Genomic DNA, 72,089 nt, shown 5'->3' with positions numbered 1-72,089 from the left:
TGGTAGTGTGTGTGCATGATTGTATCCAATCTATACTTAAAAAATTTAAACAATTTCTAAACAAGTCCCCTAGTTTTTTTCCATGATATTTATTCATTCATTAAGAACGTTTATACTCCCTTTTTACTTACTACAAATTTTTTTACAAAATTGCTGCTACGAAGGGAGTCATCTTATCACACCTACTTTTTCACACTCTAGGTGAAAGGGAGCATACCTTCCACCCCCAATCTAGTTAAGTATAGTCATCCTGTGACTACTTTCATTCACTCATATGCACGTGGTTGCTATTTATTAAAGATAGTTCCAAGAAATGCCACGCCAAAGAGGAGTGTCCCTCTACAACTATGCCGAAGCATTTATTCAAAATATTAGATATAAGGGAGTTATTTTTTATTTATCTTTCAAGCACAATACTAAATTTTGATGCCAAGACTAAGTAGAGCTCCTTCATAAAAATTTCTAAATTTCTTAAGTATAGAGAACATACAAATAGTGTAAGAATAATTCACAAAGCATCAAGCCCTGTAGTCAGTCCTATTATTCTCTATAGTAATTTATATTCAATTTCTAGCCTAACAAGTTCATCATCATCGGGTATCATCAAGACATTTTATCTAACTGTCCTACCAATTACTGATGCCATGGCATAATATTATGCTAATACTATCATGCACATGTTCTACAAAGAACATTACCTCCCCAAACTTAAAGGAACCATTTTCCTCAATTCTTAAAGAGATGTAAAAGAAATAAAAATATATGCCATGCAATGAAATGCAAAAAGAATGCAAATGGAGGTACCTAATGTTTTATGTGGTGGTGTTCTGTGGAGGTACTGGTAGATCCTCGTCTTGTACACTTGCAAAGTAGTGCAGGGCTGAAATATGAAGATATAGAATAGTAATGTGAGATATTGATTTGTTCATCCGATATTTTGTACATCGACTACTGCCAGTCTTGCAGGAGAGGGTTTAGGCACAAGAACTGGAATGGGGGTTTTTCAGATGGAATAACAGGTGAGTCCAGGGTCTGGGAACGTTGAGGGTCTGGATTCGGTTCTTCAACATGAGGATTTGTTTCATCTAGTTCAGGAGATGTCTCGGCATTGAATACCAATAGAATTTTATCTGGAAAACCTCAAAAATTCTATTACACGTGGGAAAGTATTTCTTGAAACTAGTTTCCACCACAGAATCTATGTGTTCCACATAACCAAAGAAATTTTTGATAACACAGTGTCAAGCGTGTAAATGAGTTTGAGTTTGTATAACAACTTCTTTGAGAGCAAGCATTCTTTCCTTGGCATTTGATTGTACATCATCTGTAGACTTTTCATTAACAGGGGCCTTAGATTTTGAGTTTTCAAAACACAATAATAATGGTAATCGGGCCCTAGTAATACCTGAAACTCCAGATAAAATTTCATCAAAGGAATTATCACATACCTTTTTCTTGCGACACATAGTAATAATCAAATTTGGAAAAACTAAAACACTAGCCTTTTTACCTAAGTATTCATGTACTTGTTGAAAAATATTCATACCCACATCAATAGAACACGTTACCATAATAGAATGTAAGAGTATTAATTGGAGAAGAGATATCGTCGTATTGTGGGTTGTGGGTATTAACTTGTGCTTCAGGAAATGGTTCCACAGTTTGGTAGCGGTTGGAGGTGTTCATGGTTAACCGAGTATCGACTAGTTTGGTGGACATTCCAAGAGGTATTTACAAAGCATAAATCCTCCAAAACTCTATCATAAGTGGCATTATCAGTGTCATTGTCAAACTTTACATTTTGGTCTTCAACACCCTACAAATGAAAGTATCGATTAATAGCAGTTGGTGTAAATAGAATATATTTACCTCATACAAAAATTTCATTCTGGTTCGGTTTGAAAATATTAACATAAAATCTTTCACCAATGATTCATCACTGAACCAGGGTGCCTTGAAAACTTGTGCAACTTGTGTAGAATGATTATATCCATTACATTTGGTCCAAAACCGCCATCCTCTTCATATGTAAAGATAAACCCTAACTCAAAGAAAAGCTTCCTATTTTTGAAGTTTTGATACCTCGCTTTTGCTTCATCATTTTCGAACTGTTGAGTCATAGGTGCTTCTGCCTCGGTGGGTCTTGTACGCACCATTTTTTCTCAATGTTTTTAAGAAAGAAAAATGTAAAGGAGTGAGCTTTGTGTGCTTGGAAAACTTGAGGAGTTTTGACTATGGAGGAAAATGAGGGAAGAAGAAGATGAGAATAAATATTAAAGGAAAAAGTAAAAGAAAAATGGAGTTAGTGGATGGTTAAAAAGAAATGAGTGGATGGGGTAAATGGGTAGGTGGGAAAAAGAAAAAGTAACTGTAAAATTAAATGTGACGTAACAAGACAATAGAGAGAGAAATGTAAAATTAAAAGAAAGGAATAAATAAAAAAGAAAGGAATATATCAAAAAGAATATTTTCCCCTTTTAATTTCTTTGTCCATTCCTCCCTTGATAATCGCTCTATGCATGGGTACAGTAGTGTGGGTCCCCTAAAAAACAAACCATAATTATATACAAAACAAAATAAGAATAAAAAATAAAAATAAAGGAAAGAATAAATTATTATTTATGCACAATAAACGAAATTCAATGTCATGGCATTAAAATTTAGATTTCAATTGGGCACACTTCAACATCGTGCAGGTACAACATTGCCCTGTCATGCAGTGGTGGAACTCCATTGTAAGCTTTCAGACGCTGGCCATTAACTTCAAAAATCGTCCCATCATCTATATTCTTGATGTCAATTGCTCCATGGGGATAAGCATAATGCACCTCAAATGGTCATGACCATCAATATTTAAGCTTCCCAGGAAAAAGTTTAAGTCTAGAATTGTAAAACAATACTTACTAGCCAACATGAAAATGCCCTAGCATCAGTTTTTGGTCATGCCACTTATTGGTTTTTTCCTTGTATATTCGTGCATTTTCATATGCTTTGCTCTAAACTCTTCCATTTCATTAAGTTCCAGTAATCTCTGCTCCCCAGCTAACTGAGCATCAAAATTCAATTGCTTAATGACCCAGTACACCTTATGTTCAAGTTCAACCGGGAGATGACAAGCCTTCCCATATATCATCTTGAATGGTGACATGCCCAGAGGAGTTTTGTACACTGTTCTATACACCAAAGTGCTTCATCTAACTTTGGTGACCAATCCTTTCGCCTTGGGTTCACCACTTCTTATAAAATCTGTTTGATCTAACGATTGAATATCTCTGCTTGACCATTTGTCTGTGGATGATATACTATGGCAATCTTATGATGAATTTCATATATCCTTAATACCTTGGCAATCAACTTGTTATCGAAATAGGTTCCTTCATCACTAATGATAGCTCGAGGTACTCCAAACAGAGTGAAAATATGCTTGTGCAAAAACTAGAGTACGATTTTAGAGTCATTCCTTGATGTTGTTAGTACTTCTACCCACTTGGATACATAATCCATAGCAAGTAAGATATATAGATTTCCTTCGAAAGATAGGAATAGTCTCATGAAATCGATTCCCCAAATATCAAAAAAATCTTTTTCAAAAATATTTTGCAGTGATATTTCGTGTTGCCTAGATATGTTTCTAGTGCATTGACATCGATCACAAGATTTGTAAAATGCCTGAGCATCTCTGAACAAAGTTGGCAAGTAAAAGCCTGACCGTAGGACCTTAGTAGTAGTCCTTGGTCCTCCATAATAGCCTCCACTTGGGGCTGAATGACAATGGTATAGAATGTCGCTTTCTTCTTCTTCAAGTACACATCGTCTAATGAGTTGATAAGCACAATGCTTATACAAATATTGCTCGTCCCATAAATAAAACCTTGCATCGTTCTTGAATTTCTTTTTACCCTGACTGTCCAAATCGAAAGACAATATTCCACTAAAAAGAAAATTAACAAGGTCAGCCTACTATAAGATTACTGTGGCATATAAACTTTTCTCATCAGGAAATTCCTCTTGAGTGTCTATAGTGTCATGGCATTCAGAATTATTCTCTATCCTAGATAAATGATCAACAACTTGGTTTTTAGTACCTTTTCTATCTAAAACATCTAAGTTGAATTCTTGCAAAAGTAAGATCCACCTAATAAGTCTAGGCTTTGCAATTTTTTTATTCACTAAGTATTTTATAGTCGAATGATCAGTGTGAACAATTACTTTAGTGCCTATTAGGTATAGTCTAAATTTATCAAAAGCAAATACGACATCAAGTAATTATTTCTCAGTGGTAGTATAGGTCAATTGTTCTTCACTCAATGTACGGCTAGAGTAATATATAACATGAAAAAGTTTACCTCAGTGATGCCCCAAAACAGTTCCTACGACATAATCACTTGCATCACCATCAGCTCAAATGGTGATATCCAATCAGGAGGAACTACAATAGGTGTTGAGATCAATAATTGTTTTAGCTCAGTAAATGCACAGAGGCATAACTCATAAAACATAAAGGGTTAGTTTTGTTAAAGTAATGTGCACAAGGGATTAGAAATCTTGGAGGAATCTTCTATAAAATCCAACATGTCCAAGAAAACTCCTTATACCTTTGACCAAAGTTGGTGGTGGCAAATTTTCAATTACTTCAATTTTCGCTTTCTCTACCTCAATGCCCTTGTGAGATATTTTTTGGCCTAACACAATCTTTCAATCACCATGAAGTGACATTTTTCCCAATTCAAAAACCAAATCAGCTTCCTCGCATCTCTTAAGAAATTTTTCCAAATTGCCAAGGTATCACTCAAAATCGTCTCCAGAAATAGAAAAGTCATCCATGAATATCTCAAGGAAATCCTCAACCATGTCTGAAAATATAGCTTGCATACAACGCTGAAATGTTGTCAGGGCATTACATAGTCCAAAAGGCATCCTCCTACTGGAAAAAGTTCCATAGAGACAAGTAAATGTAGTCTTTTCCTGGTCCTCTGGTGCGATGGCAATTTGATTTTACCCTAAGTACCCATCCAAAAAAGCAATAGAATATTTTGCCTACCAATTGATCCAACATTTGATAGATAAAAGGTAGAGGAAAATGGTTATTCTTTGTAGCGTTGTTAAGTTTACGATAATCCATGCATATCCTCCATCAAGTAACAGTGCGAGTGGGTAATAGCTCATTATCCTAATTGGTAACCACACTCGTGCCTTCTTTCTTCGTTACATATAGTACAGGGCTCACCAATGAGCTATTTAATATAGAGTAAATTACTCCAACATCAGGACATTTCAAAATTTCTTTCATTACCACTTTCTTAATAACAATGTTGAGTCTTCTTTGTTGTTCTATCGAATTGCTATGGCAATCTTCGAGTATAATCTTATGCATGCAAATCGTGGGACTAATTTCTTTCTAGTCAGCCATAGTATAACCAAGCGCTTTCTTATGTTGTATCAAAACACTTAACAAACTTTTCTCTTGTTTAGCAGTAAGGTTAGCGAAAATAATCACTGGTAAATTTTTATTACTTACCAAGTAAACATATTTAAGATGCCATAGAAAAGTGTTAAGCTCTAGGGTAGGTGCATGCAATAATGATGGCTTAGGAGGAATAAATTCATAAAAATTCAAAGGTTCAAAATTCATACCTGATCTAGCTAGTAGTAAGCTAGATTGCTCCTCCAAAATTGGGAAGTTGTCGTACTGCACTAAGCTTTCATCATCTATCCAATAGTCATTTTCTGCTAGTTGAGTAAAATTGTTCTGGCAAAGCTATTCAGTTTCTTCTTCAATTACTGAGTTCAATTCAGAAATACCTTGGCATTCTTCAGTGTCATTAACATACTTGAGAGTTCAAAACACATTAACAGTTACACACTAGTTAGCCACTCTCATGGTGAGTTCACCTTTTTCACTATCAAAATATAACCAGTGGCAAGGAATGGTCTTCCCAGAATGATGGTTGCCTTGGCATCAACTTTGCAATCCAGAATTAAGTAGTCGATTGGAAACACAAACTTATCCACCCTTACTATGATATCCTCGACTCTCCCTTCAGGTTTAACATGGGATTTGTCAGCAAGTTGTAAAATAACCGAAGTGGGTCTTGCATATCCTATGTCAAGCTTCAATAATATAGATTTCGACATTAAGTTTACACTTGAACCAATATCACATAGTGCCTTTTCAATGAAATTATCTCCTATAGAATAGGGAATAATGAAGCTGCCCGGATCATTTTGCTTTGGTGGTAACTTACTCAATGAAGAACAAAATTCTGTTATCGAGGCAACTTTCTCATAAGTCTCTACTTTCCTCTTCTTGATACGAATTTCCTAAAGAAATTTGACATACGTCGGCATCTGTTCAATAGCTTCCAAGAGAGGTATGTTAATATAGAGATGATCAAGAATCTCCATAAACTTCTTAAATTGAACTTCATCATTATGCTTCTTCAATATTTGCGGGAAGGGTGGTGGGGATCTAGTTTCCTTAAGTACATGAATAGGAATTGCTTTTGCCTTAGTATCAAAATTTTGTACCTTGGCAGACTCATTAGTAGAACTCTCCTCATTGTCATTATTTGAAATGATATTATCATGTAATTCAGCTTCACCCATTTTAGTAGTGTAAGTAGAATCATTATATTGTGTCCCACTAACCTTGACTTTTGGTTAATTTGTTTTCCACTCCTAAGAGTTAACACGTTACAATGTTATTTTCTATACGTTTTAGTGACTTCAGTGTTACTTGGCCAACGTCTTTGCTGACGCGCCTTGACTATGAAGTAAAGCTCCTTGATTCTTAATTGAAGTAGAATGGTCTTACAACATTGTAGATGTGAAATCTTGAATTATAGCTTCTAATTAACTAATGCGCGCTGAAAATGAATCTCATTTGTTGGAATTATGTCATGGCATTTTGGTAACTTTGAGAATCATTGTGATTATACTACCGAGTGGACTGACTAGCATTGTGGGCTTCTTGATTTCCCCATGAGAAATTGGGATGCTGACATCATTTTGCATTATAAGTGTTAGAATAAGGATTATTATTGCCTTGATTAAAATTACCTATAAAGTTGATGGACTCTTGGTAAAGTTGAGCGGACACTGAATCCTTGGTATCTAACTCAAATGTTCCAAGTGATTTCCTGCCACACCTAAGCCTTGAGGAAGGATGATATGTCATTCCTTAGCTGAGTATTCATGTTCGGTGGGTTATATCGTAATAAGAAACTCTTGCAAATATCGACCCATGATTCCATCGAACCAGATGGATCACCACTCAACCAAGCCCTTGCTAGGTCATGCAAACAATACGAAAACAACTTTAATTTCAGCGCATCCTCATGCAATCTTCTTGGCGAAAAGAATCACAAACTTCCAAAAAATTGTAAATATGTTGCCTGACATCTTCAGTTGGCATGCCCCTAAACTTCCCTATAGAATTCAACATATTAAACATGATTGGTTTAAGCTCAAAATGTGCATCTTGAATTTTGGGTGCCATAATTCCATGATTCAAATCATCTAGCATCGTATTTAAATGATCACGAATAACCGGAGGCCTATCAACAGGTCCAACATTTTGTAATGCCTCGACATTAAAAATTCTGTCATCTTAACCAATGTCCTGATTTCTAGTTTGATACGTAATTCCTCGAGCACATTGAGCACTGATAACTCCGTAAAAAGACTTAATTACTAGTCTTTTTACTTAAGTTATTACTCGTCTAGACAAAGTATGCACTGCATTTTTAGTTGCATTTAGTTGCATATAGGTTATATTATATTGTGGTGGATAGTTTTGGTTAGGCAAGATTTATTTGGTTTGACTAATGCTGCTGAAGAGAAAGGGTTGTTTTGGTTGTGTTTGTGCAGGAATCCTACATAGGAAGATCATTTCAGCCGTGACAATGTAAAAGTGCAGAGGCCAACGGAATAGATGAGAACGTGAGGAGCAGATTTATCTCACCAGGGCAAGATTTATTTGAGGAAGTCTGAAGCAGGTGTGGCTAAACCTCCTATGTCACACGCCAACTGGATGACCTCCTACACGTGCAAACAAGCCTAAATTATTTTGACAGCCGCCAACCACCTTTCCTTTTTAAGTACAGGCAATTAATAACGGCTAGTTAAGAAAACTCTAAAAGTAGAAAAAGACCTAGGAGGTCTTTCCTTATAAATAATCAACCGCAGCCGTCAAAGAGGGAAGGCAAGGAAGAAGATAGAAGAGCTTTACCTAAGGCATGAGCAAGCAATTGCAGTGATTTCCCACCATCTACCCATCAACCTTCCTTGGTGTCCTTCATAGCCAGACGATATCAGAGCAGTGATAAGGCCTCGAGAGAGGGTGATCACCAAGGCAGCCATGGTGGTGATCAGGATTGTCGCGACGGAGCCCCCGGTTTTGGGAGTCGTTCTTCCTTTGTACTTAACTCTTTATCTATTTGGGGTTGTATTAAACGTTGAATCTTGGATGATCTTTGATAGCACCATGAATGCTTTACTTGGTGTTAAACTTTGTTTTTCCTTAAAAATATTTTTATGTTTATGAATAATGAAGTATGTTTTGCTTATGACTGTTGTTGAAAACATTTTGATGTTTCGATATAACAAATTAAGTATAAAAGAATTTTAAGAATTTACAAATAATTTTCTAAGTATATTCGATTTAATTACTTGAATATCAAAATATTACTCCAAGTGTTTCAAAGATCAATTTAAATCCTTACTAAAGTGTAAAATTGTGGTTTAATCTTAAAATATTTTTGAAACAATTTTCACAAAGTATTTCGAACCAAAAACGAGCCTAAAATAAATTTTTCAAAAGACTGTACCGATGCACCAATCCATAAATCGATGTACCATTGAATAAATTAAACATCGAACACATTATATGCATCGATGCACATACCATGCATCGATGCACTCAGGTTTTTATGAAAACATTGAATGCATTTGATACATCGAATGCACTCTTAGTGCACTAATTCAGTAAGGGTCCAACGGTCGATATATTTGAATTTTACATATAGTGTACCAATGCACTAGCCTTATGCATCGATGCACCAGACGCTCCCAACTATTTTATTATTTGTTTTCACACTTAAACGGCTCAATTGACTCCACTAATCATCCCCAACATTCAGAATCAATTGAAGGAGTATTTAAACGAGCTTAGAAGTCATTGATCAATAACAAGAAACAACAAGAATCAAGAATTAAGAGAGAATCAAAGAGAAAGCATCAATCCTCAAGTTTGAGCATTTCAAGCCTAATTTTCATTCAATATTCATTTTGCTTTCAAGAACACTACTTGTACTCAATTGTATTCATTTTTTATTGTTATTTTCTTTGTTATAGAATTGTGTAAACAATCTACCTTGTGAGGATTTCCTTATAAGTTTGCAAATTTGTAATATTCTCTTTGAGAAAGAGTGTTCTCCAGAATTGAGGTATATTCTTGAGGGAGTTGTAAGGTTATCTCTTTGGCCTCAAAAGAAAGAACAAATTAGTGAATTTGTTGGAAAATCCTTAGTGTGTATAGCTAAGGTAGTGGACATAGACTTTGGTTGAGAAAGTCGAACCACTCTAAATCGCTGTGCAATTACTTTCAATTTTCTGCAAAAGCTTCCACCAAAATTTTAATTTCCAATTCACCCCCTCTTGGTCGATTCCATCAATCGATTAACACAATAATTTTTATCATAGCCTCACTCATTTGAAGGTTTAATCACCTCTTGAGTCGATTCGGGAAGAGTTATATCGATAATTAATTCATCAATGGTCTCTACTTCAAACTTCGATTCTGCTCTCGATTCTATGCCAGTCAACGAGCCTCCTTTCTTAAATGCAGCTAACTATGCCTATTGGAAGAATAGGATGATGTATTTCATTCAAGCAAGTGACATGGGAGCATGGAATGTTATAGAAGACGGATATATCAAGCCTCTCACTCATCTAAGATTGTGGAGTGAAGGAGAGACAAAAATGTTCCAGCTCAACTCCAAAGCCATTCATATCATATTTTGTGCTCTTGGACCAGATGAATACGGAAGAGTTTCATCTTGTACAACTGCCAAATAATTATGGGATAAACTACAAGTCACTCATGAAGGAACGAACGAGGTAAAAGAATATAAAATTAGTCTTCTAACACATAGCTATGAAAATTTCAGGATGAAACCAAATAAAGATATCAAAGCTATGACAGATAGATTTTCAACGATTGTCAATGGTCTCAAATCATATGGAGAAATCATTCCAATCGAAAAGCTTGTGAGCAAGTTAGTTTACTCACTTCCAAAATCATGGCAATCAAAGTAGACGGCAATCATCGAGGCTAAGAACCTAAAGTCCTTAACTCTTGAAGAGCTAATTGGTTCCCTCCTCACTCATGAAATGATGCTTAAAGATGAGGTAGACCTCGATAAGATTGACACGACACCAAAAGAGAAGAAGAATAAGAAAAACATTGGAATTGCTCTCAAATCCACAAAAGATGAGAGTGATTCAGATGAAGATGACGATGACGAGGAAATGGCATTGTTTGCCAAACAGTTCAGAAAAATGATAAGGTCTAACCGAGGAAGAAAATTCAAACGAAATGAAGGCTTCAAAAATGAACCAAAAGAGAAGGACCCGATAATTTGCTATGAATGCAAAAAGCCACGGCATGTAAAATATGATTGCCCATAATTGAAGAGAAAATATCAATCAAAGAACAAGCAAAAGGCTCATGTTGCTACATGGAGCGATGAAGAAGGTTTCGATGAAGAAGTAGCAAACTTGTGCTTGATGGCATTCGGGGAAGATTCTAAGGTAACCTCTAACTCATTTGATTTAGATGATTTAGCTTATGATGAGTTATTAGAGGAATATAATGGGTTGGCTTCAGATTAGGAAAAATTGTTTTTAAAATACAAAAATGATATTTCAAAATTGAAAAATGAAAATAATCTCATATCCAATACTAACAATGATCTTGAAAGTAAAATCAAATATTTACAAATCAAACTAGAAGAGTTTGAAAAGAAAAATACTAATTTTCAAAATTTACTTTTAAGAGTCAATGATGGTCATCAAAAGGAAATTAATGATCTTAAAGCTTCTTTTGATAAAGTTGGATAAAAACGTTTTGAAAAAGGAGAAAATTCAAAAACCAACATTGTTAGAAAAAGTTTTAGAAACTAAAATCATAGAGGTCCCCGAAGAATCTCTAATGGAAAAATCATTAGAAGTATATGAGTTCCTAAAGAACTCATTACTACTAAAGATAAGGATATCCTGTAAAAATAGATACCTAAGGGGACTAGGATTTTGGAAACTAATGAATATGGACCCAAAAGCATTTAGGTACCAAAAATAAAAAATTAATCTATGTTTGTAGGAAAAGGAGCATTGCTACAAGGCATGGAAACAAACTCAAACTCATGGTACCTTGATAGTGGATGCTCAAGACACATGACTGGAGACAAAAGTCGGTTCATAGAGCTCAACGCCAAAAATGGAGGAGAGGTGACTTTTGGTGATAACTCAAAAGGTCGCATGGAATGTATAGGCACTATAGGTAATACCTCTTCCATACAAATTAAGAATGGTTTATATTTGAATGGATTAAAGCATAATCTTTTGAGTATTAGTCAATTTTGTGATAAGGGATTCAATGTCATGTTTGAAACTAATGGTTGTAAAGTTATTGACATTGCATCTAATCGGATTATGCTTGTTGGTCATAGAATAGGAAACATTTACATGGTGAATTTAGATTCTATAGATATGACTAATTTATGCCTAGTTGCTAAGGATGAGCATGGTTGTTGGTTATGGCATAGGAGACTAGGACATGCTAGTATGAGTGTTTTGCAATGGCTAATTCAAGGAGATTTAGTACGAGGGTTGCCTAAACCAAAATTTGATAATGATTAAATCTATGATGCTTGTGCTAAACGAAAATAAAAGTGAGTTTCTTTTAAATCCATTAATGATGTATCAACTAGTAGAGTATTACAATTGATCCATATAGATTTTTTTAGGCCAACCAGGACTACTAGCTTGGGTGGAAAACAATATGAATTTTGTCTTGGTAGATGACTATTCTAGATATATTTGGGTTCTATTTTTAAGTACTAAAGATGAAGCATTAGAACATTTATCACATTTTCAAAAATAATCCAAAACGAAAAAGGTTACTCTATCACTAGTGTTAGAAGTGATCATGGCACTAAATTTGAAAATCTTGGATTTACTGAGTTTTACAATTCTAATGGTATTAGCCATAATTTTTCAGCACCTAGAACCCCTCAACAAAATGGAGTTGTTGAGAGGAAAAATCAAAATTTAGAAGAAATGGCTACAACCATGCTTTGTGAAAATAATTTACCAAAATATTTTTGGGCGGAAGCCACAAATACCGCTTGTTATGTTGTAAATCGAGTAATGATTAGGCCAATTTTAAAGAAAACTCCATATGAAATTTTCAAAAATAAAAAGCCTAACATTATCTATTTTCATCCTTTTGGTTGTAAATGTTTTGTTTTAAACAACGATAATGAAAACCTTGGCAAATTTGATGCTAAAAGCGATGAAAGAATTTTTATGGGTTATTCCTTAAATTCTAAAGCTTATCGAATATTTAATAAAATAACTTTAGTTGTAGAAGAGTCTATACATGTTGTTTTCCATGATAATCCCCTTCCGAGGAAGGATTATTGCGTTGATGATGATGTAGGTATTATGCAAGCAAATGACATTAGACATGATGTTGGAGAATCATCATCAAAATAAGAAACAAAAGATGAAACTCATGATCCTCTCGAGAATCCAACCACTGAAGAAAGGGAAGTATCTTATCCAAGAGAGTACAACTATGTCAAGGATAGTGAAATTATAGGTGATCCATCCAAAGCGGTAACTACTCAATCTTCTCTTAGAAATATTTGTAATTATGTTGCATTTATTTTATGCATAGAGCCTAAGAACATCAAAGAAGCATTAAAAGATGAACATTGGATTATGGCTATGCAAGAAGAGTTAAATCAATTTGAGAGAAGTAAAGTATGGACACTAGTTGAAAGGCCTAGTAATAAATATATTGTAGGTACTAGATGGGCATTTAGAAATAAGCTTGATGAAAGTGGTAATATAGTGAGAAACAAGGCTATACTTGTTGCTCAAGAGTATACTCAAGAAGAGGGCATAGACTATGATGAAACATACACTCCTGTAGCTAGGTTGTAAGCAATTAGAATGTTATTAGCATTTTCATGTTTTCATGAATTTAAAGTATATCAAATGGATGTTAAAAGTTCATTTTTAAATGGTTTTATAAAAGGAGAAGTATATGTGGAACAACCTCCTGGTTTTGAAGATTCAAAATTTTCAAATCATGTTCTTAAATTGACAAAAGCTATTTATGGTTTAAAACAGGCTCCTAGAGCTTGGTATGAAAGATTGTCAAATTTTTTAATCGAAAAAGGTTTTTCAAAAGGGAAAGTTGACACTACATTGTTTTTAAAGCATAAAGGTAAATATTTATTAGTAGTTCAAATTTATATTGATGATATAATATTTGGTTCTACTAATGATGTTCTTTGCCAAGAATTTTCTAAACTAATGTAAAGTGAATTCGAGATGAGCATGATGGGGGAGCTCTCATTTTTCTTGGGACTCCAAATCAAGCAAAGAAAAGATGGCATCTTCATCAATCAAGCTAAGTACATCAAAGATATGCTCAAGAAGTTTCGACTGGAAAATAGGAAACCACATAACACTCCAATGAGCTCATCAACAAAGCTTGACATAGATGAAGGAAGTAAATGTGTGGATGTTAAATTATATAGGTCAATGATTGGCTCTTTGCTTTATCTAACTGCAAGTAGACCGGAATCACATTTACTAGCTGTTAAGAGAATCTTTAGATACCTTAAGGACACTCCTAGTTTAGGACTTTGGTATCCTAGAGACTCTAGCTTTAGCTTGCATGCCTTCTCTGATGCGGATTATGGATAATGCAAATTAGATAGGAAAAGCACCTCCTGTTCTTACCAATTCCTTGGAAATATGTTTATTTCTTGGTTTTCAAAGAAACAAAATTGTGTTGCATTATCTACCACTGAAGAGGAATACATTTCAGCTGGTAGTTGTTGTGCACAAGTTTTATGGATGAAACAACAAGTTTTTTATTATGGAATTGAAGTAGGTACCATTCCTATCAAGTGTGATAATACTAGTGCTATTTGTCTCACTAAAAATCCCATCCAACACTCTAGAACTAAGCATATTGAAATTATACATCACTTCATTAGAGACCATGTCGTAAAGGAAGATGTAATTCTAGAATTTGTTGATACTTTGCACCAATTAGCGGATATCTTTACAAAACCTTTAGACAAAGAAATATTTTGGACACTTATGAGAGAATTTGGTTTAGCTGACTTATCTTCACTTAGTGTTTAAATTAACTTTAGCACTTTTAAGAATAAATGAAAAATGCTTATAATAATAATAATTTTTGATTGCATTCTTTGCTATTAGTTAGGGGGAGTTTATGATTCTTAGTGAAAATTAATTTTATGTTCAAATGTAGTTTAAGGATTAAATTGATTGATTGAACATGATCATTCAATATATGAGTTGCCAAATACCACTAGAGCTCATTAATTTAGCATTTTGAATGTTTAAAACGAATTTTTGACATTTTTGTGCTTAATGCATCGATACACTAAACAGTGCATCGATACATCCCTTTGAATGTGCATCGATACACCATGAAGGTGCACCGATGCACTCCTTGAATGTGCATCGATGCAACCATCGGGGTTTTGGATAAAACCCCTGATTTTCTTCATTTTCTCCAAACTCTTCAAACACTCCATTGTGTCGTTTGTCTCTCTCTCTCTAATCTCTCCATTTGCCTCAAATCAACGTATTTTTGACGGATTTCGTTCATATTTCAACTCCAAATCCTGCTTCAATCATTAATTCGTGCAAAACATCACTACATTCCATTTAATCCGAATTTTTCAAGATAATATTACAAAAACCTCTGTTTTATTGATTTTTTAACTTAGAACTAGTTTTGATTAGTTTGAGGATGAACATTCTATCGGGCATTATTTATATTATGATTCTAAACTAGATTTTACAATCAATTTCGTCAAAAACAACCAATTTTTCAACATTGTCTTTGAATTTTCGAAATATATAAAAAATGATATTTTCGAAAATTATTGTTTTTATTTAATTGTATTTTTTCATGAAAACTATATGTATTATGATATATCTAATAAGATTTTCAAATAGTTTTCAAAATTATTCCCATTAGGATTCGGTTTAGAGAATCTTGAATTATTGCGAACTCAATTGAGTTTTGGGATTGATTATTTTGCATACATGTGTTTCAAAATTGCAGGTTACATTTCTAATTCCGTTTCCTAAATCATGTCAATCCCAGAACGCCCTAGGTCCTCTTCGAGTCATTCTAACCAACCCCCTAATCCTATTCTTCCTCAACCTCAAAATCCAAACCCGAATGACCAAAACATTATAAGTTCCTATTTTAATATGCATGAGCATCGTATGGATGAACTCTACCATAGGTATATGAACTCCTTCCAATCTTATAAAATCCTGGAAGAAAGTATTCCCTCTGTTCAAGCCATGGTAGACATCAACTTTCAATACCTACCGACTCTAAAGTCCTGAAAGTTTGATAAACTATTTCACCTTAAATCAATTGTCTATCATCAGTTAGTCTGCATTTTCTACTCTAATGCGGTATGTATTCAAAACGAGACTCAATGTAGGACTATAGGAATTAGATCCTACCTTTTAGGACAATATATTCATATTGACTCCGAGTCTATCGCTAGGCAATTTGAGCTAGATGACAATGGTCTATACAATGAGAAAGAAACTGTGGCATATCCTTATCTTCCTAATGCTAGTGTTAGTACCTTACGTACTCATCACGATCGTTTTCTACATTTAATGATCTCTTGGTGGTTTCGACCATCCGGAGATAGGTACTCCACTCTTCGTTTCAGGGATTTATGGTGGATGTATTGTATTCGGCATAATAGAAAAAATAAATTTGCCACATATTATTTTTAGTGAATTAGTAGATACCATAAATGTTTTCCCTTCTAAAAATGTCGAAACTTTAGTTTATGGGTGTCTACTTAGTAATATTTTTATCAAGCTCGGTCTTAACATCTCTCTTGACAATCCTATTCCTCTTCAAAACTAAATCAATCTCACTTCCTTGAAGAAAGCTGATTGGAAACAGGATGAGAAAACTGGTCAATGGGTTTATTGACCCTCTAAGCAAACTCCAAGAGTGAGTTCTTCACGAGCATCTCCTGTGCCTAGCTCCTCTCGTACTCAACCTCCTCCGGCACCGGCTGCAGACGATGATACCGAGCTTCAAGGGCTATTTTAAGATATTGATGATCCCGACAATGCGCCGGCATAAAAAGATGATCAAGTGCCACCATATTTCCATTTGTTTTTGGAGACATTTGATCTACGATTTGCTTCCATAGAATCCCATTTAACTGCAAACAACGAAGCGGTGAATCATCTCTTAGACACTTTGGAAGCTCAACAAATTGAGTTTCAAAGGTAGATGCTTGCACGTATGGATGCTCTTACACTTGAGATGCAAGCACGATTTCCTCCTCCTCCATATCCTTCTATGGATGAGTAGACCTTGCTTTGTTTTTGTTTTGGATCTATTTAGAACTTTTCTTGTTAAAACATTTTGAATACTTTGGGATTGTTTTACTTTGATTTTTGGATGTTTGAATTTGTTTGGATTTATATTTTGGTTTCTTTGGATATTAGATCTTAATATATATGTTTGGTTTGAATTTTCTTTTGGATATCAATACTTATTTTTGCATCATTAGACATATATGACCAATTATCCATTACATGTTTTTGAATATTGATTATGAAAACTAATGGCTAATCTCTCTTTTGTTTCTGATCTTAGCAGCTTAAGCTTTAATTTTAATTTTATAAAGAACTATTGGCTTATTTTATTTTAAAATATTGTTTAAAAATGTGTTTAGAGTCTTTTTGATTTAACACAAAGGGGGAGAACATAGTAAGGGGGAGTAAATTAAATTTTCAAAATTGTTTACAAAAATTATTTTCAAAGAAAATCTTAAAATTACTCAAATGTTTTGTTATATCAAAAAGGGAGAAATTGTTGAAAACATTTTGATGTTTTGATATAACAAATTAAGTATTAATGAATTTTAAGATTTTACAAATGATTTTCTAAGTATATTCGATTTAATTACATGAATATCAAAATATTACTCCAAGTGTTTCAAAGATCAATTTCAATCTTTACTAAAGTGTAAAATTATGTTTTAATCTTAAAATATTTTTGAAACAATTTTCACAAAGTATTTCGAACCAAAAACGAGCCTAAAATCAATTTTTAAAAAGAGTGTACCGATGCACCAATCCATGATTCGATGCACCATTGAATAAATTGAACATCAAATGCATTATATGCATCGATGCATAAACCATGCATCGATGCACTCAGGTTTTTATGAAAACATCGAATGCATTTGATGCATCGATGCACAAGACATACATCGATGCACTCAGGCTATTTTAAAACATTGAGTGCACTTCATGCATCGATGCACTCTTAGTGCACCGATGCAGTAAGGGTCCAACGGTCGGAATATTTGAATTTTACACATAGTGTACCGATGCACTAGCCTTATTAATCGATGCACCAGACACTCCCAACTATTTTATTAATTGTTTTCACACTTAAACGGCTCTATTAACTCCACTGGTCATCCCCAACATTCAGAATCAATTGAATGAGTATTTAAACAAGCTTAGAAGCCATTGATCAATAACAAGAATCAAGAATTAAGAGAAAGCATCAAACCTCAAGTTTGAGCATTTCAAGCCTATTTTTCATTCAATATTCATTTTGCTTTCAAGAACACTACTTGTACTCAATTGTATTCATTTTTTTGTGTTATTTCTTTGTTATAAGGATTTCCTTGTAAGTTTACAAATTTGTAATCTTCACTTTGAGAAAGAGTGTTCTAAAAAATTGGGGTATATTCTTGAGGGAGTTGTAAGGTTGTCTCTTTGGCCTCAAAAGAAAGAAAAAATTAGTGAATTTGTTGGAAAATTCTTAGTGTGGATAGCTAAGGTAGTGGACGTAGACTTTGGTTGAGAAAGTCGAACCCCTCTAAATCGTTTTGCAATTACTTTCAATTTTCTGCAAAAGCTTCCACCAAAATTTTAATTGTCAATTCACCCCCTCTTGGTCGATTCCATCAATCGATTAGCTCAACAACTGTTTTGTTCATAGTTTAAATTTTTTACCTTAGCACTGTAAGAGCATCAAGAGATAGCCTTGGGTTTTAGTAAAACATGTCTTGGCATTGTAAGAGCATCGAGAGATAGCCTTTTGTCTAGACAGGTGATTCTTAAATTCAAGAAAATTAAGATAGATCAACGCGAGTAATGGAATGAATCCGGGATGGTGAAGTTCTAACACTTCTACCTTAGAGATAAGGAGTGAGTTTCAAATGACTAAAAGGGTTAGATGCTAGAGTATGAGAGACTACGTTTATAGTTAATGCCGAGAGGTATTGCCGTAGCAACCGTCTAAGAATACCTAGTAATCATGTCTGGTAGTTTTAGTGAGTCATAATAAGTCATTCTAAACTGAGAATATTTGTTGTCAAGAAAATGGTTTAGCATAAGTGCTCTGTGACACGTCTGAATGTGTGAGGTTGTTTACATTATATTTAAACCATCACTTGTTTTATTAGTCTGCATCTTAATTTTCCTCAACCAAACTTTTCTAAAATCATTGAATCATTTTCTTAGTTCATTAATATTAGTTCTTAGGATAATACGTAGTAGGACTTAGTTTGTGACATTAGTTCTAGTTGTGGTGACAATATATTTATAATCCAATCCCTGTGGAGATGATACCCCCTCACTACTATATTACTTGCATCGATTATGTATACTTGCATAGATTTGCTTGCCTTAGCATATATATTTACAAGCGATCAAGTTTTTAGCATCGTTACTGGGGATTGGCAATTGACGATATTTTTAGCCATTACAAGTTCTCTTTGTCACATTATATTACTCTAACGTAGTTTACTATTTTCTTTTGTAGGTTTTAATTATTGCATGACCTTGAGATCTTCTGGTAAGCCTTTGGAACCATTCAACCCTGAAATTAAACAATCACTCAGACAAAGGTTGTGTGCCCAAAGAACCAGAGAACAATCAAATCATTTTCAAATGCAACATAACATGGGAGATATAGGAGATCCAAATGCAGCAATTAAGCGATACGATATCATTTGTACCATATTCTAGATGACCTCAATCTAGGCATAGTGGCACCTGAGATCCAAGCCACTCACTTCAAACTCAAACCGATGATGTTTATCATGTTAAACTCTATCAGACAATTTGGTGGTTCACCCAATGAAGATACGAGATAGCATGTTCGTGCTTTCCTTGAAGTATTTGACTCGTTTCAGCAACAAGGAGTACATGAGGATGTGCTAAAACTGAAGCTTTTTCCTTAATCCCTACGCGATAGAGCAAGATCCTGGCTCAGCGGAGTTCCTTTCGGCTCATGGAGTCATCGACAGACTTATGCAAGAGTTTCCTACTATGATACAATCCGCCCAATATGAGCAGTCAGCTTCGCAATGACATTGCTAGTTTTAACCAAGGAGATGATGAATCAATGTACAAATGTTGGGATAGGTATAAAAGTCTACTTCGTAAATGTATTAACCATGGATTTCAAGATTGGACGCAAGTGGTAATATTTTACAATGGAGTCAATGCACTAACTTGAATGATGCTAGATGCCTCAGCGAATGGCACCTTACTGGACAAATCACCCGAAAAAGCTTTTGACATCCTCGACAGGATAACAAATAATGATTATCAATTTCCAAGTCAAGATTGGGAACTGGAAGAAAAACATCAAGAGAATATGAATTAGAAGGTAAAGATTCGGTAGCAGCTCAACTTTCGGCCATAACCAATATGTTGAAAAATTTGCAACGTCCTAATGAGATAAGAGAAGTCAAGGTGACCAACAATGTATGCCTATTTTGTCACGGCAATCATCATGAGACTGAATGTCCTGAAAACCATGAGTCAACCAATTTTGTGGGTAACTATTATTGGAACAATAATAACCTCTATTCGAGTACGTACAACCCTGGTTGGAGACAACACCCAAATTTTTCATAGAGTAATCATGGGAACAGTAACAATCAAGTCGCAAACTACAAGCCACAGTAAAATAATTCTGACCATCAACATTTTTCAGAATCAGCATCATCAGCAGCCCTGGCAGAACAATAAAGGTATAGTTTTTTCCTCTAACACCAATTTGAATAATAATTCCTTGGAGTTATCATTGCAGGAATTCATGGCCTCGACAAAAGATTTCATGGCTTCCACAAAGACCTTGATGCACGAACACTCTGCAACAATTAAAAATCAAGAAAATTTGCTACAAAGCCAAGAAATGCTTTTGCAAAACCATAGTTCATCTCTCAGAGCATTGGAGAATCAAGTGGGACAAATTGCTACGGTATTACATTCTCGTCTACATGGAAATCTGCCTAGGTTGATCAATGCAATATAATGTACTTACGCTAAGGAATGGAAAACTAGTCAACCAAGATGATAAGTTTAGGGTTGAACACCTGAACAATCCTCACCAAGGCGTAATACAACTGGATGATCAATCTGAGAATGTTGAACGAATAGAAGTGCGTGAAGAGAATGAAAGAAATGAAGGCTCAGAAGAGCATCGATCGGATAACAAAAAATTCATGGTTAAGGCCATCGATTACTCAGCACCATCAGCAGTCAATGTGAGACCTCCACCACTGTTCCCTCAATGGTTCAAGAAGCATGATGATGAAATCCAATTCAATATATTTGTTTATGTTATAGATCAGTTGTGTATAAATATGCCCTTACTTGAAGCCATCGAACAAATACCTTCCCATGCCAAGTATCTTAAGGAAATTGTTACAAAGAAAAAGAAGGTAGAACGTGTTGCCACGACAACAGAAATCTGTTCAGCGTAAGCAAACTCCCACAAAAAAAAAGACACTGTCAGTTTTATAATACCATGTTCCATTGGTAATGACTTCATAGGACGAGCTCTTATTGATTTGGGATCAAGTGTAAACTTGATACCAAAATCCATATTTATGAAACTAGACGGGTATCACACCCAGCCCACCTCGGTCATCCTACAGTTGGCTGATCGGTCTTATGTGCGACCCGATAGAAGAATAGAAGACATCATAATAAAGGTGGATAAATTTGTATTTCCAGTAGATGTTCTCATCCTATATTATGAAGCCGATGGAAACACACCAATCATTCTGGGACGCCCCTTCTTAGCCATCGGGAGAATCCTCATAGATTATGAAAATGGAGAATTCACCATGAGAGTAGGCGAGCAAAGCGTCATTATCAATGTATTCAACTCCAGGAAATACATGGACGATTCAGAGGAATGCCAATGCATTAACAAAATTGAAGAAAATACAATCCTTGGACGAGGGGAAACCCTAAGGCTCGATGAATACAGTACATTATACCATGAACCTACAACCGAGATACATGAAGCAGAAAACTTTGGCTCGGACGAACTATTTTCATAAGGCGATCCTGAAAATCATGGCCTCGACCACAAAAATCTTAGCAATGAACACCCCAAAAATAATACCAATACAAGATGTGGAGGAAAGAAAAGGGACCAATCGAGACTTCTTCATAACATATCAGATATGAGATTTGAACCCTTAGATTATGATGAAGTTAAATCTCATGAGTCATCTTCATAACATGCACCGAAGTTGGAACTTAAAACTTTGCCATCACGTTTGAAATATGCTTATCTACGAGTTGATGAAACCCTACCAGTGATAATTTCTACCAACCTAACCTCCGAACAGGATAATAGTTTGTTGAATTTCTTGTCATAGCACAGGAAAACTATAGGATGGACGATGACAGACTTGAAAGGAATCAGTCCGACCATATGCATGCACAAAATCAACCTTGAAGATAGCCATAACACTTCGGTAGAACCCCAAAAACGACTCAACCAGATCATGAAGAAGGTAGTCATGAAGGAAATTATAAAATGGCTAGATACGGGAGTAATTTATCCTATATCTGATAGTTCATGGGTTAGCCTAGTACAATGCGTACCAAAGAAAGGTGGTGTCCGTGGTTAAAAGCGAGCATGACGAGCTACTCACCACGAGAACAGTCACGGGATGGTGCATATGCACGGATTACAGTAAGCTCAACAAAGCCACAAAGAAGGATCATTTTCCCCTCCCTTTTATCGACCAAATTTTGGATAGACTAGTGGGAAAAACATTTTACTGCTTCCTCGTTGGATACCCGGGGTATAACCAAATTGCCATAACACCCGAGGACCAAGAAAAAATAACTTTCACGTGCCCGTATGGTACCTATGCATTTAGACGAATGCCGTTTGGATTGTGTGTCGCTTTAGCTACATTCCAAAGATTCATGATGTCAATCTTTTCAGATATGGCGGAAGATTGCATGGAAATATTTATGGACGACTTCTCCATCTTGGGTGATGATTTTGACCGATGTCTCGACAATTTATCCAAGGTGTTCAAACGCTGTGAAGAAGCTAACCTAGTACTGAACTGGGAAAAATGCCATTTTATGGTGACTGAAGGAATAGTGTTGGGTCACAAAATTTCATGCCATGGCATCGAAGTCGACAAATCCAAGGTGGATGCAATTACAAATCTTCCCCTACCTACTAATGTGCGAGGTGTATGCAGTTTCCTGGGACATGCAGGCTTCTACAGGCGGTTCATAAAAGACTTCTCACAAATTTGTAAACCCTTATGTCTTTTTCTTCAAAAAATCATCCATTTGAATTCACTAATGATTGTTTGAATGCCTTCACATATTTGAAGAAAAAGCTTTCGGCAGCACCAATTGTGATCCCACCAGACTGGAATGAATCATTTGAGCTCATATGCGATGCTAGTGACTATGCAGTCAGAGCAGTGCTAGGGCAATGGAAAAGTAAAATTTTTCATGTCATATACTATGCAAGTCGTACTCTTAATGATGCACAAGTGAACTACACCACCACTGAAAAAGAACTCTTAGCAATAGTATTTGCATTCTATAAGTTTAGGCCATATCTAATAGGCACTAAGGTAATTGTGCACATAGTTCACTCTTCCATTAAATATCTGATTAATAAAAAAGATGCAAAGCCTAGACTAATTCGGTGGATATTACTACTGCAAGAATTTGATTTAGAGATCAATGATAGAAAAGGTATAGAAAATCAAGTAGCAGACCATTTGTCTAGGCTAGATAACAAACCTGATTGTCATAACATCACATAGATTAAATAGGATTTCCTAGACGAGAAAATATTATTTGTCACGGCTGCACCGTGGTATGCTGCCTTTGTTAACTTTCTAGTTAGTGGTATTGTTCCTTCTGATTTATCTAGCCAGGGAAGAAATAAGTTTCGTCATGATGTGTGACATTACTACTAGGATGAACCGTTTCTATTCAAGCAATGCGGAGACCAAATAATTTGAAGATGCATTCCAGAAGAAGAGTAGCAAGATATCATACACCAATTCCAACCCTGTTCAAATATGCACATGAATTCTACAAGTCATGTGTTAGATGTCAACGGACAGGAAACATCTCGAAACAATATGAGATGTCATGGAAAAATATTCTGGAAATCAAACTTTTCGACGTATGGGAATAGATTTCATGGGACCTTTCAATCATCATTCGGAGATTTGTATATTCTCGTGGCAGTGGATTATGTATCAAAATGGGTGGAAGCCATCGCAACACCTAAAAACGATTCCAAGACGGTGCTAAAGTTTTTGCACAAAAACATATTCACCCGCTTTGGAACACCACGAGCTATAATTAATGATGAAGGAACACATTTTGACAACAGATTGATTGCCAAGGCACTGAAATGGTATGTAGTACGACATATGATGGATATGGCGTATCACCCTCAAACGAATGGACAAGCCGAAGTGTCTAACTGGGAGATTAAGCAGATCCTTGAAAAAATTATCAACCCGAATCGAAAAGACTGGTCACCGAAGCTAGATGAAGCACTATGGGATTATCGCACAACATTCAAGACACCGCTGGGAATGTCCCCGTTCAAGCTGGTCTACGAAAAGGAATAGTCATCTACCGGTTGAACTTGAACATAAAGCCTATTGGGCCATCAAAAAGATAAACATAGATACTCAACTTGTGGGAGAAAGAAGACTCTTAGAGTTGAATGAGATGAATGAATTTAGAGCACATGCTTACGAGAATGCCCACCTTTACAAGGAGAAAATAAAACGATGGCATGACAGAAAAATATGGCCAAGACAGTTTTATCCTGGACAACAAGTATTATTCTACAATTCACGCCTTAAGTTATTCCCAGGCATGATAAAATCAAGATGGTCATAACCGTTTATCATTCACCAAGTCTATGATAATGGAGCAATTGAAATTCAAAATCAAAATGATGGTTCCATCTTCAAGGTCAACAGGCAGAGACTCAAGGAGTACAAAGGAGCCCCAATCATGTGCGACAAACAGGCATCATTGGCACATGATGCCCAAGAATTTGATTTACTTAATTGAGCAAATACTCATTACCTAGGCAACAAAAATATGAATTCTATACATAAATAAGTTAAGTTATTTTATGCTTTAATCCGTTTTTTTTATTATTTTCTTCTTTCTTATTGTATGCAAGCAAGGAACACGTGGTAGCATGAGGAGTTGAAGAAAGCATGAAGAAAAATACCTAGGGTACACGGTTTTGGTGGTAGAATAAAGAGGGAAATAAATATTTTCTCCCCCTTTACGTCTAATCAAATATTTATCATGTAATGAGAAATCTTTTCCCCACCATGAAAAGACTGAATTACCTCGAAACGACCCATCACTTTCCCAAGAAAAACTACCCAACCTCTTCTTCATCATCATGTTTCCCTCTCTCTCCACAAACAATAAAATCTTTTCTTTCTCTCAACAATACCTCCCCATCACCACCAAAAAAGTCAACCAAGTACAAAGGTGAGAACAAGCAAAGCCCTAGCCCCAACACAAAGTTTTGAAAGTTTCCAAACAGCAAAAGCAGAAGCACGCTTCAAGACATTCCAGAAACGCCAAGTATATTTGGAAGATGGATTCGTTTTTCCAGCTATGGAAGCGGGGCCGTTTGGACCAGAGGTAATGGACGTGATAAAGAAGCAAAATTGGGAAAAGTTTGCTCGCAATCCTAAAGCTATAGAACTGGAGATGGTATGGGAATTCTATGCCTATCTCAAAGACCCGTCTAGTCACACAGTTTATGTTCGAGGAAAGCTTATTTGATTTTCCCCCTCTGCACTCAACCGATATTTTAAGTTAGGGAAAGTTGAAGAGCAACACAAGAGATTTGTGGCAGATGCCGATCAAGAAACATACAGTGGCGTACTGTAGGATCTTTGCTTCACGTGGGCCAAGTTCGAAGGTAGTGCCCCAACTAGGAAAATAGTTGATCGTCGAGCACTAAAACCGCACGTGAAACTATGGAACCACTTTCTTAAAGGCAAGCTGATGCCAACGTCTCACAACACCACTGTCCTCGTGAAGATATTGATGCTCCTACACTCGATCATTTACAGGAGGAAAATTGACGTTGGAGAACTCATTTTTTAGCAGATCCATGACTGTGCCAAGAGAAACTGGGGTAACCTTCTGTTTTCCAACTTGATAACCGTATTATGCAAGAAGAAGAATATTCCTGATGATCACGTCAAAGATTAAATTAAACCAAAGGAGGGCGTCACAAAGAAAAAGGTCCCCGAGTTGATGAGTTTCAATGACGAAGACCCAAAGGAAAGTTTGGAGCGAGGGGTAAAATCGATTGTCGCGGGTAGAATGCCTTATGTGGTCACGCACACTCGAGAAACACATTAAAAGATCAGTCACCTGGAAGACCACAAGGAAATTTACTTCGAGTATGTCAAGTCTAGGGATATGCAAATCATCGCCTTCTTCAAGGAGTTGCTCTCGAACTCAAACATCAGACTACCTACCTTCTCCGCTGTCATCCTCAAATAGGTGGGAGCACATTCCATTCCTCGACATCGCATGCACCTCTAGATGTTCCCCCAGAAGTACCCGTTGATGTGCCACCACTAGTAACTCAAGTACCACCAGTACCAGAGGAAGACCAAGGCGACATAGAAGAATTTCTCAACTCCTCCACCTTTTCAACCTCCGAAACAAGTTATGATACTCCACCCCACTTTTTCTCGGATGAAGATTTTACTCCAGCACCACCGCAACCCGAGCATGATCCTACTCAGTCCCCTATCCGTAAAACACCGCCAGCCCCAGTAGCAGTTGATAGTCCAGAACCAATCCTAGCACAACCAACTCCTACGACCGAGCAATCCACTCCAGGACGAGCCTCATCTAGCAAGAAGTGCTACAAGAAAACCGCAGGCCATATACTTTAGCCGTCTCCTTCTTAACCAGCAGTAGTAGACCCTGGATCCTAGAGTTCTTCTCCTCCCAAATGACGCCGAACGAGGGCGTCTAGTCAAGCCACCCCACCACAGTGAGTCTTTACTTTAGTTTTTTTCTCTTTTTCGCATATGCATTTAGAATCATGTAGTTTAGTTTTCATGCATTGAGGATAATGCATCCCTCAAGTTTGGGGGAGGTATTGTACCATATTCTTCCATACTTTGTTAAAAAGCAATTGATGTTAATTGGTTGAAAAATTTGGTTGTCATGACATAAGCAGGTTAAGATTATTGTTAGGAATGAATTAGGGATGCCCAATGATGATTGCATAATTTTATTGCCTAGGCCATAATTATTGTTAAGGTTGTCTAAAGAAGACATCCAAACCTAGGCATGATTCCTTGAAATTTATAAACACGATTGTATACTATTTTTTCTCTAAGTAATCTGTAAAATTTTTAGGAAAGAACTTTCTATTTTTCGAGACTTCAAAAATATTCTAAGGGTAAAGTGGAAATTCTCTAGTGTTTAAAAACTTGAAAACTCGAAAATATGAAGGGACACTCCTCTGTACAAAGGCATGGAAAAAAACTCCAAAACAAATTAAGAGTAGCTAAGGCATATGAGTGAATGAAAGTAGTCACAGGATGACTCTGCGCGACTAGCTTGGGGTGGAAGGTATGCTCCCTTTCACCTAGAGTGTGGAACTGTAGTTGTGATGAGCTGACTCCCCTGAAAAAATGAATAAAGAGAAGAAAACTTGTTAAATAACTATAAGTATAAACTAAGTCTGATGAATAATTTGTTGCCTTGACAAACCAGGAGTGCTTACTTTAAGTTTTCAAATTTCCTCTATGCATAAACTGGTTACAATCACGCATACACAATAGCAAGGGATCCTGACTAGGGAAGCAACTTAACTGATATGACTGTCAACATGTTGAGGCCAAACAATTTTGCTGAGGGATGAAATATCAAACCAGATGATTTTCGTAATACTTCTTTTCCATGACAATTTTAATTCTCTTCTAGCTAGTATCCATTGCTTGAGGACTAGCAATAGCTTAAGTTTGGGGGTGTGATAACTCCGTAAAAAGACTTAATTCCTAGTCTTTTTACTTAAGTTATTTCTCATCTTGACAAAGTATGCACTGCATTTTAGTTTCATTTAGTTTCATATAGGTTATATTAGATTGTGGTGGATGAGTTTTGCTTAAGCAAGATTTATTTGGTTTGAGTGATGCTGCTCAAGAGAAAGGGTTGGTTGGGTTGTGTTTGTGCAGGAATCCTACAGAGGAAGAATATTTCAGTCGTGACAATGTATAAGTACAGAGGCCAACGGAACAGATGAGAACTTGAGGAGCAGATTTATCTCGCCAATGCAAGATTTATTTGAAGAAGTCTGAAGTAGGTGTGGCTAAACCGCCTATGTCACACGCTAACTGGATGACTTCACGTGCAAGCAAGCCTCAATTATTCTCACTACCTTTCCTTTTAAGTCATGGCAATTAATAACAACTAGTTAAGGAAACTCCAAAAGTAGACAAAGACCTAGGAGGTCTTTCCTTATAAATAACCAGCCGCAGCCGCCAAAGAAGAAAGGTAAGGAAGAAGAGAGAAGAGCTTTACCTAAGGTGTGAGAAAGTAACTACAGTGTTTTCCACCGTCTACCCACCAACCTTACTTGGTGTTCTCCATAGCCAGACGATAGCGGAGCGGTGATCAGGCCTCGAGAGAGGGTGATCACCAAGGCAGGCGTGGTGTTGATCAAGATTATCGTGACAGAGCCCCCATTTTTGGAAGTCGTTCTTCCTTTGTTCTTAACTCTTTGTCTATTTAGGGTTGTATTAAACGTTGAATCTTGGATGATCTTTGATAGCACCATGAATGCTTTACTTGGTGTTAAACTTTGTTTTTCAAAAACAATATTTTTATGTTTATGAATGATGAAGTATGTTTCGCTTATGACTGTTTTGTTCATAGTTTAAATATTTTACCTTAGCACTGTAAGAGCATCGAGAGATAGCCTTGGGTTTTGGTAAAACATGTCTTGGCATTGTAAGAGCATCGAGAGATAGCCTTTTGTTTAGATAAGTGATTCTTAAATTCAAGACACTACAACCAATTTTCTTATTAGTGGCATCTAGATTATTGTCACTAAAACTTCAATTTATGTCACTAGATGTATTTTGTGACGTAAAAGTCAATGTTATGACGATCGTCACCCTAGGTGTGTCACTAAATGTCAAAAGTGACGATGTATGTGTTATCGTCATGTATTGTTAAATATATAGTGACGCTAATGGATAACGTCACAGTTTAATTTGCATTCATTGACAATTACTTTTGTCACAAAATGATGTACATTTTTGTCATTAATAAATCATATCGTCACCAATAACACAATAATTTCGTTATATATGTGACGAAAAGAAAATTGTCACATTGTTAGTAACGTAGTATATCATCACCTAATAGTAGCATGAATGACACTTATATATAACGTCACTATATAATTAATATTAAATGACAACTAATTATGTCACCAAATTATGTAAAATTTCGTTATTGATGATTTATATAGTCACCGATAATACATTAAAATAAACCTATATGTGACGAAAGAGATATTATCACATTTTTAGTGACATAATATAAATGTTACCTAATAATATTATGAATGATGTTATGCATTACGTCACTTTATAATTTATATTCTATGACAGTTGGTTACATCACTAAATTAAATAAAATTTTGTTATTCATAATTTATATTGTCACAAATAATGCATTAAAATCAACTTATATGTGACGAAAGAGATATTGTAGCAAAACACAAATAATTTATATTATATGTTATTTTTAATGACGATATATTAAAATAAAATTATTTATACAAACCTAAATAAAAATAAAATAATTCACTTATTGTAAAATAATAAGAATTAAACAAATATTTCACTAAATACATAATAATTTCATTTCCTTGTATCAATCTCAATCCTAACCTTGAGTCGGTTGTGATTATGTTGATGTTGAGTTCATGGTATCAATAACTTGTTGTGGTTCAGATTCTTAGGTTTAATTTAGTTTACTAGAGACTTTTTGAGTTTCATTTTCTCGTGTTTGAATCCTTTTACGAGATACTTTTCCTGGTGTCATCCTAAAACATATAAAAACTATTATAAATACTTTCACCAGATTTTGCAATCGATTGCTCTTAGACATTAGAGGGAACTGCAAAGGCGCATTAAACCACAACCAAAATCATCAATTATTATAGCACAGCTGCTCTCCACCAGCAAAACATTCTACAACATAATTCATAAACACAACATTTCGGTTACAATGAGAGAATGATTCATTTTCATGGTTGTGAGACTCGCCTGATATCAATTGTCAATTGGTAAGTGCATGGTTGTGAGACTTGTCTGATATCAATTGTAGTAACCTCTAGCTGAGGATTAGGAGGAGGTGGCACAATATATCCCAGTTTGTAAGACTACAAAATAAATGTTTTTTCAGTAATAAGTAAAGCGGCCTAGTAATTTAACTCATACAAAACCATTTCAATGAATTAGATAACGATGATCGTGTTTGTTGTCCTGAAGAAAATGTTAACAATACATAAATATTATATTAATCTTCCAACAAATACAGATAAGTCCAATACATTTTGATATACCATGTGATACACCACACAACAACAAAAGTCACCAAGTAATGGTTTCTAAAAAAGCATTGTCAATTATCAAATGCATTTGATAACAAGTAGCAGAGTAATGTGCCTCAAAAGTTTGTAAAACTAATACGAAATCCGATACTTGTTTATATTTATGAATTATGCAAATAGGTACGTGTAACATAAGATTATAGAAAAACAGCATATTTGATCATCCTATATGAAATGACGATGACATCAACATTTCTGGAGCAAGGGTGTACCTAATGGCATATCTAACAAATTATATATCCCTTCTCATTGCTCCAACGATGAATGCATTTCCTATGAACAAACTGCACAATAAAAAATTGTCAAACAAAATAGTAAAGCTATAAATATATAAGATTGCAACTGAAACCATCTAATGATCAAGTTGTTACGCTATAAGTCACGAAATTCCCCAACATTAACAAATACCTTCAAACTGCCACTGCATGAACAAGGTGTCTCCAAATTTTCAATGTCGTCCTCGTCCTGGCAAATTCGACATTCGACCGTCCGAATTAGTGTTCTTCTTCATCACAGGCACCATGTTCTTCCATATCCTCAACATCAATAGCACAAACATCTGACTTAACAACTATAGAAGAATCTTCACAAGAAGATCCCGCAACCTCAGCTTCTTGCACCAGTTGTGAAATTTCGGGTGTTGCAAGTCGGTCCATACATAAAACCAGATGATCACTCATTCTCTATCTGAAACGAGAGGTCCTTGATATACAATAATGCAGCAAAAAAATACCCACTAATGTCGGAATACAAATGAGGTTGAAATTGCAAAATATACTTCCAAAATTCAATTGTTTGCAAACATAATAAAATTCTAAATCAACCCAAACAATATTCCCAATCATAAAAGAGAAGTGAAGAAACCCACTAATTTAAAAAAAAAACATGATTTTTCATCTTATAGAAATAATCAGCAAAAACATCATACTTTCTACCGCCATCAACTTCTTCAACTGGCACACCATCACAGATTTCTTTCAAATCATCTTGTCTCAGCTTCAAAGCCAATGATCCAATATTGCTTTCAAGGTTTTTAATCTTATTTGTAGCTGTAAAAACACGATAATGAGGCTCATTTCCATGTGTGTTCAAGAATGCAGATGAGCTTCGAAAAGAAACATTGACACATGATAAGGATGAAATCAAAGCATAACGATCGTATCTAACAAATTTACTGATTTAAATCGAATCCCAATATCTGCATCACTTACTCTGGACAAAGCCTTCAAACTGTCAAATAATTGCAGGACTGGGAATTCAAAACAATATGAAATAATAAACGACTATGGTGGATTAATTAGGGGTTTGATTCTTCAATAAAAAATGTGATTTATTTCATATACTTTCTAATACAATAACTTAGCCAGCGAAATTTAATCCCAAATAAAAAGGCCAAAGAAATTAAAAAAATGACACTACACTTCCAACCATACACAACTCAAATAAATAGAAAATATATTTAAAAAATATTATCCATCTAGATGTGAATGAAAAGTAGATGCAGATCGTGAAAATGAAACTTTATTTTGTACCAAAGAAAATCCAACCAAACTTTGCATAATATTATGTTAAAAATTCAGCACATTGACACCCAAGTTTCTTAGCATTGAAATGTAAATCAAGCCTCAAATTCCATTAATACGATAAGAAAAGCAACATCATAGTAACACTTAGCAACACAGCACATGAAAGCTTGGCAAGAAAGAACTTGCCTGGATCTCTCTAAGAACATCCACACGCTTCCTAACAACCGGTGATAAGCTCTCCATGATATTGTCCCCAGCAAGATTTTGAAGCTTATTCTGCAAAGCCAAAACATCAATAACTGAAAAGGAAAAGAAAAACAACAAGATTGAGTGAGCTTACGGTGAAAAGTGGATGGAGAAGAGGAAGTAACGGAATTGGAAGGAGCTGGTTGTTCTTTCATCTCCACGTCTTGAGTCATTGTTTGAGAATCTGAAACAATTGTAAATAGAAATGAAACGTAAAAAAATAAGGGAAAATAGGTGAAATTTCGATTATGGAGATGCTTCCAAGTTAAAGGTAAAAGGGAGAAAATTTTGACTTTTTATTCAAGAAAGCAAGTGCTAGATTTGGAGGAAACGAGAGCCGAGCCTGCAGCGGACTAGGCTTTCTTTTCACTGTTTAGATGATTCAGCAGTAGGTATTGGGGGAGAGGAGTCGAAGAAAGCGTAAATAATCAAACTTTGTATTAAACAATGACGACGAAATCCATCTTTTTTCTTATAGAAAAGGTCAATTGGGCCTAATTAAAGAATATTGGGTCAAGGCCCACCATTCTGGTAACTCATGTTTTATGGCCTCGTATATATGTAGATGGTAGGTATAATAATTTAATTCGAATTTGATAGATTTCTACTTAAATTATTTTGATAGGGTTAAATTTTATTAGAAAAAAATAAATTACGTTGGGTTAGTCAGATTTTATAGATGGTGAGGTTGGGTTTGAGTTTATTCTGAAATATGTGCTATTCCATCTGATCAGGAGTAGTAGTATAATTGTTTTTATAAATTTAGAGATAATTGTTATAATATTCACTCTTTATTTTTTTGTATAAATTTCGTCGTGCTAAAACTATTTTTTTGTGACAATAATAAAATGTCACTTTTAGTGTCTTACAAAAATATGACAAATTAAATTGTCACGAATAAAACTTATTAGTGACGAATGTGCAATGCCACTAATTCAAATTGAATCGTTACTATAATAAATCATCATTAATACTTGTTTTTTATTGGAGACGGTTTTACAACATCATTATTTTATCTAAATGTCATTAAAAGATTTCCCACCAAAAATTTTGGTGGGAAGATTTTTGCGCCAAACATATAATGACAAAAATCAATGAACAATTTTAAAATTGTCATAAAAGATATACCATTAACCAATAAATATGACGAAAATAAAAAAACGTCACATTATAGTATGTTTTGTGACGATATACGTAACGTCATATAGAAATTTTGTCATAAATTGACAAATTTGTTGTAGTGAGAGAATTAAAATAGATCAACTCGAGCAATGGAATGAATCTGGGATGGTGAAGTTCTAACTTGTCTACCTTAAAGATAAGGAGTGAGTTTCAAACGACTAAAAGGGATAGATGCTAGAGTAGGAGAGACTACGTCTATAGTTAACGCCGAGAGGTATTGTCGTAGCAACCGTCTAAGAATACCTAGTAATCCTGTTGGGCAGGTTTAGTGAGTCATAATAAGTCATTCTAAACTGAGAATATTTGTTGTCAAGACAATGGTTTAGCATAAGTGCTCTGTGACACGTCTGAATGTGTGAGGTTGTTTGCATTATATTTAAATAATCACTTGTTTTATTAGTCTGCATCTTAATTTTGCCTCAACCAAACTTTTCTGAAATCATTGAATCATTTTCTTAGTTCATTAATATTAGTTCTTAGGATAATACTTAGTAGGACTTAGCTTGTGACATTAGTTCTAGTTGTGGTGACAATATATTTCTAATCCAATCCTAGTGGAGACTATACTCACTCAGTACTATATTACTTGCATCGATTGTGTATACTTGCACAGATTTGCTTGCCTTAGCATATACATAAGCGATCAAGCACGTCTCCTTTGTCTAAAGAGTCTTTCAATCTCAGGTTCTATCGGTTCCAATAGCTCTTCAAGATCTCTTCTAGGCATACACTAAATAAACCTGAAAAAGAATAAAGAAAAATAACAAGTAAATTATACAAAAAATAAAGATGTAAAAATTAAATGCTCTAGCAAAACTAATTAACTTCACGCTGCCAATCCCCGACAACGGTGCAAAAAATTTGTTGCATTTTGTGAGTATTATAAAATTATATGCAAATAATGTGCAAGTATACACATTTGCTCAAGTAATAAAGTGATGAGTGAGTATCATCTCCAAAGGGATTGGTGGAAATTACATAGTTTAACCAAAGCAAAGCACTACTCTATCTAAGAATAGTTAGTGTTGATATGTACTAATGGATTATGTCATGGCAATGGAAAATGTATGTTGGTAGATATAGATTGAAAGTCTGGTGGGGTAGTAAATGAAAATGTAGTGGCAAGAGAAGATTATAATAATGAAAATGATGAAAATGTTAAGGCAATGAAAAATAGTAAAACAACAAATAAATGATAGTTTGATAATCCTCGCATAACAAGCTTCCACGAGAATGAATGGTAGGGATTGATTTAAGGATGCTAAAACTTATCTCTCTAGCAGATTTAATCTATCTAAACTTCACTTGTTCGACAGGGTTTGCTAAAAATGCTCCCGCTATCTCTAGTCAAAGGAACCTAATAGAATAGAATGTCATGGCATCTCATCTCAGTCTCAGCTATGGCATCCTACACTATTGATAAAAAAACTACCCCTCTTAGTCGTTGAAATCCTATCTTAGTCTCTCTCAAGAACTAAGGGATTAGGATATAGTATTACTAGGTCGGTTCAAATCATAAGAAAATACTACACCCCATTGCTTACGTGGATCTTACTTGTGTTTATCTCGAATACTACAAGTATTATTGGCTAAGTTCCTCTCGAAAACCTAGTCGTCATCTAAGTAATGGACACTCCCATGCCTCCTACAAACTTAGACGATGAAGAACTTATAAGCAAAACAAGTAAATGCAAAAGATAAATATAAATCTACTAGTAAAATAATGTTAAATATCCATAAAAACAAACCCACAAAATAAGGTTAGTTCATGATGGAGTTCAAATCATCCATGAAAAAAGACATGAAATTTATTCGTTCCAAACAACCCAATATCAAATGGAAAAATAGCATAAAAGGGTATGGGAGAAGAAGCTTTCGACACGCACAGCCGAAGCTCTCCTCAACCACTAGGACTTGCCTTAGCTCACTAGCTCCTCTCGGACGCCTAGCTCGCCACTCCTTGGAGCTCATCAATGGAGGAAGACCACTAGAGAATGAAAAGAATGATATGGAGAAGAAAGTAAGAAAATTTAGCTCCATTTTATTTTTTCTCTCTCATGTGAGGTGTATTAAATAATAAAAATATCTAAGGGTATTAATGGGATTTTACACTCAAAATACCCATCATACCCCTAGAATCACTCCTTGGGTGTGATATTTATCATCCCAGGTGGCAATGGTCCCCAGCAGGTGGTTATTATCGTTAGACATGTGCCTTTCCAGTAGTCCTTTCATAAAAATATCCTTTTCTCCTTTTCTGAGCCATAAATGCCAAGGCATTTCAATCTACTTCAGTAACGTGTGATGTCACGACATTCCTTCCCAGTGAAACCATTTGCTTGCTATTTCCTGCACACCAAAAGCAATTGCACCTTTCTCTCAGACAACATCTTTAAAAGATAAAATATCAATACCACCACTAATACTGTTAGGACCGTCGAAACACCCCATGGCACAGCGGAAACAAAACTCGACGGTCTCACCAGTGATCCAAGTACGAAAAACTGAAATCGGGAGGAAGAGATGTGACTACTTACATCGGGTTCCTTGAAAAACAGCAAGGATAGCAGTGAATTCTGGTGGTGTAGATCGGTTCGAATCGTAAGCCTCCACAAAATCACATCTCAGCCTCTACTCAGTTCACCCAATTGAGAGCAATTTTGTTTTCCCCAAAAACAGTTTTGAGAGAAATTGGCTTAAGGTTTTGTGTGTGTTCTCCCCAAAACGACTGCTAGACCTAACACACCCTTTTATAGCCAAGTTACCCTAGTCATATTAGGGTTTTTATTATTTCAAATTAATTAAATCTATATTTAATTAATTAGAATTTAATAATCCTTTTATATTCAAGTTACCCTAATCATATCAGTGATTTTATTATTTCAAATTAATTAAATCTATATTTAATTAATTGAAATTAAATATTCGGGATTATTAAAATATATATACTTAATTAACTCTAGATATATTTTAGTAACGTACAACAAATTGTACATTTTTTCTCGTTTCAATCTTAGGGTGTGACCTTGTAGGTTCTTGTAACATTAGATGTAATTATTAGAACAATTCTAATATTACATACAATGAGTGACATCTAGCAATATATCATTGTCACCTAAGTTACAAGAAAATATGATTCGATATATCATCTTGGTGATTAACTCTTTTATGTATTATATCTTTATGTCCTTTATATCTAGAATAGACACAAGTCTTGGAATAGTCACACTTGTATAGCCCATCTATTGTTTCTTGATTTCTAGAGTAGACTTTAATTAACGAATAGTTTATGATATCTCATATCAACTTATTCGAGCATGGCCATGCGTTTCTAGTCTTACTCAATCATGTGTCCTATGATATATTTTCTATTTTGTAGGAAGAACATATCCTATCTTAATCATACACACCCACTACATATATTGATATATATTCAATAAAAGTCTTTATAGAGCAACCAGTTACGGAGCTTGTTTAGTTGCATCAAAACATACAACAATATATGTTGGGATAGTATTGATCTCAACTCTGAGGATCATACATATAGTCATCACCATGAGCAATGTTATGACTGTCACATAATAATCCAAGTCATATGCTCATGGTGGGTCAATCCAATACATTGTTCTCTAACAATATAATCATGTATTAATTCTGACATCTATATGTCAATGACAACTCGTTGTCATCAATCAATAACATGTTAGTCTTGAGCGTATTATTATTGTCCATGCCCATAATAATACTTGATTAGGGATTTTTTAATAATAACAATTATGTCATTATATGGACTTTATTATCTTCTAGTTTATGTTAAACACATATATATAACTTAAAATAATAGCAGCAATGCCTTTCTTCAATAAAATCAGTAAATAAAAGTATTATTACAATCATCATATGATTGGTCTTTGGGCATACTCTAACAATCTCCCACTAGCACTAAGACCAATCACTCACATATCTAATATCGAGTGACTCAGTGTGATGATCATGCCTCTACTATGTAAGAGGCTTCGTCAAGGGCTCAATAACGTTGTCATCCGTGTGTACTCTACATATTTCCACATCTCCTCGATCAATGATGTCTAGAATGAGATGAAAGCGACCAAGAATATGTTTGGATCGTTGATGAGATCTAGGTTCCTTTTCTTGTGCAATGGCTCCATTATTGTCACAACAGAGTTATACAGCATCTGATATGCTGGGAACAACCCCTAATTCAAATGTTTTGATCCAAACACCCTCTTTTGCTGCTTCACTAGTTGCAATGTATTCAGCCTCTGTTGTAGAATCAGCTATTGTATCTTGCTTCGAACTTTTCTAGCTCACAACACCTCCATTAAGACAAAACACAAAACCCGATTGCGATCGTGAGTCATCCTTGTCAGTTTGGAAGCTGGAATCAGTATAACATTTTATACAAAGCTCTTCTTCTCCTCCATAGACAAGAAATTTATCCTTAGTTCTTCTTAAGTACTTAAGGATATTTTTAACTGCAACCCAATGATTTTCACCAGGGTTCACTTGATACTGACTTGTCATGCTTAAAGCATACGATACATCTGGTCGAGAACATATCATGGCATACATGATAGAACCAATAGCCGAAGATATGGAATCTTATTCATCCGTTCTCTTTCTTGTGGAGTTGAAGGACACATTTCCTTCAAAAGAGAAATACCATGTCTCATAGGCAAAAATCCTTTCTTGGATTCTTCCATACTGAACCTTTTCAGCACTTTGTCTATATATGTACTTTGACTTAGACCTAGAAGTCGTCTTGATCTATCTCTATAGATCTTAACTCCTAAGATATACGCTGTCTCACCCAAATCTTTCATATAAAAACAACAACTTAACCAAGTCTTAACAGACTGTAAAGTAGGTATATCATTTCCTATGATGAGTATGTCGTCTACGTACAAGATTAGGAAAGAAACAATGCTCCCACTAGACTTCTTATAAACACAAGGCTCATCTTCATTTCTGATAAAACCAAACTCATTGATTGCATCATTTAAACGAAGATTCCAGCTTCAAGAAGCTTGCTTTAGTCCATAAATAGACCTCTGTAGCTTACAAACCTTTCTAGTATTTCCTGGAAAGACAAAACCTTCTGGTTGTGTCATATACACATCCTCTTCAAGTTTTCCATTAAGAAAGGTGGTTTTGACGTCATAGGAGTTTTTAATTTTAAAACTCTAATTTTTCCTCCAACCAAACGCCATGTGCAGTTCCCCATAACTGCATAACCTAAGGGAGTACCTTGGGGCCTACGAGCCTACCCAAGACAATTCTCGGGGCCACAAAGGCCTACCCAAGAAAATCTTAGGGTCGTAGAGCCTACCCAAGGGTCACCTTAGGTCGATAAGGAATTACCAGTCGATGCTAAACCTATCCGAGGAATTCCAACAGTGACTGAACCTGCCAGAATCTTCATACCAGAACATAGAGTACCCTGAAGAACATTTTTCAGACAATAACCAGTAGTAACAGTAATTTAGAGTTCAGACAGAACATCAGTTCAGTAAACCAGTACCCAGAAATCATAAGTCAGACAATCATGCTTTACATTTCAATAAATCCAAAATCAGGTAAATCATACAGTAGTCAAATCAGATCAAACATTGTATTTCAAGTCAGAGAAAACAATCATATGCACATAATATTTCAAATATATTTAAAGCAGTTATTTAAAACAGTTATATTGCACACAAGGAACACACTTCGATAATAGGGTCAGTCTGGAAGATCTATCGAGTACCAGATTCACTAGGATCTTCGACTGAACGGGAACGAGTATTCACGGTCTATTGAGGATGAGAAGATCGGGAGGAATCGGGTCGAGCAGTGAAACACTCAGGAGATTCCCAAGTACTTTTTAGCATATCATAACAATAATTAATCTTTGACCATTCAGTTCAATTAACTGAATTAAAACACTTAGATAAATATGCATTTTTCGGGTTTACGGGTCAATTCGGAGGCTTTCGAGTTTGAATTTGGTAAAACGAACTTCAGATTCGGACTCATGACATTGAAAAACATAATATATGACTTTCCAGAAAATTTGACTTTTTGGGTCAAAGTCAACTCTGGTCAAAGTCAACTGGCTGGGTCAAAGTCAACGGGTCAGGTTAAGCAGTTCGGGTCAATTTGGATCAGTTCAGACCGGTCTAGACCGGCTGGACTGGTTTCTAGAAGAAACTTGAATGGAGATAAGACCCAAGCGCACGCGGCTACGTGTGGGAGTGCGTGAACCGATGAAATAGGGTATGGTCGACGGACGATTACTCCCTGAGCTACAACAATATAAACCAACACCAAATATAACATGTTTTCAACCCAAAACACTAAAATATTATCCAAATTAAATGATCAGACTCTACCCACGACGGACGGATGAAATGACAACGTCGACGCGACCCACCTACTAGTTTAAATGAGGGGAAAATGGGTTTAAAACACGGGGTGGGGTTTGCATAAATGGGTAATCACCTAACATTTAAAAATAAAACAAAAGTTTATTGTTTTCAATCAAAAACAGTAACCTGGCCCAGTGGTTAAGTAATGGTCGGCCATTACATGAGTCAAAGGTTCCCATTATTTTAATTTTAGTATTAGAATATATTTTTGGTTGTGGCAATTTACGGGCAGATCCCTAATCTTCCAATATATTTCAAGATTGACAAAAAGACTATTAAATCTTATCTATTTGATCACAAATTAAAAAAAAATTAAACAAATTTTAAAGTAAAAATTTGGGCTGTGACAGATTTAGGGCGTTGTGGGGGTGTTAATCCTTCCCCATGCGCAACTGACTCCCGAACTCGATTTTTGATAACGCAAACCGCAAATTTTTGTTTTAATTAAAATTTATTTTTAATTAAATGACAAATACATTTTTGGGTGCCCAATCACACCCTAATCAAAGATTGGTGGCGACTCCTTAAATCACGTTTTATTATTAAAAAGTCACCAATTATTCGAGATGAAATCTTTTAAAAATTAAATTTTGTTTTTTTAGAAAAATCATTTCAACAGGTCCCTTTCCATTTAACTTCAATTCCAAGCATCCAAAAATATACTCAAGCATTCTAATCATACATTTAAACATTACTCTTCAACTTCTAATTCATTCCACTTAAATTCTAAAATTTCCATACTCTAACAACTTGCACTACATTTAAAAAAATCATTATTTTCTATTAATATACACACTGGAATTTAATTATGTTTCTTTCGTTTGAAACTGTATTTAAATATGAATCTAATCATATAAGGTACTCCTTCTAATTTAACTTGTATAATTTATAGTGAATTTTTTAATCCAATTTCCAAAATCTATTTTGAGCATAATCTGTTGCCCTGTTTTCTGACCTATCATCGATAAAAAATTCATATCCTTTATTATACAATTTAAAATCAATACATGTCATCACACATCCAATCTTCTTAAGAACAAGTTAATCAATTAAAACAACAGTTGAGTCGAGTGAGTGGATGAAAATTTTTCTCAAATGAAAGTCAAAGCTGAAGCGAGAGAAACAGAGAGAGCAACGAGAGAAGCAACATATAATAAAAAATATGAAAAACTTCAAAATCAAATTGGAGTAATGAAGTAGACGATGCATCAGAATGAACGAAGACTTCATCATCCTAGGTGATTTTTTAGGTTAATGCTTTGTTTATGTTAGTGAACAATGTTGAACTACATTACATTTTACTTGGATGTTTGTAAACTTTGATTATTTTTATGTATTGTTACTTAATTCGAATCGTAATTAAATTTAAGGTTATTATTGGATATTTTTACAGGTTAAATTTGGGTAATATAATAGGAAAAAATATTTTGAAAATCAGTTTTGATTAACGACGTTTTAGGGGAAAATGTCACTATTGGAGTTCATATTTAGTGGTGTTTACAAAAAATCGCTAGTATATAACCAAACTTGTTGTGACGTTTGCAGAAAAACACCTCTATATTTACGACATTTAGCGGCGTTTGTGCCTAAAATGTCATTATATAATCAATCACATTGCGGCATTTGCAGAAAAAAATGTCGCTATATATCACAACATTAGTGGCGCTTGTGCCTAAAATGCCACTATATAACCAAACATTAGCGGCGTTTGTGCCTAAAATGCCACTATATAACAAAACATGTTGCAGCATTTGTATTCAAAACGCCGCCAGCATTTGTTAATGTTAAACACTGCTAACAGTTACGGCGTTTGTATTAGTGGCAGTTTTGTTTTACGCCGGGAATGTTTTTACCGGTGCTTTAAAATGCCACTATAGGATTAACAAAACGTTATAGACTTGTTATGATGTAGTTATTACTTTTGGGAATAATATTACTAGAATGTAATGTTACTCTACGAATATTGTATTACCTTGTTTGGTTTATTTAGGATGAATGTAAGATTATTGTGTTTACTTGAATGAATATAAGATAATTTGGATGCATGTTTTACCAAATTATCCTTGTGATATTTTTTTTTCAACAAGTAAAACTTTAATATTAAATTATAAATATTTGATGAAAAATTATAGAAATATTTAATCGTTACACTATCTAACTTTTGAGAAAATATATTTATATATTAGTAGTTTTTTTTTTAATATATGGTCAGTACAATATAATATATGTTCAAAGATAACTCTTAAGCCTTTGACACTGAACGTCATACCCCTAACATTCATGGTGCTCGAACCTAGGACTTCAAGAAATAAAAACAATTCTTTTAATCACCGAGATCTCTTGATTCGTGTAAATTTAATAGTTTTTTTTAAGTCATTAATTCAGTTTTAAACTTTAAATTTAAACTGAAACCGATTTAATTATTTTAACGAATTTTTTAAATCAATTAAAAAATTAAAATCACGTTAACTGAATTAATTTAAAAATCAGTTTTTGGTATGAATTTGTTCTCTCATACGAGAAAGTCTAAGAAAATGAAAGAAAAGAAAACTAAAAAAGTTTGCAACCTTGCAATTTCTTTTTTTCTTTTGGGTAAATTACATTTATCACTCATCTATCTTCACTCCTATTTTAGTCATTTAAGTTTAAAAATTTTCAATTTAATACATAATTTTTAAATTACTCCTATTTATCATTCTGATTTATTTTTTAATATTTTTTTATAATTTAACATATTTTATTAATATATTTTCCACATGATTAAAATGAAAATCCTAAATCATAACCTTAAACTACTACTTCGCCTTGTTTTATCACATCTTCGTAAGAAAGTTTCAAATACATCTTTAAATAATCTTTATATTATTATTCATTTTTAATAATCTGAAATGATTAGAATGTATATGTTTAAAAAAATTAAACATTGACAACACATAAATCTTACAGACATAATTGCTTAAATCCATAACTTTTAGGAAAACAACATTCTATTTTAGCTATAAATAATCTTTATATTATTTTCGTTATTCACATCTCAATTTCTCATTTATTTCCCTTCTTTTCTTATTTATTTTCTCAAAAATTATTTTAGATTTTAGATTTTTAATTTATGATTGATAATCCAAACAAACTTATTTATTCAAGTAAATGCATTAATCAGATTAGGTATCATAATCTTATCAAAATATTTTTTACCTATTGAAAAATAATTACTAATTTATGAATAAATTAATTTATTTTCACCTACTTTTAAATTTTAATTTTTTTCATAGCCTAATTTTAAATTCCTCGTTAGGCCACCAAAATTACAAGAAAAATATATGCAAACTCAACAAAATTAGTGACGAATCTAGAAATTTTTGAGGTTGAGCAGACATGCATTAATAATCTAAAATTTTCACATTTCAAAGTGAGCACAATAAATAATAATTAACTAACCGAAAAAAATTCATTTCAAATAAACACTTGTAAATCCTGTGACAAGGGTGATGCGCCATTTAACACAGTCCATAGACATCTATAAGGAGATCTTAGAGATCTATGTTACCTAATTGTCAAAAGAAAATCAAATAGATTCTAAGTAATGAATTCCAATTGTGATGCTAAGCAAAATAGCAGATAATTTGAAGTTTTCCTAAACCAATGAATTAAATTGGAGACCAACATTTTTTAATCATGAATTGAGATATATTAGAAATGAAGGGATTATGAAATAAGATAAACTCATCTACCAATGTGAACCAGGAACAGGGGAACATATCCCAAACCTTTAAACCAGGTCCAACAACATGCCATAAGAGTCGGGGGCAATCGGCAATCTTTTGTTGTTTTATTAACGATGTCGAGGGAAGCTCTACGAAATCAACTGCGAATCAATCCCTCTTGCTCTGCTGAATGATGAAGATATACGTGCCTGTGTATAAAAGATAAATAAATAATAATAATAAGAGCCTAGAGCTCCGAAAATTGTTTTCGTTGATTTTAAGACACCTGAAACAAAATTAACAGAAACATCTAAGTAATGTGGTGCCGAGAAACCAGTGAAAATCTGTTGACGGATTGATGATTAGAAAATAATACTTACTACTGATGTTTCCCATCATGGAACTGTGCGTTCTTCGAAGACTTGAAAGTTTCCAAAAATTCTTTAGCCTTCTGCCTTGACTTGTCCCAATTGTGTCCAGTAGCAAGTATTTCGATAATGCGCGGCAAGGAATGTCTAGCTGCATTGGTTTCAAGGAAACCAAGGCGAGATCTCCTGGCAATGAAATCAACAGAAGTTTCGCAGTACTCATTTCGAGCACAATATGCAACCTCACCTCCAGATAAGGTACCCATGAGCAAGCCTCTTACCCAATTTTCATTCTAGAATTTCAAAGGTAGATTTGAAATTGTTACCAACCAAAAAGGAATAAGAATTGCATGTTCATAGACATAATTTGCTATATTCAAAGATGTATCATTTAAGTAATCCAAAGTTAATCAGGCTAAAAAAAATCGACTCTTGAACTAAAACTGTCATAGAATTGGTTCTATTAAAGCAAATCAGGCTATTGCTCCTTTGATTGATTACAAAACTTAAAAAAATGAAGAATTTGAGCTATATATATATACATATATAGCTCAAATTCTTCATTTTTTTTAACTTTTTGTCTTCGACAACTATGACTCGACACATATGAAGATATGACCTTTACAAAATCCTCCAAATTTATAAAACACTAGAGAAAAAAATTTGATTATACCCATGTCGGAACATACAATACTCGAAATTCTTACCAAAATCTCAAATAACATATTCTTATATAACTACAAGAACAAGAAGTGTATAAAATTGTTATGCACAGAAACTGAAGAATTGAAGAAGAGTATACGAGTGCTCCAGAATTGCTTGTTCTCCATAAGTAATGGCATAGAAATGCCTAAGACTATAATTCGTAGCTTATTTCCAGTAATTTTCTCCCTCTAAGAAGAATAAATTACATTGTATCCGAAAGAACATCCTTGAAAGCTTGTCAATTCACTATTCCTTAATACTGGTTGAGGTGTTGGTAGATAAATACTAACTAAATCCCTAAATTTCAACACTCGAAGTGCAATGTGCTGTACAGATGCAGAATTACCTCGTCCCTACAGCTATTAAGACCCATAATTAACAGTTATGATTAGGAGAGCATAGCAAAACAACCTGAACTATGGTAGCTACTCGTTCTGCTAGGGTGCCATATGCATGAGACAAATGCTTTGCAGAAGCAGTGTCCATCACCCCAGGAACAATTTTACCACCATGTGACTTTTTCATGCGTACATTTCTGAGCAAGAACAGTAAAAAGCGAGGGTTCCCATCCATCTCCACCAATCAGATGCAGGTTGCTTGTTATACATTCTTTCTTGGACTCAGTTTACCAGACTTGATAGCCATTAACTGCTCTTCTGCCATGCTGAAACTGACGGAAAGAATAGAGAGAGAGAAGCGGAGATCAACAGAACAAGATACCATGCTCGAAAATCAAGGAATTCAGACTGTCTATCACTATTTATGTAATTTGAAACACAACTAATACTTGCAACTATGCATCAGAAACAACCCTCGAATAGGTTGCTAATACAAGAGAAGATTTAGCAAAACCAAAGTAAATATTACCTTCGGTAAGTAGTCCACTTCCCACCGGTGATTGTAACCAAACCATTATAATCCTCAGAAACAACATAATCTCTAGAAATGCTTTCAGTGCTCATTGCATTAGGATCAACAGCCATGGACGGATACCACTCCAGGCAGAAAGAACATCTGTTCGGCGTACCTAATGTTTTCCACCATAATTTAACTAAAAAGTTAAACTGACCTATTATCCCCAAAAAGGTGATTGAATGAAAAATAATAGAAAAACATTTCATCAAAAAAATAATGTAGAAAAAACAAAGTTGAAGTACTAAAATATTGATAAATCCGTGTTATACCTTGACATTAAGGTAATCGCATATCGCATCAAGTATAAATTGAATTTCGTCCTCATGTGGTTCTGGAAGTGGGTTGATGGACGTATTAGAATCTGTAGTACCAGCTATAGTTCTCCCCAACCATGGAAGCATGAAGACAACACGTCCATCCTTTGTTTTAGGTACAATCAAGCCCATTCCTTCTGGAGAATAATAATCTGGGAGAACAATATGCACACCACTGCTAGGCATATCATAGGCAGTGCATCTTTGTTAGCCATTTTCCTTAAAGAGTCACAAAATGGTCCGGCCGCATTGGCAACAACTTTTGAATAGGTGTCGAACTCCTGGCCTCTTTATATGATAATGAGCAAAAGGATCAAAAAGATTACCAGGTAGACTACCTATCCCCACCTATACTTATGCAGCAATAAGCTTAACTTTGAAGGAAGAAAAATTAGAAGCAGATGTTTAGTTCTTATGTTAATCCTTTTCTTCATCCAGGTAGCAGAATTTTTAAAAAATAATTCAACCAATGCTTCAACCTTGCAGGACATGAAATAAGCCATATAAATGAATATAGAAATGTTTAACTAGGATTGCAACTTATTTAAAATGTAAAGATTGAATAGTGAATTGTCTAAACTGGAAGAAAAAACTAATTATTTCCAATCTCAGAGCACCTTCATCTAAAGAATGTTTGACATCTTTTATCAATTTAATCATATCAAAACTCTATGACAAAATGCAGTTCGTTACACTATATAATTTGAATAGAAATACTTGAGGTTTGATAAGAGAAACTTCCGTTTAGAGACAATTTAAGCCAAAATCGCACCCCAGCAGTATATTGGCTGTTGATTCTAAGAAATAAGGAATTTTATAACATATATCTCAATCTATCTTATTGTATGAATAAGGAAATAACCTAATGAAACTTCTTGCATGCCAACTGAAGTTGAACACAACTTCAGTTTGTCTGGGTCACCGTCTTTGTCAACATGTCTACCGGATTTTGAGCTCCACTGATATTTTCAAGTTTCAAAATCATCTTCCAGAAGAGACCGGATAAAATGATATCGCAATTGTATGTGCTTTGTCCTGAATGAAAAGACGGATTCTTTGCTAGATAGATAGCACTTGACTGTCGCAATACAAGACATTTTCTTGTTTCTTGCCTAACTCTTTCAAGAAACTTTGGAGCCAAACCATCTCCTTGCTAGCTTCCGTAACACGACATATTTCGCTTCAGTTGTGGAGAGAGCAACTATTTCTGTAGTTGAGAAACCTAACTCACTGCAGTTCCTCCTAGAGTATAGACATACCCGTAGTGCTCCTTCTGATGTCAATATTTCCGGCTAAGTCAGCATCTACATAGCATGTCAAATATCGTATCTCCACCTTTGAAACAAAGTTCTTTGTTTGTGGTACCTCGCAGATATCTGAGGATCCATTTGACTGCTTCCCAGTGTACCTTGCCCGAATTATTCATGTACCTACTAACAGCTCCCACTGCATGAGCAATATATGGTTGGTACATACCATGCATACATCAGACTTCCAATTGCTGAGGCATACAACACCTTTACCATGTGCATATTCTTCCTCCGTCTTTGGTGACTGTTCTTTGGAGAGTCTAAAATGAACACCTAAAGGTGTACTTATGGTTTAGCATCTTGCATGTTCAACCTGGAGAGTACTTTGTTAATGTACTCAGCCTGTGATAACATCAAAGTCCCCGACTTTATGTCTCTCTTGATCCTCATCCCAAGAATCTTCTTTGCAGCAACCATATCCTTCATGCAAACTGCTTCGAACAATTTTTTCTTCAAGTGTATAATCTCTTGCATGTTTGAACCCTGCAACAAGCATGTCATCAACGTACAACAATAAAATAATGAAGCTATTGTCGAACCTCTTGATGTAACAACAATGATCTGCTTGGCATCTGGTAAAACCACCACTGCTACCCATGAAGCTATCGAACTTCTTGTACCACTGTCTGGAGCTTGTTTTAAACCATACAAGCTCTTCTTCAACCTGCATACCAGTTTTTCTTGCCTGCCTCTATGAAGCCTTCTGGCTGCCTCATATAGATTTCTTCTTCCAAATCACCATGAAGGAAAGCTGTCTTTACATATAACTGCTCAAGATGTAATTTTTCTGCACCTACAATTTTCAACACCAGTCTGATTGTAGACAGTTTTACAACTGGAGAAAATTTCATTGTAGTTAATACCTTCCTTTTGCTGAAAACCTTTGACAACCAATCTTGCTTTGTAGCGTTTTCTCCCATCGTACTCTTCTTGATCTGTAAATCCACTTGTTTGTGGAGCGCTTTCTTGTCTGGTGGTAATTCAGTTTCCCACGTCTGATTTGACATAAGCGAGTCCATCTCATCTTTCATGGAAGACTCCACTTGACTGAATCCTCCACCTGCATTGCTTCATCATAGCACTCTGGTTCACCATTGTCAGTCAGCAACAAGTATTGCAAAGAAGGAGAATAACATTGGGTTGGTTTAGGAATTCTGGAGGAGCGTCTTAGTTCTGGTGTGCCTGGTTCTTCTTGAACTGCTTCAGACTGATCTGAACATCATTTCCAGAAATCTCCTCGAACTCAGCAAATTCCTTTGTTTTAGCTTTGGTATTGGAGCTGCTTGATTCTACAGTTAACTTGTCTTTGTACATCACATTCTCATTGAAAATGACATCTCTGCTTCTGATGATCTTTCGATTTTCATAGTCTCAAAACCGGTAGCCGAACTCATCACCCACCATACCAACAAAGACACATTTGTTGGACTTGGCATCAAGTTTACTTCTTTCAAGAGTTTATGTGCACATAAGAAATACAACCAAACACTCTTAGTGTGAAAGGTTTATTTCTTTCTTGCTCCAAACTTCCTCTGGTATTTTGTCATCCAGAGGAACTGAGGGCCCACGGTTGATTAGGTAAGCTGCAATATTGATAGCTTCAGCCCATAGAAATTTGGGAATCTGGCATGTATCCTCATGCTTGCACGTTTTGTTCATGCGCTCTGCTAGGCCATTCTGTTATGGTGTCATGGGAACTGTTGTCTCCATCTTGATCCCATTGTTTGCGTAAAATTCTCTGAATCTACGATTTTTCTACTCTCCTCATTTAGACCTCAACCGCTTGACTTTCAGACCAGTCATTTTCCACCACCCTCTTAAGTGTGAAAGGTTTATTTCTTTCTTGCTCCAAAACTTCCTCTGGTACTTTGTCATCCAGAGGAACTGAGGGCCCACGGTTGATAGGTAAGCTGTAATTGATAGCTTCAGCCCATAGAAATTTGGGAATCTGGCATGTATCCTCATGCTTCTGGCACGTTTGTGTCATCATGCGCTCTGCTAGCCATTCTGTTATGGTGTCATGGGAACTGTTGTCTCCATCTTGATCCCATTGTTTGCGTAAAATTCTCTGAATCTACGATTTCTACTCTCCCATTATTAGACCTCAACCGCTTGACTTTCAGACCAGTCTCATTTTCCACCACGACCTTCCATTTTCTGAAGGTATCAAAGACTTCTGATTTTTTCTTCAGAAAATAAACCCACCCTTCCTTGTAGATTATCGATGAAGGTGACATAATATAATGAGCCTGCAAGAGATGGAACTGGAGATGTCCCATACATCAGTATGAACTAACTCTAAACTTTTCAGTCTTGGGTGTCTTACCAATCTTTGCAAAGCTGACTTTCTTTTGTTTGCCAAAGATGCAATCCTCGCATAGTCCGACATCTACATTCTTTAGATCCGGCAACTTCCCCTTTGACAAAAGTGTCTTCATCCCTTTCTCGCTCATATGGCCAAGCCTTTGGTGCCATAGGTTTGATTTTCCATCAACATCTCTACTTCAATGATATCTAAATTTGAGGTTATAAGAGAGTACCAATTTTCTTACCACGAGCAATGACGAGTGCTCCTTTGGTAATCTTCCATTCACAGCCTGAAAAGGTTGTACTATATCCTTCTCCATCAAGCTGTCCTACAGAAATCAAATTCCTTTGAGGCCAGAAATATGTCTCACCCTGTCAGCTTCCAGGTGGCCTGGTTTCCAACTTTAATCGGATGTCTCCTTTTCTGACGATCTTCAAGGTTTCATCATCGGCTAGATGAACCTTCCCAAATCACCACGACATAGTTCCCATGATTTCTCGGCATGGGGTGGAGTGAAAGATGCCCCTGAATCCAAGATCCATTTCAATCAGTATTGACACTTAGAATCATGGCATCACCTGTCTGTCTGTCATGTTGGTAGATTCCTGTGCACCGGTATCTTTCTTCAGTGCTCGACCACTCTTTTAAGTGACCCTTCTTACCACAATTATAACAGGTAAAATCTTTTCTTTTTTCTTGATTTACCCCTTCTGGATTTCGATCTGTCACGATTTGAATTTCTTTCTGAAGTTCTCCCTCTGGACTCCGTGTGCAAGGCTGAGGAGGTTGATGCTTCACCCGATTCTCTCTCCGTCGAATTTCTTCGCTCAGTACAGATCCCGAACATCGTCGAATTTAATTTACTATTTCCCGACGAGCTGATAACTGTTGTAACAGTAGCATTCCAACTGTCTGGTAGAGATGATAAGAGAATTAAAGCTCAAACTTCATCATCAAATTCAATTTCCACTGAACTCAACTGGTGATTGTGTTGTTTTTTTAGTGTTGTGCCATCGATGCCCCTTCCGTCATCCATAATGAATAATCGTCTCATCAAGTGTACTTTGTTTGAGGCTGATGGCTCTCATAATACTGGGAGAGTCGCCATAAGACCCGTCGTGGTCTTTTCCTTTGCTAGTTGAAAGCAACATTGCATGAACGTCAGTCGGATAACTCCGAGGGCTTGTCTGTCGAGAAGAGCCCAATCTTCATTCTTCATGCCCTCTGGTTGCTTTCCTGAGAGAGGTGATAGATTTTTTCTGGTACAAAAAATCTTCGATGGCATCTTCCAAAAGCCAAAGTCCGCACCATCGAACTTTTCAATTTTCATTTTCTTCGTCTACAGTCATCGCTCCCCACTCAAATCTGGTTTCGTTTGGATCATTTTTCTGACAATTCTTACGAACCATCGTGTATTAGAACACCTCCGTCGACAAACTCGTATCGCAAAAAAATTTACTATTCATGAAATTCACTATCATGTGAATAGTAATAAATAGTAACCTCGCAAAAAAATTGACAAAATTCACAACCAAAAGCTCTGATGCCAGTTGTAAGGAAATAAACCGAGTACAAGTAATTTCCCTATAACCAGATTAGTGAGAATGCGAAATAAAAGCGAAAAAATAATACCCAAAATTGACAACGGAGTTAAGCCAATTTTGCTTACGTCTCCGACTGTTGCAGTCTTTTACTAAGAGAGAATATTTACAGGTGTTTTACAAAACTCTCACTACTCACAAGAAAGCTCTCTAGTGGGAGAAAGAAATGATTTTTGGGATGGTTTTGAAGCTAAATGAGCTAGGGTATTTATAGTTGAAACTTAGGGACTAATCTTTGAAAATACCCTACAGTGCAATGACTAAAGTGAATTTACCCATTCCTATTTTCAAAAAACATCTACCAAACTTTGAAAAACATTTTTCAAAGAAACATTTACCAAAGTTTGAAAAACATTTAGCAAAAAAGAAAATGGTTCACATTTATGAAAAAAAAGCTTGAAACAACCGTTCATTTGCGCGGCGCGTACATGAAATTTATGCTTACGTCCATGAATTAGCTTCGTTGACCGCGAAGAAGTTCAGGAGGAAAATGTCTCGCTAGACGAGCGTATACGGAGGCCTCTAGTGGCGGCGTCCAGGGCAACACCGCATCCGGTGGAACCGCCGCCGCCGACGACTAGGATGTCGAGTGGGTTACTGGATTTAGCACCAATAAGAGCCGATTCCTGGACAGAGCGGGACGGAACGACGGCACTCGGATCACTAATTGTCCACCTTAGGGACTCTACGGTGGGGTGGCCACTGGCACGGTCATTGGAAGATACAACAGAAGTTAAAAGGATTGCGCCACCACAGGCGGTGACTGCTACTGTAGTGGTGCGGGTGGCAAGGCGTCGGAGGCGAGTACCAGTTGCGGACATTGCGGAGGATAGAGAAGTGAGAGAGACGTTGGGAATCGAGATGAGGAAGAAGATGTAGGAGTATTTATTTGGGATTTGCAAGTGCCACTCCTCTTGATCTATTTTTCTTTTCTACAAATACATTGTCTGCATTTATATTAGATTTAATATATAATTTTGTGAAATTTATTAAAAAAGGTCAAAATTAGATTACTTGTCCTATTTATTCCCTTCCATTTTTACAATTTCCTTTTTCCTTTTTTTTGAGATTCTTCCATTTTAAATATATATATATATAATAATATGGGATAAATATAAAGTATTATATGTTTAAAGGTTTTAATTATTTGACATTGAACGCTCATACTCTACACGAATTAAGTGACTTCGATAGTAAGAAATTGTTATTATTCTTTGAGATCTTAGGTTCGAGTATAATGAATGTCAGGGTGTGAGTATTCAATGTTAAATGGTTAAAAGTTATATTTAAACAAATTACCTTATTTATCTCAGATTAATAAAAATATGCTCATACTCTTGGCATACATGGTGTTCAAACCCAAGATCTCAAAAAATATGGGTAAATATATAAATAGTCTCTAAACTTTTAGGTCACTTGTTTTGATCACCCAACTTTTGAAACTTGTAATACAATCACTAAACTATTAGTTTATTTTCAGTAAGATTTCTGATGTTACCTTCCGTAATTTTATCTAATGGAATATTAACTCTGTTAAGTCCCCTTCTTCTTCTTCTTTATTCTCATTCCATTAACCTAGGCTACCATAAACCTGCTCACCCATCAACAACACAGCAACCATCCTCGCCACTCGTTCATCCAAAATTATCGACTTTTAGCAGGTCCACTTTGCATGTCCCAAGTCAACTAATTCCCCATAATACTACCAAAATTAATTTCCACAATCTAAATATCTATTTCTTCAGCATAGCTAGGGCCTGCTTTAACTTCTGCTCAGGCCTCAGATCTATCTCATCGATAATCCTCTCTGTATCCTTTAACCAATACTCATCATCATTCGGAGGTCCACCAATAATGCCCTCGAACGGGACTACTCCAACAACTACCAAAGACTTCGAAATCTTTACTACAAACATATTATATGGGCCTCTAGCAGCTCTCCTAAACATACGAAAGACAAATCTATTAATGGAATCCTTCAAATCAATATCCTTGTCCTCAGTGATAGGGTGGTCTCTCGCAGGTGTAACAGATCATCATGAGAGACGGATCTACATGCGGAAAGGAGGATCTCGAGGTGACATCAGATCGCTTATCACAAAAAAATTCTTGAGTCGCTCACCTTTGACCATGATTACGGCATGGCCTACGACCTCTAGCAACACTCATCGAATAAATCTACAAGGCTCTATAGAAAGAATTTGAACCTAAGTTAGACTAGCATCAAGAATCTCGTTTATATTTAAAACTCATTAAATAAGGTGACACTATTTTGAAAATATCTAAAATATCTTGAAAATTCAGATTTAGGACTCATCCACAGTCCGAGTGTTCAAACCAAAGGCCCTGATACAAACAAGTGTAACACCCTAGACTCGACCTATACGTTATGACCAAATATTGGTTACATATCATTCAGAAATTCTTTTCATACTTAAACAACATTAAAATCTATATAATAGTATAATGAATTAGCCATAAGAAAGATTCATACAATAAACACACACACACAATATATATATCAGAAAATCGTATAAAATATACAAAACAAAATATCGGTAACACAAATATACTAGACAATAGAAAAAACACATGTCACCAAAGTATAACTAAAGGTATATAGAGATATACAGTGGCACAAAATAGGAGTAATCGATCCTCCTGATGCCATGTCTGCTAGTCTATGGTCTGCTACTATCTGAAAGGTTAAATTTACAGAATGAGCTAAATAGCCTAGTGTGCTCTTATGGTGTATAAAACATACAGAGAAAATACTTCAGTAAAAAAATAGTTCATCAAACATGCTTTAATAATGAACACTACCCCCAATTGAACACTAGAATGTGTAGGTTCCCTAGAACCATACACCCAAATGTACACCCGGTAAGGGCCTTATACATATAGCATAAAGATCTGCAGTAAGGACTTACCCTGTGCACAAAGAATATGAGCCTGCGGTAAGGTCTTACAAGTCATAGACTAGGCCTGATATACTTCCTCCAATAATACCCCCAATGATTCTAAAACATATGCATTCAAGTGAAAACAATAGTTTAATCCATTAACATTCCATACTCAAAAATCATATACATATACAGTAACCAGAGATCATATAAAAAATATACAATAAACTAGATATTAGATAAACAATATTAAAAAATCAGGTATCATATCATAAAAAATATCCATTATCATTAGAATTCTAAAACAATTCAGATAAATAGTTTAAAACAGTAATGTAACACCATCAAGAAACACATGTACCGGTCTGAGTAATCTAATAAGGAAGCCTACTACTGAGTTTGTTGATCACGATTAGCGGCAACGCTAGATCCTGCAAATAAGAAAATCTATATCAAAATCTTAATATGAATAATAATAACCTCTATGTAAACAATTTATAGAAACCTACGAGTAAATCTCGAAGAACGCATATTGAGATGATCTGACAGAATGGAAATACCGGATCTAATCAACCCTCGATCAGAGAAAACATGAGTACTTTCATAAAAATATACTGAATCAATTTCATAATCAAATCTCAAAAAAAAGAAAAATTCTAAAAATACTAAGAATTTTGGATTAACAAGCTCAATTCAGGGCTTTAGGGTAAGAATTTGTCAAACGAATCACAAAATCAGATTCAGAACGTTAAAAATTAGACTCACAATCAAGTTAGAGTCAACGGTAATGGTTGACCAATTGGATTCGGGTTGGACTGAGTTAGGTCGAATCAGGCAGGGGGTTAGATCGAGCATCTTCTAGAAGCTCTCCAGGCAGTGGACCTTCCCCACGCGTAGCAACGGTACATGGAGTATGTGAGGTCTTCGGGGGTTAGAAAAATTACAAAGAAATTCCTATATGCATTTGAAGGGGTTTTCAGACACTTACCAAGCTCGATTCATAATGGTGAACGGTAGAAAGCTCAATTTTACAATGTTAAAAACTTGATCTTCATTACCCTCTCACACGCCAGCGACAACGGAAACAAGATGGACACCGGTGGACCCGAGATGACGCAATGAACATTATGGTATGGGAGGTGTCAAAAACGGAACAACGGTCTACAACATATTGATTAATGATTTCCTTCTAAATAGGAAAGATTGAAGAGAAAAAGAAGAAGGGTTTAAATTTTTATAGAAATGGAAAGTTTATGATTTTTTGGGCTTTTAAACCCACATTTGAAAAAAAATGGTATAATTACATTTAGGTCCTCTAATTTATTTTTATTAATTTGGATCTAAATTTAATCAAAATTTCACTATGATCTTGAATTTAATTAAATTTCAATTTAGTCCTCATAATAAATTTTAAGAAAATTTAGGCCCTAATTTAGGGTGGACATGCTCGTTTAGCTCTAATAATGGCCTCATAAATAAATCCCATTGTTGGTTTTTCATCACCATCGACAAGCCTCAGCACTTTGACTATGGGTTCGTAAACTTTTATGATATCAACGACTTTTTTCCAAAATATTTTCCTAAAACAATTTTTTGGCTTCATAAGCAAGCCCTGATTGTTGTTGTCCCCATTTTGATTCTTTGAATTCCTATATTTTAATAAGAAAAAACCAATAACATAATTTAACTTTTTGAAAATTGGAACTAATAAAATCATTAAATATTGTTAAATTTGAGTAAATATATTAAATAATTATAAAATAATGACCTTTGAGTTAAACATTTCTCTCAGATCTTGTTTTGTCTTGTTATCTCTTCAAGTTGTATGAAATGAGTAGTGAATCGAGTAAGAGTAGGGCAAAGAATTTGCTTACCGTGAGTATACTTCTTCATCAAATCAATAGTCAAAATGTAATTATATATGAAGCAAGTCACTTTCTTTGCTTCCTCTAATACTTTGCTACCCTAGACGTTTTTCCAATATCCTCAAGGCTTAAATCTAAGCAGTGAGCTGCACATGAGGTCCAATAAAGATGATTTCTTTCAATGTTAATCTTTTCCCAGCAACTTTCATTGCTGCCTCATTGTTAATCACTATTTAGATAATGTATTCTTCCCCAATTTTTTCAACAACTTTATCTAACAAATTGTAGTAAAATTAAACATCTCTAGTACGAATACTCTAGACATCCATAGATTTCAAAATATGGTTCCTTTACTACAATAAACAAAGAAGTTGATGATGTGCATTTGATTTAAAATATTGGTCCAACCATCATACATCAGAGTTGCACCAAATTGTTTTCAATGCGTCTTCAGTGCATTTACCCATTCACGAACTTGTTCATACTCCGATGTCAAACACACATCTGAAATCTCATAAGTGTTGGGAGTTTTACACCTTGTCCAACTTCCATTGATACTTGAATTAAGTTATACAACCAAGACGAGCATGCTAATTGGAAAGGAAGTCAATTAAAATTTTTGAAACCGCTTCACCCATCTTTTAACGCAATGACTTTAAAATAGACTCACTAACCTTTGGTTGTCTTGAGCTTTTTCTCTTAACCAATTTATGAATAGTTCCCCTTAAAGTAAATTCAGATTCACTTGGGATGGATCTTTCTCCATGATATCTTTTAAATGATCAATGAGAAGAAGATCATCCTTCTTCATAAACGTTACCCCAACACCCGTACTTCATCTGAATTTTTCTATTCTATGCCACTCGTTGTGATTGGATACTTTCTCGAGTGGATCGTCTCATAGCAAAAACATCATTTATGAATTCATCATCCTCTTCCCTTAATTGTGATAAGAATTATTCGTTCTCATTTTTTAGTCCAATTTCTTTTCCTTGGCTTCTTTAAGTAATTTTATCATGCTTTCTCTAATGATATATGTAATCAAATAAATATAATTCACAATATTAATAATGTATAATCTTTATTCTTAACATTTAAAAATAATTATAAAGAACATATGTCAAAAAATAATTATAAAACATTACTATCACAAACCAGTGACATTAGGGCATGATGTAACTTACCGGTTTTATGAGCAATGTGCTCTTTAAAACGTGTTATTCCTCCTTTCGTAACTTTGCCACAAAGTTTACATACAACATTTCATTTCGTATTTGGAATTGGATCTCCAAAGTGCCAACCTATACGTCTACTTGGTGTACCATCAAATCCTTCAGTAGTAAACTTTTCAGTACGTGGTGTTGTGCTTTAATTTCAATAAAACTGAAATTCATATTTACATAAAGTTAAACAAAAATCTAATGTATTTTTAAACTTGAATTATTACTTAATTACACTAGTTATCGTGAAAATAAAAAATGTAATGAAATACGAAAAATGAAGGTTGAAATGTTGAATGAAATTGGAATAAATTTAAAGAACAAAAAATGACTAAATTAAATATAATTAAAATAAAAATGTAAAATTTAAATTTCTGAAATGTAGATTACTGAAATTAGGACTAAATTAAATAAAAATTAAAGTATAAATTTTAAATAAGTATTAAATTATAAATTCTAAAAGGTGGAGGGATGTCAAATTAATATATTCTTTAAAATTATATTTTAAAAATTATTTAAAAAATTTAAAAAATTTAAAAAAATTAAACACATTAAAGGGGAACACGAACTTTCAAAATTATATTCTAAAAATTATTTAAAAAAAATAAAAACCTATATCTCCAAATTGAAGTGGAACATAACCCTCTTAAATTAAGAGTTAAGAATTAAAATTAAGAAAGCTCTAGAAGGGCAGAATCACAAAAGCTTTCATTCTCTCAACTCCCCCGAACTTCATTTTTTTAAAAAAAAAACTTTCAAGTTTCATCTTCTACAAATTTAGATCTAAGAATAATTTTTTTATTTTTTTATTTTACCTTCTCAAATGGAAGCCCGTTGTACTGCTCAACTTCTTCACCGGCGGAGAGCTTGACGGAAGCTCGCAAGATTTCCCCAAACAGCTTTGCCTTCTCGATTAATCTTTGGTGATTCTGGAATCTTGCTTCACTCTTGAATCTTTGGTGAGTTTCAACTTTGGATTGGTCTTTCTTTTGTACTCTAGTATTGATTTTGGCAAATTTCTTTGATTTTTTTTTACCTTTTTTTTCATTTAGTTTTGCTAGTTTTTTAATTTTTGCAGAGGAATAAATTCCTTTCAATTTTCAGGGTGAGAAATTCAACTTTCTATTCTTTATTTTGTTTCAAAACAATGGTAGATAATGGTAATAGCGTCCTGTTATCGACTATACATCGTTACCTGTTAAGTTACAAGTGCAACAGACTGTTATTGACGTGAATTTGCTACCCACCGCTAATTTCATCAATCTTGATTTCGGACGGTGACACTATCGCAAAATAGTGGCCGCTATACCATTTTCGTTCCACAATTTTAACCTTTGGAATTGACTCTAATTTCCTAAATTAACTTAGATTGTCTTATTCTTTAACGGGCTCTAATAACCTTACAATTTATTTAGTCTTAAAGTTGAGATTCTAACTCTCACTCAAATTTTATCCCTACTCTTACAGTGGAATCCTTAAACAATTTATTTCCCTCAATTTTAGTAGCTATCATGCTTATCAATTTGGAAATTTTAGTAGCACACAAACCACATATCATTCTTACAATGGCTCTAAAAATCATCGAATTCACCATCTTATTCCTTTACCAACAAACTCGAACCACATTAGAATAAATAAAAAAATCATAATTGTAATAGGAAAAATAGAAAAAAAGAGAAAAATAGGAAAAAGGGATAAAATAAAATAAAAATACTTATCTTTTGGTTGTGATGGTTTTTCGATGATTGGGATCACAATTTTCAAATTTGGATAGTAAAAAAAAAAGTAATAAGAGGAATAATATGTTGTAAAAACAGGGCTTGAATTCAGTTTTATGATGAAAAATGAGTGAATAGAGTAACTTTTATATCCTACCGAAACTATATTAGTTTAGAAAGTTCTCTCCCTCAAAAAAATATTTTTCTATTTTAGTTTTTTGACTTTTTAATTTATTATTAATTATTATAATTGTTACTTTATGTTATTTGTTAGGGTAAATTACACCCATGACACTTTTTTTTGAAAAAAGGTGTTTTGTATGATTTTATTGAGTCAAAATATATAAAAACAAGACAATCGAAATAGCCAGCGTTAAAAATCTCCCTAAATCTAAATAGAGGAAAGAAAGTGCGCTACACCAATGTCATAACATAATAGAATTACCCCCATAAGCATAACCCCACTCATCAAAATTCTGCATTAACAATACACTGAAAAGAAGAAATTGGCCTGCCAATTGACTATGCAACTACAGACAAGCACGCCACACGCAACAGATCTGAAAGCCAGCAACCAAAACTCACCCACTTATCCCAAAACGAGAACAATCTGAAGCAACCAGAACACACCTAGTTAGGGAATGATTGCAAAACCCGAGGCACCAACGAGATCTCCAACTAAACGAGCAAGAAGCAGCAAACATAACAGCAAGGCATTCAAAGTAGAACCACAAGTAGAAAATGGAGACCCCATGTGCAAGGATCCAACAACGGGCAATACAGGCTTCAAGACAATCGAAGAACCAAGAAAACTATAAAAAACACTTCTACACATAAGTTGTTCTTAAATCAACACATCAAAGCACCCTACGTAGTAAGGAAATCCAACAAACTATCACATTGCATGAATTAAACTCCTACCCCAGCTAGGAAACCAGTCTCGCCCAAATGAAGACACCACGAGATACTGAACTACAACCCTTGGCTATCCAAATCAGAACAACTACTCAGAAAGTACCATAGAAAAACGAAGGAGCACTCCAGGCACAAGTAAGATCCAAAACACCGAGGAAGCCACACAGAAGAGGAGAAGCGGCTGACAGTCCCGGGACCACAACCAATTTTTTATCTTTTCCACCCTCCCCAGACACCATACTGCTTCATCAGCAAGCATACACTCCAATAATCGAAACAACGTAAAACGTAACTGCCATAAACACCACCATATTACATCAAACAAATAGGTAAACAACAAATACCAGACACCAAGTGCCCTACGACCACACCGCTCTCAACTAACCGACACAGGATCAAAGCCACATGATCGCCCAACCCCACCAGAAACAACCCGTTAGCAGCAAAACGGATCAGAAACCCCCACAATGGGTTAGGCCCTCGCTAAGATAAGTTCTTCAGGAAACCTGGAGAAATCCAGCAACGAGGGGAATATGTCTGGCCGAAGCCATTGGCACCAAGACCCAACTAACAAGATAGCAAATCAAATAACAAGTCTTCCTGACAGCTTCTTTTATTAAATAGGACGTCATTCCTTCGAATCCAAATAGACCACATAAAACCAAAGAAATCAATAAACCAGAATTTCTTGTATTTGCCAGGAAACAAGAACCCATCCAAGGCTAAAATCATCGCTTTGACATCACCTGGACACAGAATATGGAAATTCCACCTTGAACACCACCTTTGCCATACTCTCCATACCACCTCGCAGTGGCAAAATAGGTGGTTCACTGACTCTCTTTCCTTATAGCACAAAACACAAATGCAAGAACTTGTATTAACGATACCTCGTTTTTCTAGTTTCACCAGAACCGATAATCTCTGGAGGATAGCTCTCCAAATAAGAAGTTCAACTTTTGGAGGTGCCAGGTTTTCCCATACAAGCTTCTACAAGGATCAGTCTCGCTAACATATAAATCGCATTTGAACAGAAACATTTCAAAGAGTAAAAGCCATTCGACGAGCCCAACCCACAAAATTATCCGAGCCATCTCTACTCTGCTCAGCTTTGTTTAGAATGCACAGGAAGGCCTCCCAAACACTAAATTCCCACAACATAGGCGTGACCACATCATGCCCTTCTTTTAAGCGATTTGGCCCCAAATCATTTCCATCCTCAAATGGTGACAAGTCAGATATGTTGAATGAAGCACTTACGCCTCCAAACTCACCGAGCAACTCTAGTTTGTATGCATTATCATTTATCTTTTCCACAACTTGAAATGGATCGTCTCCTCGGGGTAGTAGTTTGGACTTTCTTTGATTTGAAAACCTTTCTTCTCTAAAGTGTAGCCAAACCCAATCTCCCACTTCAAAAGTTATCTTCTTCCTTCATTTGTTTGCTTGTTGCTCATATTGTCTAGTCCTCCTTTCAATATTATCCTTGACTTGGTGGAGTCTTTTAACGAATTCTGCTTTGTCCCTTTCAGCTTTGTTCACTATTTGATCAGAAGGTAAAGGAAGTAAGTCTAAAGGAGTTAAAGTGTTAAAACCATACACTACCTCAAATGGAGAATACTTAGTTGCTGAATGAATTGTTCGGTTGTAAGCAAACTCTACGTGTGGTAGGCATTCTTCCCAAGCTTTAATGTTCTTCTTGATGATGGATCTGAGTAATGTTGATAAAACTCTATTAATCACTATAGTTTGTCCATCCATTTGTGGATGACATGTAGTAAAAAGTAGTTTTGTGGCAACTTTACTCCACAAAGTCCTCCAGAAGTGGCTTAATAATTTGACATATCTGTCTGACACAATGGTTCGAGGAAGTCCATGTAACCTTACCACTTCTCTGAAGAATAAATTTGCAACATGAATGACATCATTGGTCTTGTTACGTGGTATAAAGTGAGCCATCTTAGAGAACCTATCGACCACCACATATATTGAATCCTTTCCACTCTTGGTATGTGGTAAGCCCATTGAGATATATAAATGGCTGGAATTGGAAAGGACATATACAATCCATGGGGCATAACTCTTGATTTTGCCTTTCTACATACGAAGCACCTTTCACATACCTTTCATATTTGGCCAAAGAGATGTTCTTTCAATATGCTACGTGTCTTTTCAACACCAAAGTGTCCCATAAGTCCCCCTTCATGTGCTTCTTTGGTTAATACTTCTCTCATGGAGCCTTGCGGGATGCAAAGCCTCCCTTCATTGAAAAGATATCCATCATGCTGGTACTACTTGTCATGAGCACCTGTTTCACATAACTTATATTTCTCCAAAGTCCAAGTCAGTAGCATATTGTTCTTTGATGAATGAAAAACCAAAAAGTTTAGAATCCAAAGTGTTAAGTAAAAATACTTGCGTGAAAGAGCATCAGCCACAATGTTATCTTTTCCTTTCTTATAGTGGATGACATAGGGAAAAGACTCAAGGAATTTGACCCATTGCATGTCTCTTGTTAAGATTATGCTGTCCCTTGATATGCTTTAAGCTTCATGGTCAGTGTGTATAACAAATTCCCTTGGTAACAAGTAGTGCTGCCAAGTTTCCAATGCCCGAATAAGTGCATACATCTCTTTGTCATAAGTTGGACAATTCAGAGTTGCACAGTTCAGTTTCTCACTAAAGTAAGCAATGGGCTTTCCTTCTTGACTTAAAACAGCACGAATTCCAATTCCGAAGGCATCACATTCAACTTCAATGGTCTTTTTGAAATTTGGTAAGGCTAATAATGGTGTCTTTGTCAAACAATCCTTGAGTTCGTTGAATGCTACATCTTGTTCATTGCCCCAAGAGAAGTTTGAATTCTTCTTAATAATCCTTGTTAAGGGAACGACAATAGAACTAAAATTCGATACAAACCTCCTGTAAAAACTAGCCAATCCATGGAAATTCCAAACTTGACTGAAATTGATAGGTTTGGCCACTCTTGAATTGCTTTAGTCTTCTCTGGATCCACTACCAATCCCTGTGAACTTACAATAAAGCCTAAGAAGGAAACTTGGTTAGTACAAAAAGTACACTTCTTGAGATTAGCGTATAAGTGATATTCTCTCAAAGTCACAAGAATAGTTCTTAAATGTTCAACATGCTCGTTTAGGGACTTACTGTATATTAAGATGTCATCAAAATAAACAACACAAAACTTACCAATGTAAGTCCGAAGGACATGGTTCATCAAACACATAAAGGTGCAAGGGGAATTAGTTAAGCCAAAAGGCATGACTAACCGCTCATACAAACCTTGTTTGGTATTGAATACGGTCTCCACTCGTCACCTTCCTTCATTCTAATCTGATGGTAGCCACAATTCACACACATTCTCCAAGTTCCATCTTTTTTTGGCACCAACAAAACTGGTACGACACAAGGACTTAAACTTTCCCGAATGTATCCTTTGTCTAGTAGTTCTTTGACTGGCTTTTTTAATTCCTTGATTTCTTCTGGATTGCTTCTATATATTGGCCTATTAGGAATGGTGGCTCCAGGAATGAAATCAATTTGATGTTCAATTCCTCTAATCAGTGGTAAACCATCTAGGATTTTTTTCACATAATATGTCTTCAAATTCCTACAAAAGATTGGAGATAGAAGAAGATAAGCCTCCAAGAAGGTTAGTAATTAGAAAACTTTCCTTATACATAAGTATAAGTATAGCTTTATTTGTAGATAAATGTTTCCGAACATGTCCTCTAATGGCATATATGTTCATCTTTGAGTGTGAACTTCTTGGCCTTCTTTTCCTTCTCCCATTATTCTATGCGTGACTTAAAGGTCACTTGGCATTCATGGACTTGACTTGGGAGCATAGGCGCCAATATGATTTTCCTTCCTTGATGTTGGAATGAATACTCATTGGAAAATACATCATGAGTAGCGTTCTTGTCAAATTGCCAAGGTCATCCTAATATTATATGGCTTGCACTCATGGGAACCATATCACAAAGAACTTCATCCTTGTATCTTCCAATGGAGAAAGGAACAACGACTTGTTTGGTTACTTTTGCTTCCCCCACTTCATTGAACCATTGAAGTGAAGATGTTTGGAAGTCTTCAGGCCCAACTTTTCAGCCATGTGAGTGCTTGCTATATTTGTACAACTTCCTCCATCAATGATCACTACACAGACTTTATCTTCCACATGACATTTTCTATTGAAGATATTATCTCTTTGTTCATCTTCTTACTTTGAATGTTCAAAGTCCTTTTAACTAAAAATATGTTGGATGAAAGAGACATGTTATCAAAATAAGAAAAGGAAATGTGTATAAGACCTAACCAAACAATACTCTCACAAAGCCTCACGAGTTTACTCCAAGGAAACTTGAATTTCACTCGATCCGCTCGTGTTTGTACTCTAGGACTTCAAGGCTTTTACTAGTCCTTCTAGTCTCCCACGCTCAAGCCTTTTTCTCTCAATCTCTTTGTCTCAAGTTCTGAGCAACTTTACTCAAAACTATACCAAGTAAAGTTTACTTGTTGTGCGTCTGCTGCAAATGGTTAGTAGGAAAGGAAAGCAGAATATATTGAAAATGGCGGCTTAAAAATAAGAAAGAAGAGAATAAAGGGGTTACTTACACTATGCCACTTCAAAACCTTTCTATCACCAGAATTAATTTTAGATGCTTACTTGAATTGCTTGGTGATGAGACTTGTTGTTGTGTGCCTTCAACTTTTCTTTCTTTTATTTTCTTATTTTTTTTCTTTGAGTGCTTGTAATTTTCTTTACTGATTTTTGATTTCTTCACTTGCACTTCTTTTTGTATTTTGCTTTTTTTGTCGTTGTTGCACATTGCTTCTTCCACCAAATCTCTGATACCACTTGATGTAAGGTACTCCTACCTTAAATTGATTATGGATCTAGAAAGAAAGCAAAACAACCAATATAAGTGAATGTTTCAATAGATGGTTTGGTAGTTGATGTAAAGGTGAAATGGAGGGCTATTTATGTTATGAGATTGGTAGCAGAAGTATGTTGATATGGCTATGGTATAGGAGATGAAACAAAGGATGGTTAGTGAGGATAGTATCTTAAAAAGACCAAGGAAGAACCAGTGCTACAATAAACAAAGACCCAGCCTTACAAGTATTTTTAAGGGGTACTAACAAAGGAATTGGACCCATTATCTATAAGGAGATAGGAACCAAAAGTATCAAGAAATAGGGATTGACACCACAAGTAATTAATTTACTTGATAAATCGATAAAAGTCACAAGGACTTGAGAAAAGAGAATAATCTCACTTAAATTATATGAAAGGTGTGTTACACAATGAATAAGACTAGCCTATTTATAAGAATTAAAGGGACATGGCCGAATAGAAACATAATGGTTCGGCCAGCCCTTGTGTCTCTTTGAAAATACATAATTTAATTAAAGAATTAATATGAATGCATAGGTGATGATTCGGCTGGTTGGAAGGGGCATGTCTTATGGCCGAATAGTGCTTGAGTCCTTTCAAGTTGGCGCCAATTTGAAGGGTGAGGGATATTTGGTCGAATGGTTATGTAACCATTCATCTTTGAAGCTTAAAGGAGGCACAAACATAGAACATGACTTGGCTGGTCACAAGGCATGCACATGGTTCTCTAGGAGGTTTATGGTGTAGCCTTATGCATATGATGAAGACCAAACATGTGTCACAACCTTAGGTGTGAGTTGAGCTATCTTCAAGCTTGCATGTGTATAGCTAGCTACCAATGCAAGGGCTGGTGGTGAAGTATCTTCTTAGCCATGATCTCCCAAGCTCCCTAGCATCTCCTTCAGCTATGTTCAGCTACATTTTTTGTCACTTTCAGCAAATTGTCTTCAAATAGTCCAACTAGCTGAGATGATTTAGCCTTGAGCTCCTCCAGCTGAGTTGAGCTTCACATTGTGTTCCACGAGCTGCCATGATGTTTTTGAGCTAATTGTGAGCTGTATATGGATCCCAAATACTCCAACAAGCTGGCCCAATGTGTGCCATGCTCCCATATACCTACATGTGCAAAGAAAATAAGGTAAATCAAAGGCATTGAGCTTGTATGATCCAATTACCTGTTGTCGTGCATGAATATGATCTTGTGAGCTATGTATGCATGTCATGAGCTAAGTACATAATGATATAACAAATGTAAGCTAATGCATAAGATTTAGTAGCTAAAATGAATGCATATGATCTAACAAATGAATAATTAAGCATGCTGCCATTTCATGAATGTAATTAATCATGATTAAATAAATGCAAGACTAATCTAACATACTTAAATTAACAATGTGGATTAATCATAAAGATGTGGATATGCTAAGTTAGTCGTTAGCTATTAAAACATTATACAACTTAACATTGGATGATGTTAAGTTTTCATATGAATTGAAGGCTTCAAGACATTCAGTTAAGAGTACTTCCCTGAATTGTTTGGCCCTTGATCAAGTAATGTGACCTTGAGGCATCACTTCTGGATCAACCACTGCAACTATTTTCATCCGTCGAGTATCATCAATTATCTCATTTGATATAAGAACACAATCATTTATTTGTTTCCCCTCTGTAAAAGCGAATTGCGATTTTCCTACTACTTCATCCAACGCACCCGCCAATCATCTAGATAATACCCCAGCCATATCTTATATAAGCTCCCACAAATGAAATGATTCTGAAATTGTCTGCATTCTCTGCGGCACTAATCTTGGGGATAAGGGTAATGATGGAACGATTGAAGAAGAGATCTACCAGCTCACCTTTATAAAAGGCATAAAAAACTCCATAACTTCATCTTTGACTGCAACCCAAAACTTCTTGAAGAAGTTTATGTTGAACCTGTCGGGTCAGGCTCCCTGGACCCATCAGTAGAACAAATTGCATGCCACACTTATTCTTACAAAGCCTGAGCTTCAATAGCTTTTGAGGTTGTACTGATTTTGTTGACATGGACATCAAAACTTTTTACCCGTAAAGAAATGACTTCATTATAAGATCTTCTGAAATGATTCTCAATCACCTTGGAAATCCAACCCTAACCCTTTATCACTTCGACACCCGAACGGATATTAGAGATGAAGTTTGACATACGTCTCAAATAAGCAGATAGATGGAAGAATTTTATGTTCCTATCACCCTCCTTGAAACACTTCACTCTCGATTTCTGGAACCATTCTCTTTCTTCTTTTATGTACCTTTACTAAATTTCTTTTCGTTAGATCTCGAATATGATCATAGACCCTACTATCCGCTCCCGGAAGAAGCACGGAGGCTTAAGAGCATCCAACTTCTCTTTAGCTCTCATATAGATTCAAGATCCTTCATTTTAGTTGCCAACATCCACTCTTTTGTGTCAACTTTAACCCTACAGGAGAATTCTATTTTGACGATCCATACTTTAATTTATCAATAAGGTCATTTAATTTTTTAAATAATATCGATTAAATAATTTATCGTTAATATTTAATAGAATAATTAATATGATAGTTAACAAAATTAATATATTTTTACATTTGATCTTTACTATTTATATTCTATCAATTTAATTTTAATTTAATTTTTAATTGATTAAGCGATTATAAATGTCATCGCCAAATTGAAGAGATTTGCGGTTGAACGGGACAAAACATGTACGCTTGAGGGAGGAGTGATGTCTTTATCACCAAGGCCAAATGCTAAGTTTAGTTATATAATACAACTTGTATATATCATATAATAGATTAATGACAAAAAAATAAAAATTGCCAAATAAGGTCACAAATCTAGATTGGTTGGGAGTTTTAGGAATATCTAAACCACTTAAACAAATCTAATATTTTTTTCGAATTAAATATTATATATATATGCATTAAATTGTAGTTAACTCTCGATTTAAAATAAAACTGACTTTAAAATTGTTATATTTTTAAATTAAATTTAATATTTTTTCTTTGACACCTTTTATATTTCATATATAAATTGATAACTTGTTTGGTGGGTAGGTTTGATCCCTTCATTCGTAAATGTTTCCAATAAAATAAAATAAAATTAATCAATTAAAATTAATAAAAAAATGAAATTATATGATGACACATGTCACGACACGTGTTATCACATGATTGAAGGGTTAATTTTTTAATTAAATTAAAAATAGAAAAATTGATATAATGTGTAAGTAATGAGGACCAATTGTAGAATTGCATTGATTTTGTTAACTCTTTCGTCAATTCTTCCATAAAATGTTAAACAAGTTACTTGATTGACATCATTTAAATAATTTAGTTGACTAATTGAAAAAAAATTAAAATATTGACGGTCAAAATAAAATATACCCATAGTTAAGTGGTCATAGGTGTAGTTTACCCTATTTATTATTATTATTTTGGGTAAACTACATGCACAAATAAACTTACTTCAGTGGTTAAAATGAATAGTTATTCTTCCTATATGTCATGGGTTCGAACACTAGTAATTTCAAGGGAGATTGAGCATTAATTGTTAAATGGTTGAAAGTATTTAGAACATATATTACTTTGTAATCACCTTAACTAAAATCAAATAAAAACTACACTAGTGAACACCTAATTATTTCCATATTTAATTTTGACCACCGATATTTTGATTTAATCAATCATACCATTTAACTTCAAGCGACTCTCCGTTAAAAAGCTAACGACGCGTCTGACATATACTTTCTATAACTTTATTTTTACCATGTTGGATATGCTTATGACCACGTAAGAAAAAAATGTAGTCTATCTCTAAGTTGTTATTTAAAGTAATCCTAAACCTTTTTTTCAAATTTTTCCTCCATTCTAAAAACCCTAAAGTAGCAGTTGAAATAGAAGGAAAAAATAGTAGATTTTGAAATAGAAGGAAAACAATAGTAAAGGAAGAAGAAGAGAAGATTGAATTTAAAAATTGATGCAAAAAGGAAAATCGGGTTTGCTTATGTGAAGTTTATTTGATGCTAACAACAGGATGTACTGACAAGAATCCTAGTATGAGGTCTTGGGGCTGTGGAAATTATGGAAAGGGGGTTAGAGTTTGCAAGTTTTTTTGCTGGTATAATCCACCAATAAATTATTGGACAAAGTTATTATTGTTGGTATTATAAGAAGCATTGAAGCAATGGAGAAGGAACAAATGAAACATAAATTTCATTAGATTTTTACTTCTTTTGTTGTCTTCATTGTAAGAGTAAAACTGGGAATTATAATCACTTAACTATGTTGTTTTCTTTTGTTATTTTCTTTGTGGGAGTGATTTAGGGTAATATTATGCTATGTGTTAACAACATTTTATGAGTTATAAGATTTATGTTATAATATCGTGTGGATGCTATATATGTAACTTGTTTTGTCGATGTTATGCTTTAAGTATTAATGACTTAACTATGTTGTATTCTTTGTGAGAGTTATTTAGAGTAATAACATGCTATGTGTTAACAACATTTTATGAGTTATAATATTTGTCTTAAGAAAGAAAACATACAAAATATATTATTGTATTCATTTAATAATTCTAATAAGTTTGAAAAATATGACATTCATCGCATGTTTAACCAATATAGATAAGCAGAAAAAGATATTTACGGACCAATTCTTTAAGCATATATAAGCTCTTTTTATCTATCAACAAAAAATCTAACGGTATCAACTAATCAAAAAACTATGGTCAAATGTATGCAGTACTCAAAAAATATCAAACAAAAGGTTTGTGTTGCCAACAGAACCAGATATCGCTCTTATGCCTCTTTGGATATGACTAACTAGCAGAAGTATCCCGACTCATTTGGGCAGTAGGGGTGGGCATCCATCTAACAGTACACACTTGTCAAGGTGGTTGTTTCCGTTCTTTGATTTTGCATCTCAACTTGATTTGGTGTTAGATCTTGTTGACAAAGAGATGACTAACCGACATAACTATCCTGACTCATGTTATAGTGGGAGTGAGCATCCATTTAATAATATAGACCAATGAAGGTTGTTGTGACCTTAAACTAGTTGTTTGATTTTGCATGCCAGCTTGATTTGGTTTTGGAGCTTGATTTGATCTTCTAAACTGAAATTAAAAACAAATTCAATCAAAAACAATTTAACTGCAATAAAAATGTCTCAAAAATTTTGATATTCTTACAGTAGATGTTTATTGGAGGGGCCTGATTTTTCCACCAACCTGACCCTTACATGTTCTAGCATTATGTCTAGACCCCTCACACTTCCTACAAAATAGTTTAACTCCACTCTTTATCACCTTACCAGTATGAGGTGGTGGTTCATCAGCCTCCCTTCTTCTGTACTTGTGTAATCTTCCTAAGGGCCTTCTCAAGGAAGATGGTAGGATAGGCTCCATTATTTCAATAGGACTCCATTTATCGGGTTGATCAAGTAGGAGTAGATGTCTATTTGGGGTTTCACTAAAAAACATTGGTCAACAAATGTTTATGGTCTTTCATGATTCATTATTATAATAGAAATTGCATGGATACAAGTAATGCATGGTTAAAAAATAATTACTAACAAGTTTTAATTTCAATGTTAACATAATGTTGGTTTGAAGGACCATATGAAACCTGGAATGTTTTCCACCCGCATGAATGGAGAATATATGTATAACTCAAAGAAACAATTAGTATATAAAAAACATATAAGCATTAATATTATACAATAACTAGTTATACTATTTACTTATGATATTTGATACATGATTTATTTAGTTACAATTTTATCTTTAATTACTCCTTGTTTATTAGTTAATTTTGCTGATTTGGCCGTTTTAATTCATTTTCTGTGCAGGACTTCAGATTACAGAAAATGCACTAAAAGGGTGAATTTATGCAATTTTATTTTTATTTTTTGGAGTCAAGGCTGAATTATTGTGCATGACTCTGGACATGATGCGTCTGACGTGGCATCCAATCATCACTTCTAGAAATACGAACGACTCAACCATATTTTAAAATTTGAATTAGAAATAATATTTTGTTTTTATTATTTAATTTGAATATTTTCCAAGAATTTCCTTTTATTATTTTTATGTCAATTTTAGGGTTTTAGAAAGCTATAAATACCATATCATGATAATCTTGAAAGATATTTAGAATAGCTTTGTTTTATGCTCTGTTATTTTATAAATATTTCTTTTTTTTCATTTTAGTTTTCTAGTTTTTTCGATTTTAGTTTTTTAACTGCTAAGTATGATCTCTATCGTACTTAGCTAATTTTCCAATAAGCCAAAGGCTGGAGCGATAACTCAATTTTGATCGTAAGAATTGAAAAACACGTACTACCTTCGGGTTATATTCTCAATTTTTTGCAATAAGCCAAAGTGTTAACAACATTTTTATGAGTTATAAGATTTATGTTATAATATCGTGTGGATGCTATATATGTAACTTGTTTTGTCGATGTTATGCTTTAAGTATTAATGACTTAACTATGTTGTATTCTTTGTGAGAGTTATTTAGAGTAATAACATGCTATGTGTTAACAACATTTTATGAGTTATAATATTTGTCTTAAGAAAGAAAACATACAAAATATATTATTGTATTCATTTAATAATTCTAATAAGTTTGAAAAATATGACATTCATCGCATGTTTAACCAATATAGATAAGCAGAAAAAGATATTTACGGACCAATTCTTTAAGCATATATAAGCTCTTTTTATCTATCAACAAAAAATCTAACGGTATCAACTAATCAAAAAACTATGGTCAAATGTATGCAGTACTCAAAAAATATCAAACAAAAGGTTTGTGTTGCCAACAGAACCAGATATCGCTCTTATGCCTCTTTGGATATGACTAACTAGCAGAAGTATCCCGACTCATTTGGGCAGTAGGGGTGGGCATCCATCTAACAGTACACACTTGTCAAGGTGGTTGTTTCCGTTCTTTGATTTTGCATCTCAACTTGATTTGGTGTTAGATCTTGTTGACAAAGAGATGACTAACCGACATAACTATCCTGAGTCATGTTACAGTGGGAGTGAGCATCCATTTAATAGTATAGACCAATGAAGGTTGTTGTGACCTTAAACTAGTTGTTTGATTTCGCATGCCAGCTTGATTTGGTTTTGGAGCTTGATTTGATCTTCTAAATTGAAATTAAAAACAAATTCAATCAAAAACAATTTAATTGCAATAAAAATGTCTCAAAAATTTTGATATTCTTACAGTAGATGTTTATTGGAGGGGCCTGATTTTTCCACCAACCTGACCCTTACATGTTCTAACATTATGTCTAGACCCCTCACACTTCCTACAAAATAGTTTAACTCCACTCTTTATCACCTTACCAGTATGAGGTGGTGGTTCATCAGCCTCCCTTCTTCTGTACTTGTGTAATCTTCCTAAGGGCCTTCTCAAGGAAGATGGTAGGATAGGCTCCATTATTTCAATAGGACTCCATTTATTTGGACCATTTATCGGGTTGATCAAATAGGAGTAGATGTCCATTTGGGGTTTCACTAAAAACATTGGTCAACAAATGTTTATGGT

General features: G+C 34.8%; 1 pseudogene; it reads right to left on the bottom strand.

The window, feature by feature from the left end:
- Positions 1–43,823: 43,823 nt before the first annotated feature.
- Positions 43,824–51,877, bottom strand: LOC120184487 (annotated as a pseudogene).
- Between the last annotated feature and the right edge of the window lie 20,212 nt (positions 51,878–72,089).

The sequence above is a fragment of the Hibiscus syriacus genome, unplaced genomic scaffold (genome assembly GCF_006381635.1).
Source record: "Hibiscus syriacus cultivar Baekdansim isolate YM2019G1 unplaced genomic scaffold, ASM638163v2 tig00112912_pilon, whole genome shotgun sequence".
Lineage (NCBI taxonomy): Eukaryota > Viridiplantae > Streptophyta > Magnoliopsida > Malvales > Malvaceae > Hibiscus > Hibiscus syriacus.
This window is presented reverse-complemented; position numbering and strand designations above follow the sequence as displayed.